General features: G+C 44.2%; 1 long non-coding RNA gene across 1 annotated transcript; it reads left to right on the top strand.

The window, feature by feature from the left end:
- Positions 1-18,001: 18,001 nt before the first annotated feature.
- Positions 18,002-35,126, top strand: LOC142430678 (uncharacterized). The gene is made up of 5 exons (XR_012780646.1): positions 18,002-18,132; positions 26,225-26,333; positions 28,599-28,689; positions 31,490-31,552; positions 35,013-35,126. It is a non-coding gene; the product is annotated as an uncharacterized LOC142430678 (long non-coding RNA).
- Positions 35,127-72,089: the final 36,963 nt, after the last annotated feature.

Here is a 72,089-nt window from a genome sequence, read left to right as displayed (position 1 = left end):
GGGAGAGAGTTTACTATGACAAGAACCACCGTGACAAGGAAGGGTTCAAAGAAACGGCATTATCAGGCTAAGCACGTATTCCAAAACGGAAGGGTGGTAGCAGGGCAGTGCCAATGTCCAATCCCTCTTTCATCATGTACTATAGGTGTAGCATGAACGTAAACTGGAGGCGGAGTAGCAGTACCAGTGAGAACGTGCCCGCCTGAACTCGAGATCAGTGGGCAGAAAAGAGGTGGACAATAATCGTACCTAAAATACCTTCGACTTATTTCTGGAAACATACAGTGAGCTTCTGGGAGCCTCGAGAAATTTCCACTGTGGGGTGAACAGGGTTCAAATTGCCTGCTTCCCTGTCTGATTTCATATCTACAAGAGCAGGCTTGAAAATAGCTTTCTCTCACCTTCGTCCCTAAGGTCGCTTGACACCATAAGCGCAGAGGATGCTCTGAGGCCGAATGGTCTTGCTGACAGCTTCTTTCTCCCCTTCAGCTGCTCTGACCGCAGTAACAGTAGCTCTGGAAGCGGTCGATGGATGTGCCTACACCAGCATTTCTCCTCGTTCTTCGACCAGCTGATGCGGCCAGTCAGTTATTCCAACAGTACTGCCTGGGTCCCCAAACCGCCACTGCCTCGTGTAGAGGGATGGATGCAGGTCACAGGATTTGCCACAGGAATGGAGAGGTCCCTCCCTGAGTTCACCCCATCCTCTCCTTTCCTCTGGGTGGCTCCTTTAAGGGCACGTGGAAGACTCCCAGCGATGAAAAGGAGGTCGCACGGACCTGTTGAGACAAGCGTGCAGCTGCACTTCCGCTCTTCTCCAGCAGGTGGCAACAGGTAAGTGACAAAATTCCAAAGAACTAAATTCACAGCCAAGGCTAGAAGGGCGGGGATCGGTAAAATTCCTAATGAAATGCCAATTTTTTAAATATATTAATTTTGATAAGGCAGAAGGTCCTAGGAATTGCAAATAAATGATGGCAGCATGCAACTGACAATTTTAATAAAAATAGGACCCTACAAGCAATGGCCCTTTATATTAAAAATTGATGCGACTGAGCAGTGCCAATGGTAAAACAGGCAGGATCATCTGCAAAAAACCCTAAGAGATTATTGCAGACTGCGCGGGCAGTGAGCCAACTGAGAGCAGGGTCCTCCCTGTTTCTTCCAAATCCAGCTGCCCTTGGTGCCCACGGCTCCTGTCCTCCCAGTACTAGGGGCCGCCGCATCCGTGGAGCCAGGAACGCAGGGACTAGGAGCTGGCTTTCCCAGTCAAGCCCTGACAGAGTTGGCTTCAGAACCTAAAGCACACTGAGAAAGCTGCATACAGTTTTGATAGTGAAGAAGAGAGGGAGGGCCCTTCCCTGGAAGGCTCAATTCGGGCATGCTGGGTCCAGCAGTCTACCCTGGCCCAAGCACGCGCGCGCGCGCACACACACACACACACACACACACACACACACACACACACCGCCCCCACGCCTTCTCTTCCAGAGCCCTAGCTGCTCGTTTCACAGCAAAGCTCCTTTCTTCATCTTTGATGTGTAACGGTGTGGAATTTTCTGGAGCCTTCTTGCTCCAGGGGATGAGGGCACCTTGGGCTTTCAATGGCTGCTCCATTGCTTGCTGTCTCTCTGTATGTATCTGGTGAGACAGCAGTGTCTCTAACTCAAAGAAGACAAAGATACCCAGGATCTGTTTTCTGGTGGAATATCTTTACAAAGCACGATTAGTCTGTTTGTATAACCCACTCCCTTCCATCCAGTCAATTCTCATGCATCACAACTCTCTATTGGGTGTTTGAGACTATAAATCTTTATGGGAACCGATAGTCTCATCTTTCTCCTATGGAGCAGCTGGTGGCTTTGAATCACCAACGTTGAGGATACCAGTGCAATACCTAGCCCACAGGTCCACCAGGACTCCTTGAATAATTCTGGAATAATAGATAAAGCATTTTATCTCTAAGGATCCACATCGCCATACTCTTAAGAAGTCTTTGCACACTCTATGGGCTTGCAAACCCGGCTGACAGACTGCTCACCACCACCACGACTCGACTACTCAGTAACGACAGCAGCGCTCAGTTCCACGATACCTTTGTGCTACCCAAGAATAGTTGATTTTGTTATTCCATCCTAATCCATTGGTATGAAACTTAAGGGATCTGTCATTTTTACAGTTCCATATTAAGCTATGGCATAGATAAATGTATATACTGTAAATTTACCCTGACCTTTTTTGGTCTCCCAGATCCATGGAAATACCCAGGTTTGCTATCTATTCCTTTGTCTGAGGATCAATTGGGATGAAGACACAAAAATCAATCCTAGATCCCCTCACAAAGGGGTCTAGAGGAGATGAGTCAGTCAGGGTGCGACGTAGCACCGATGAAGAATACAGCTTTCCTCCAGTTCCTAAATGCTTCTCCCCCCACCAACTACCATGATCCGAATTCTACCTTGCGAGTCTGGATAGAGCAGAGGTTGTACACTGGTGCATACAGGAGCTGGAGGCACAGGGAATCCAGGGTGGATGATACCTTCAGGACCAGGGGTGTGAAGGGCGATGCTGGGAGGGTAGAGGGTGAGTGGGTTGGAAAGAGGGAACCGATTACAAGGATCCACATGTGACCTCCTCCCTGGGGACAGACAATAGAAAAGGGGGTGAAGGGAGACGCCGGATAGGGAAAGATATGACAAAATAATAATTTATAAATTATCAAGGGCTCATGAGGGAGGGGGGAACGGGGAGGGAGGGGAAAAAGAGGACCTGATGCAAAGGGTTTAAGTGGAGAGCAAATGCTTTGAAAATGATGATGGAAAAGCATGTACAGATGTGCTTTATACAATTGATGTACGTATATGTATGGATTGTGATAAGAGTTATATGAGTACCTAATAAAATGTTTTAAAAAAAATCAATCCTATTGTAGCAAGAACAAAGCATCATGAATCCCCGGTCCCTTGTCAGATGTTTGTGTAGCAAAACCTCTTATCCGCGGACCATTTGCCACACCCACGGTCTCTGAGGTCAATGTTCAGAAAGGATAGGTATGGACAGAGAGAATCTGAACATTTATTTCTAGCTATCCACTTCCCCGTGCCCTTAAAGTCTTTGAGCAGCCCCGAGGCATGCAAACCCTAATTTCAAGACTGTGCCATATCACGAAGACTTGACAGAACTTAATGCCTAACCTCACTAGGTGCTTTCCAGCAACATTTCACCTGCTTCCCCACACTCAGTCCTGGGCCCGCTTTTGGAACTCCCGAGCATCTCAGGCCTGGGATCAAGCGGGTTCTCTCTGGCTCCAGCAGCAAGCCCTGAGTACGTGGCTGGTGAGCAACACAGCTTTCAACCTTGCCATCTGCAGTGTCTACCTGGGAAAGGACAGGGCAGCGCTCCAAGGACAATTGGGGGAAATCCCTAGGGCCCCAGTGTTCTCTTTTTGAGTGGGTGGGTTCTCTTTAATGCAACTAAGGTGCTGAGTTTGTAAGTAACCCCGAGGGCTCAACTTATCATTATTTTTGTCACGCCATGTGACAGGGCAAGATATGACAAAATAATATTAATTTATAAATTATCAAGGGTTCATGAGGGAGGGGAGCAGGAAGGGAGGGGGGAAATGAGGAGCTGATACCAAGGGCTGAAGTAGAAAGCAAATGCTTTGAGAATGATGAGGGCAACAAATGTACAAATGTGCTTGACATAATGGATGGATGTATGGATTGTGATAAGAGTTGTACGAGCCCCAATGAAATGATTTAACAAAAAAAGAAAGAAAGAAAAGGAGTACAGCCAGAAGACTCCTGAGAAGCAATGATGGCAAGACTTCGTCTCACGTACTTTGGACGTGTTGTCAGGAGAGATCCGTCCCTGGAAAAGGACGCATGCTTGGTAAAGCAGAAGGGCAGTGAAAAAGAGACATTGGCCCAGTGGCTGCAACAATGGGCTGAACACACAATTGTGAGGATGGCCCAGGCCAGGCCGTGTGTCCTTCTGCTGCACGTAGGACCACGGGGAGGCAGAACCAACCTGACACCACTAAGAACAATAACATACTAACCGTTTAAGGGGGTACGTTTTCTGAACCAGGGATCAAACTCTCAAACAGAAACTGTGCAAAAAACAAACTATTTTCAAATCTAGACAAGGATCGTTTTGTTTGTTTGTTTTTAATGACCACACATCCCAGGAAACCGCCAACGACTGTTATTAGTTGCAGACCAGAACTTTCCAGAAGGCTTTCCAAGCTGTGGCCATTGAGAAGCAGAATGCCAGGCCTGTCTTCTGAGGCCCTGCTGAGTGGGCTCGAGGCCAAGACTCTTGGCTAGTTGTCAAGGGCTGAACTGTTTGCACCGCCAGAGCCCCTATCAAACTGATCAGACATGCATTTTAGAAACAACCTTAAGAACAGCCACAATGACCGTTTGCATCTATCAAAGCCATGGCCTTCCGTATTAGCTTGTTATTTGACTTACATTTGGAATCATGCTGTTTTGTAATGTGCTTTTTCCACTTAGCAACTTATTCTGGACATTTCCTCATCTCATTCTCTTAAAAAAATATATATATATATATCTAGTATCCCAGTACATGAATCTCATTATGCTAACCAATGCCCTATTTATAGATATTTGTATGGCTTTCAAATTTTTTTGCTATTTATGAAAATGCTGCAATAAACATCTTGGCACATATGTCTTGTGCCCTTGAATGATTATTTGTGTGGAATCAATTGCCTGAGGTAAAATGCTGAGTCAAACAGTCGGAATGTTTAGATTTTAATAGATTGCTACCAAACAGTTCTCTCCAGAACAGTTGAAGCCCTGTATATTCTTGTGCAAATACTGCATTGGGGGAAGGCAGTGATTTGCAGACTCTTGTTTCTTAGGAACCTTCTTCAAAGTACATTCTTTTCGTAATCCGGAATGAAAAGCAGGGAAGGAGCTCCGTTTGATGGAAGCAGGCACAAGGTGGAGCCCTGCAGCACCTCCATAGAGCACCATGTAGTACACGCCTCCCCTTTCTTCCTGTCTTAACACCGTCCATTCTGAAATCTATGCAGTCGTTAGCACTTAAAGCCTAGAAGTTATGATAAAATCCCTGATTGATCTCCACTCTCAGCTATAATCTTCAGTAATGTAGTCTCTGAATCCGACCCCACTGCCAGCCCCACCCTCACCCCCATCCACCCTTTACCATGAGCATGTGATTGAGGCTGCATTCTCTTCCTTTTACCTGGCTAGAGTTCCAGTTTTGCCTGAATTGTTCTGAGTATGTGAGAGCTAAACTTGCTGTTACTGATAGCCTCCTTTGCATGTTTTTGTTTCTTTGCATTTGAGTAAGATAGGGGTCAGGTGCAGTCATGTATTCAAGTAGTTGCATAAACAAAGGGATCCACAACGTGCTGTAAAAATGACACGGGAGTGGTTTCTGGGCTTCCTCTGAGCTCACGAGGTGGGAGAGAGCCGGCAGCATCAGCTGCCGAAGCAGCTGCTCAAAGTGATTCCTGTGAGTGATCAGATGTGGCTCTACCCTCTAGCCTTTTATTTAGTTAGTTTAGAAAACAAGAACATTTATTAGTCTCAACAGGGACAAACATACACACACACATCATCCAGATGAGGGAGGCTGTTCGTGTGTGGTCAACACGGGGTCCCTCGCCCTTTATACCAATTCTGACACCCACCCTCCCTCCCTTGGCACTCTCTGCTTCTCTACTGTTCGTGGCAATGCCCACACAGAACTCACAGACAGTACTCACAGGTATGTGTTCTTTAAGGGCAGTAACAGGTTATAATTCAGGTTCAGGAACACCCAGGATACAATTCTTCAACCCAGAGCCTTTCTCAGGTATGTCCACAGATACACTTCTTCCTGGCTCTCAGCTTTTTGGCCCAGGCAAGATTTACACAGTTCTTTTAACTCTGCCAATAAGTGCTCAGAGGCACCTCACTCTGCCAACCAGCCTCCTGCCTTCTTGGTCCACCTGCCATCCCACTGTGCCACCTCCTGCTCGCCTTCGGTTTTGCTGCCTCAACACCGTCACTTCTCTGCTGCTGCTGCTTGACATCGCTCACCATCTCTGATATTACAGCTCTCTCTCTTTGGGACGGAGGAGGCTAAGCACAAGGATCTAAGGCCTAATGGGTGCTCTCAACTTCCAACTCCTCTTCCTTGATGGTAGTGAGAATTCCCCGCTCCATCTCTGGGATGTTTCATTTAAAGACTAATAGGTTGGGGGAGGAGGGAAAAAAGAGGAGCTGATACCAAGAGCTCAAATAGAAAGTAAATGTTTAGCAAATAATGATGGCAACCTATGTACAAACATGCTTGATACGCATGATGTATAGAATGTTATAAGAGCTGTAAGAGCCCCCAGTAAAATGATCTTAAAAAAAAAAAGCCTAATGGGATGCAAAACCGACCGACCCTCACTTTGGGATTCTATGCACCTTATGTGTATGGTTCTCACCCCCACAAAGGGGGCTATGTACCTTATTTACATTATGAGCAATCCCTTGGTGGACCACAAGAACATCACACTTTCATGCTACTACACAGCCACTTGGTGGGCGTTACAAAGGTGAGAGCCAATAAGATGCATATGAAGTACTTCACTGACCTCCGTAGGGAGTGACTACCAACCACACCGATCGGCAGTATCTTTCTTTACAACTAAATGACCCCCATAAATAGTGTGCCCAGCCACATAGTGCTTGGCATCGTGGGCTTACCAAAAACAGGGAAGATTTGCCTGCCCTGTATTTGCATAAAAATACTATAGTGCTCTTGAGTGTACAGTTAGAAATATAGTAAAATTGGTCAATGTAGGAACCCGAATGGAATGAAAGGTAGATTGAGGTATGATTGTATACAATACAGAAGGGCAGGGGAGAAAAATTTTTAGCACGACCTAGGTACTATTGTGCTCAGTGACTCCAATTATTAAAAGGCTGACTCTCTTACTGGTTTTCCCAGGCTTTAACAAATATATTGTTTCCTGGGAAACCATGAGAGAAGACTGCATCAGCTGCAGAATGAAACATAAATGTCCACGTGGGTTAGAGAGTCATTTGTCCAGGTCATCTTTGACAAGGGGGTCCCCCCTCAGAGCTCTCATTCCAGGCAGAAGCTTCCGCAAGATTTCTGTAAACGGAGGTCTCCATTTCACTTGATTTTCTAGGAGGAGGCTCAGTCTCTCGCTCACTCACTCTTTTTTCTCTAACCCTTTTCATTTTTATTCTCATTTTTGTCAAATTGAAGAGAAACCACCCAAGGTTTATTTCAAGGTTGCTTCACATCGGCCTCCTAGTTAGGCTCCTTATTTTTAGCCAACCAGGTATTGTCCCTCTTTTCATAATTTTATAATGCTTCTTAAAAGCATTCAAAACTCCTGCCTCTTAGAGACAACAACGAAACGTATTTAAAAGGAGCCGATCTTTAGCCTCAATCAGATGCTGAGTGGGCGAAAAGAAAAAGCTCAATAGGAGAACATCCACGTAATGCTAGAATGATTTTATTCATTGATTCAACAAATGTATGAGCGAGAGCCTATGCAGGCAATGGGCTAGCTGCTGGAAGGGTCTGAAGCTACAAAGCAGAGTCACTGTTCTGCGTTTACGGAGTCAATGAGGCAAGTGGACAGACATCCCCCCAAACTGTGATCAAATTAGGCAGCATAGGAGTCAAATGTGGAGAGATCATAATTGTGTCGACACACAAGAAACACAAACTGACCACAGCTCTTGAATGAACCAGTTTTCAAGCTTGCTCGTCCTTCAAGCTACTGCTCTGGTCGATTCGTCTTTCAAGACCACGCTTCTCAAAATCGTCCTCTCTTCTCACTTCCCTTACTTTTCACCACTCAGCCTTTGACGACAGACAGTCCAGATTCTGGGAATTGCGGTGGCGTGCGGTATTCAGCGTCCTGCAGAGCATGGTCACCACCTACCTTTGCATCTTGGCCTCCTCCAGCTGTCCTTGACTCGTTCAGCCTCAGCCCCCAAACCCACCCTCTACTTTCACCCCTCGAGCATTACTAGCACAGCCTTCTCCCCACGAAGGGCCTCTGCTTCCATTCTCATTCTCCCAGACTCAAATGCTGTTTTCTCCCAGAAGGTTGGATTTCTCCCCTCCCTCCTCTTCCTCCCAGAGGTTCAGGCGTGGTCCTCCTGACTGCCGCCCCCATTTCCCCGTTTAGAACAGGTACCTCCTTGTATTCCTTTTGTTACCCCAACAAAACCTTGCTCATATTAAGTCTTTAATCTTTTTTGAACGAATTTACCTAAATCATTAAGATTTCATTTTACTCTCATCAAATTGTAAATTAAAGTCCTCCTCATCTCCAACTCTATTAGATTAATAACTCGAGCCAAGAGAGATTGCAGAAAGGTCTCGGCTGAAGGAGAACGCTGTCTTCCTTCCTATTTGGGGAACAATTTTAGCAGACACACTCAAATACATCATGATTCTTCTCCAAAATGGTTGGCTTCTGAGATGTGTTTGCTACAGTATGTTTTACAATCCCTGGTCAACATGAAATTTCCATGGAAACAGATGGCACGCACCGCCGAAGAAAGGAACGGAATTGTGTTTAAGCCACATTTTGTTCTCGCCACGGGGCTCTTTGTGCTCAGTATTTGCTGTGTTCAGGGAAACGGTCATTTCACGTCACCTGAGTAAAGACAAAATATTTAATGCTTTTTGGGGTTGTTGTTTAAAAAAAAGGGTACTATCTGATAGTTGAAATATTTTAATTAATCTCCTGACATAGTATAAAAAGCAGTTTTAACATTTTAAAAACACATGAACATATCAGCACATCACATTGCCCCTTGGCCCCGTGGCTACTGCGGGAAAGGGAAAGGAGCAACATAGAGGATGCTGTCGTCTGCCTGTAGATGAGGTGCTCTCTTCTTGCTGTCCTGGAGGGTTTGCATAGTTACGCTCCTGCAATGGGCTTTGTCTTTGGCGAGAGCGCTTAATCATTGCTCCACGGGGCGCCTTTCAGTACAAACCGAGAAATACAATAGACGTTTTAAAAAGCAGTTCTGTTGGTATACAATTGACATATCATGCAATTCAATAGTTCAGTTCCATCAAGAAGAGCTGTACAGTCATCACCAAGATCAGACTTTGAACTGTTTTTTCATCCTTGTGCTTATCGTTATTAGCTCCTCCTTTTCCCCCAGCCTCCCCTGCCATACCCCCAAGAAACCATTAATCCAGTTACTATCTCTATAGACCAGTGGTTCTCAGCCCCTCCCATGCCCTTTCCTACAGCTCCTCATGTTGTGGTGACCCCCCCAACCATAACATTATTTTCGTTGCTACTTCATCATTGTCATTTTGCTACTGTTACAAACCGGATGACCCCCGTGAAAGGGTCGTTGGACCCCCACAGGGTTCGCTATCCACAGGTTGAGAACTGCTGCTATAGATTGACCCACCCTGGACTTCCTATACAGAAAAACATACTTAAACAATTACGATAATAACAAAGCAGAGAAAAACCTCAATAGCCCAGACAGTAGACACGATTACAAACTAAAAATTTTAAAATGAGAGATAAAATGATAAAGTGCTAAATCTTAACCTAACTGCACCTGCGATAATCTACTTTCCAATGCCCTCTGCACAACATCGGGGCTGTTTGCACCCGTGGTCTGTGGTCAGAGGGGAGTCACCGGATAATAAGCCGTGCGGAAAGACAGGAGACTTTCGCGTGTATCCCATACTCACGCTGAACTAACTCACTAGTTGGAGCAGGCATTTATGTTGTTTTCATTTTTGGTAGATTCCTTGGGATTTATGTCACAGAGAATCATGTCATGTTCAAATAGGGAAGGTTCTATTTCTTCCTTCCCCATCTGTATGCCTTTTACTGACATGTTTGAACTTCCAGACAGAGGGTTAAGAGCGGGTAGATGATGATGTTCTCGTCTCTCTTTGTCATGAAAACCAACATCATTCCAATGTGGCCTGAGTGAGAAATCAATCTCTTGAGATTTAGAGCCATTTGTTACTACAAATCATTAAGCTATCCTGACTGATACATCCAGCACATAAAAGTATGTATTTTGCTTCTAAACTTTCTGATTTCTCTTTTCTGCTTCCCTTTTATATTTTGGTGTGTGGGTACTTAATTTCTCCCTTCCTGTGCCCTTATATTTCACTCTTAAAAGTTGCAGTAACTAAAGAACACAGAAGCCTAGAGCTTTGAAGGGTTTTGCTCTTGTCCCCAAAAGGCCAGATAGAATCATGGGCATACAGCCTCCCAGATCAAACCAAAAATCAAATTCTCTGCCATCAAGTCAATTCTGATTCACAGTGACCCTATTAGACAGGGTAGAATGGTCCCTGTGGGTTTCCAAGACTGTGGGAGCAGAAAGCCTCATCTTTCTCCAGCTGAGCTGGCTGGTGGTTTTGAACTACTTACCTTGAGGTCAGCAGCCCAACATGTAACCACAATGCCACCAGGGCTCCTGCCTCCCAGACAGTATTGTAGAAACTTGAGACGTAAACATTTCATCTAATTTTTACATTTAACTAGGTTTGTTTATTAACTCTACAGTGAATACTTTTTAAAAAAAATAGTGAATATTTTTAATAGCAAGTTAAATTTTTATAACTCAACATGCTATTCTCTGTAACTATAACACACAAAGTTTGAGAAGGAGGCTTTAAAAATTGTTTTAACACTCTGTCCACTTGAAGAAAGACAGTGTCATTGAATACGTCTTCTTGAATTCGCTTCCAAGTTTGCAAGGAAGTAATTCCAATGGGTCCCCTATCACCTTATGAGTTTATTTAAGGTTCGGATTCTTGGGTGTCATTGCTAGAGATCCCATCTCAGGAGGTGTTAGGGAACCACTGAGTTAAATAAGTGACTAACAGTGTGACTGGAACAGAGATGTTTTTAGCTAAAAAAAAATTAGAGACCCAACTCCCTAGGGCTTTCTTTGTAGAAAGAGGGCACCAGGCCTTTCCTCCATGGTTCCACTGGGTGGGTCAGAGCAGCCAACCCTTAGGTCAGTGGTCAAGCACACATCACCAGGGCTACTGTCTTTTACTAGGGTTGTTAACTTGCTGGTAGGTCCTTTCTAGTCAGTTTCGACTCTTAATGACTGTATGTTCGACAGAACAAAGCACTGCCTGGTTGTGTGTTATCCTCACAATCCTTCCTATGTTAGAGCTCATTGTAGCAGCTACTGTGTCGATACAGCTCATGGAGAGTCCTTCCATTTTCTGCTAATCCTCTGCTTTACCAAGTATGATGTCCTTTCCCAGGGACTGGCCACTCCTGATAACATGTCCCAAGGAGAAGAGGTCTCACTATCCTCGCTTGTAAGGAGCATTTGGCTGTACTTCTTTTAAGAGAGATCTGTTCTTCTGGCAGTCCAGGGTCTATTTTATAACCTTTGCCGGGACTTTAGTTCAAATGCATCGATTCTTCTTCGATCTTCCTCATTCATGATCCAGCTTCACATGCACATGGACCAATGGAAAATACCATGGTTTGGGTCAGGAGGTCAGGAGCATCTCAGTGACATCTTTGTTATTTAACACTTTTTGAAGCAGGTTTGCCCAACGCAGTATGTCGATTGATTCCTTAACTGCTGCTTCCATGGCTGTTGGTTTTGAATCCAAGTTAAATGAAATCCCGGCATGTTTTATATCTTCTGCATTTTTCTTGATGTTATGTATTTGTTCACTTGTAAGGACTTTCCCCCCTTGATGTTGAGGGGTAATCCATGTGGAAGTCTGCAGTCTTTGACCTTCCTCGATAAGTGCTTCAAGTCCTCATTCCTTTCAGCAAGCAAAGTTGTGTTCACTGCACAACACCGGTTGTCCACGAGCCTTCCTCCAATCCTGATGCCTCATTCTTCTTCACAGAGTCCAGCTTTGCAGACTATTTGGTCGCCATGTAGATTGAATCAGTATTGGGACAGGATACAGCCTAACTACTTTCCTGATTTTAAACCATGCAGTGGCCTCTTGTTCTACTTTGCACAGGTTCTGCACGAGGACCCTCACGTGTTCTGAAACTCCCACTTTTCCCAGCATGAGCCACAGTTGGTTGCGATCCACATTGACAAAGGCCTTCGTGTGTTCGTGAACACAGGTAAGCATCTTTTGGTATTCTCTGCTCCCAGACGAGATCTGATACCAGTAACGATATCTCTTTTCCTGTGACCTCTTCTTAATCTGGCTTACATTTTCTGGCACCTTCTGGACAATGTATTGATGCAAGCACGTTTGAATGGTCTCCAACAAAATTTTACTCATAAGTGAAATTATGATATTGTTAGATAATCTCAGCTTTCTGTTGAGCTGTTACTTGTCTGGTGGCCAATGTGTGAAATATGTTCTTCTTCCTTTTTAAGAAATCATTTTACCGGGAGCTCTTACAGCTCTTTTACCAGTCCATACATCCATGTGTCTTTAAGACGCTCTCTAAACACAGGCAGAATATATTCCAGGTCTTATGTTTTGCTGTGATGCACTTGTTTAGTTTTCTTCAGCTTCAGCTAGAACTTGCATATGAGCAATTGATGGTCCATTCCACAACTGGCCACTGGCCTGATTTTGATTGATGATATTGAGCTCCTCCATCATCCTTTTTCAAAGGTATAGTTTTATTGATTCTGTGTATTCCATTGGTCAAGTTCTATGTGTGTTCTTGCCCTTTATGTCATTGAAACATGGGATTTGCAATGACTGTCATAGATCTTGTAAAATGTGATATCCTGTTGTTTTTATTACTAGTCAGGAAGTTTGCAAGTGCCTGCTACAAGCACAACTCTTTCCATAAGAAACTTCTTGGTTGTTCTATTAAACTGGCATTCCATGATGCTCATGAGGTGCTGAGGGGATCAGTTATCAGGCATCAAAGAACAAAAAATCATATCATTGTGTGCTCACCTCCCCAATACAATCACTAAAGACAAATGGGTGCATAAGAAAATGTGGTGAAGAAAGCTGATGGAGCCAGGCTATCAAAAGATACAGTGTCTAGGGTCTGAAAGGCTTGAAGATAAACAAGCGGCCATCTAGCCCAGAAGCAACAAAGCCCACATGGAAGAAGCACACCAGCCTGTGTGATCACGAAGTGTTAAGGGTTCAGGTATCGGGCATTAAAGAACAAAAATCATATCATTGTGAATGAGAGGGAGTGTGGATCCAAAGCCCATCTGTAGACAACTGGACATCCTCTCACAGAAGGGTCTCGGGGAGGAGAGTAGGTGCAGTGTAGCAACGCTGAAACATACAACTTTCCTCTAGTTCCTAAATGCTCCCCCCCCACACACACACTATCATTGTCCCAATTCTACCTTACAAATCTGGCTAGACCAGAGGATGATGTATACTGGTACAGATAGGAACTGGTAACACAGGGAATCCAGGACGGATGATCCCTTCAGGACCAGTGGTGTGAGCGGCTATACTGGGAGGGTGTAGAGAGTGGGGTGGAAAGGGGAAACCAATTACAGGGATCTACATATAACCTCCTCCTTCGGGGATGGACAACAGAAAAGTGGATTAAGGGAGATATTGGACAGTGTAAGATATGACACAATAATAATTTATTATCAAGGGTTCATGAGGGAGCAAGGAGGGAGGGGCCCAAAATGAGGAGCTGATGCCAGGGGCTTAAGTGGAGAGCAAATGTTTTGAGAATGATGAGGGCAATGAATGTATAAATGTGCTTTACATAATTGATGTATGTATGAATTGTGATAAGAGTTGTATGAGCTCCCAATAAAATGATTTTTTTTAAAAGAAACTTCTTGGCCACAGTTTTAGCTAAGAGCGATTCCTTAACTGTTATATTGCCTTGCTTTCCTCTCCCACTGGAATGGACTAGAGACAGCTAAGCTGCCCAACATGAGGTCACAAACGGTGACTAACACAACAGGATTCTTTCTCTCGGCAATTCAAATAAAGGAACAGGAAGAACACTTAACTGGTAGAGAGAGATGACTGGAAAAATGACACAAAGGGAAGTAGACAGAGATCAAGAGAATAGCCCAATAACATTAACATAATTGTACATAATTCCAGGTTTCTGCCCTTGACCTTTTTTAAAAATGTTTTATTAGGGGCTCAAACAACTCTTATCACAATCCATACATACATCAATTGTGTAAAGCACATCTATACATTCATTGCCCTCATCATTTTCAAAGCATTTGCGCTCCACTTAAGCCCTTGACATCAGGTCCTCTTTTTTTCCCCCTCCCTCCCCGTTCCCTCTCCCTCATGAGCCCTTGATAATTTATAAATTATTATTTTGTCATATCTTGCCCTGTCCAATGTCTCCCTTTACCCTCTTTTCTGTTGTCCATCCCCCAGGGAGGAGGTCACACATAGATCCTTGTAATCGGTTTCCTCTTTCCAACCCACTCTCCCTCTACCCTCCCAGTATGGCCACTCACACCCCTGGTTCTGAAGGGATCATCTGCCCTGGATTCCCTGTGTTTCCAGTTCCTATCTGTACCAGTGTACATCCTCTGCTCTATCCAGACTTGCAAGGTAGAATTCGGATCATGATAGTGTTGGGGGGAGTGGGGGGAAGCATTTAAGAACTAGAGGAAAGCTGTAGTCTTCATCGGACCCTGACTGACTCATCTCCTCCCCTAGATCCCCCTGCATGGGGATCTCCAGTGGCCGACTTTTAGAGCATTAAACATTTTCCAAATTCTGCAGCTAAAGGCTGGACAAGATAACTTGATTCTAGAGATGGGTCTCTTGAGTTCTCTCTCCAAGGGACATGCTGTGCTTTGATTCCTACTCTAGGATTCCAGTCATTCTTAGGTCTCTTCATTCTTAGGTCTCTAGCCACATGTGTGGCATTGTAATATCCATTGACGAATGTCACAAGGAGAGAAGCATGTGTGCAAACATCACCATAATCTATTTCCAAACCATTTTTTCCAATCATCCCAAACAGAACCTCTCAGTTACTTCCTCTAATCGAGCTTGTCTTTATTGTGGTTGCTGCCATTAGGTGCCCTCAAAGTGGTCCTGATGGGGGAGGGAAAAAAGAGGAGCTGACACTAAGGGCCCAATAGAAAGTAAATGTCTAGAAAAGAACGATGGCAACAGATGTACAAATATGCCTTCTACAATTGATGTATGGATTGTTATAAGAATTGTAAGAGCCCCCAATTTATCTTTTAATACAAAAAATTCAAAAGAGAGAAAAAAAAGGTCCCTATACACAGTGACTATGTACAACAGATTGAATTTCTGCCTGGTCACGGGCCATCCTTACAATCATGACGCCATTTAAGCACATTGTAGCAGCCACTGTGTCAGGTGATCTCATGGAGGGTTTCTGTTTTCTTTTTGGCTGGCACTTTACAAAGCATGACATTCTTTAGGAACCAGTCCCTCCTGATAACATGTCCCAAGCATGTGAAACAAAGTCTAATTATCGTGGTTGCTAAGGAACATTCTGATTGCACCTCTTCCAAGACAGATTTGTTTTTCGTCTCTCTGGATTTTCCTCTTCCACAGAATCCATAGAAGTAGGCAATCGTTATCCTTTCGCTCTGGCTTATTTCAGTTAGCGTAGTGGCTTCAAGGTTCAACCATGTTGTAGCAGGTATCAGAACGTCATTCATTTTTTTTAATTAATAAATATTTTTATTGGGACTCATACAACTCTTATCACACTCCATACATACATCAATTGAGCAAAGCACCCTTATACATTTGTTGCCCTCGTCATTTTTTTTCTTTTTGTACATTTTATTAGGGACTCACACAACTCTTATCACAATCCATACATATACATACATCAATTGTATAAAGCACATCCATACATTCCCTGCCCCAATCATTCTCAAAACATTCGCTCTCCACTTAAGCCCTTTGCATCAGGTCATCTTTTTTTTCCCCTCCCTCCCCGCTCCCCCCTCCCAATGTGCCCTTGGTAATTTATACATCGTTATTTTGTCATATCTTGCCCTATCCGGAGTCTCCCTCCCCCACCTTCTCTGCCGTCCCTCTCCCAGTGAGGAGGTCACACGTGGACCCCTGTAATCAGTTCCCCCTTTCCAACCCACTCGCCCTCCGCTCTCCCAGCATCGCCCCTCACACCCCTGGTCCTGAAGGTATCGTCCACCCTGGATTCCCTGTGCCTCCAGCCCCCATATGCACCAGTGTACAACCTCTGCCCTATCCAGCCCTGCAAGGTAGAATTCGGATCATGGTAGTTGGGGGGAGGAAGCATCCAGGACCCGGGGGAAAGCTGTGTTCTTCATCAGTACTGCCTCGCACCCTCATTGACCCATCTCCTCTCCTGAACCCCTCTGTGAGGGGATCTCCATTGGCCGACACTTGGGCCTTGGGTCTCCACTTTGCACTTCCCCCTTCATTCAATATGGTATATATATATATATACACATATATAGACACACACATATATATACATATACACACACAAACCTTTTTTTTTTTTTTTGCATGATGCCTTTATACCTGGTCCCTTTGGCACCTCGTGATCGCACTGGCCGGTGTGCTTCTTCCATGTGGGCTTTTTTGCTTCTGAGCTAGATGGCCGCTTGTTCACCTTCAAGCCTTTAAGACCCCAGACACTATCTCTTTTGATAGCCGGGCACCATCAGCTTTCTTCACCACATTTGCTTATGCACCCATTTGTCTTCAGCGATCCTATCATGGAGGTGTGCAGTCAATGATATGATCTTTTGTTCTTTGATGCCTGATAACTGATCCCTTCGGGACCACTCGATCACACAGGCTGGTGTGTTCTTCCATGTGGACTTTGTTGCTTCTGAGCTAGATGGCCGCTTGTTTATCTTCAAGCCTTTAATACCCCAGACACTATCTCTTTTGCTAGCCGGGCACCATCAGCTTTCTTCACCACATTTACTTGTTCACCCACTTTGGCTCCAGCCATTGTGTCAGGAGAGTGAGCATCATAGAGTTCCAATTTAATAAAAGAAAGTATTCATGCATTGAGGGAGTGTTTGAGTAGAGGCCCAAGGAGGAAAGAGCTAGGAGTCAAAGGGCATTTATGGAGGTCTAGACAAAGACATGTACATGCAAATATATATAGGAGGATGGGGAAGTAGATTGATGTGTCCATATTTATAGGTTAAGTATTAAGGTGGCGGAAGGACGTCATTCATTTTTATGACAGAACACTATTCCATTGTATGGTAAGCCATGTTTTGTTTATCTGGTCACCTGTCGAAGAGCACACGGGTTGTCGCCACCTTCGGGCGACTATGAGTAAAGCAGTAATGGACACTGGTGTACAATTACCTCTCCAAGTGCTTTCTTTCAACCTTTTGGTGTTTCTACCTGGAAACGTCATGCTGGGTCATATGGTACATTAGAGCCCTGATGGCGGAGTTAGTTCTAAATGGGGCTGGAGTTTGAACTCACCGACCACTCTGCATGTAAAAGATGAAGCTTTCTGCTCCCATAAGATTTACAGCTTGGGAAACCGTAGGAAGCAGTTCTGTTCTGCCCGATAAGGTTTTACATTTACAGAGAGTGGATCCATTGTTCACAGGATCACTGTTAAGTCACTGGGTACCAAACTCCACATAACTTTAGGGCAGCGGTTCTCAACCTGTGGGTAGCGACCCCTTCGGGGGCTCGAACGACCCTTTCACAGGGGTCGCCCGATTCCACGCCCGCGGCCGGCACGTCCTCGGAGGAAAGCCTCGCTCGAGTCCTAGGGCCTGAGGATGGCAGGGACAAAGATGAATACGCGCTCTCCTCCCGCTCAGCCCTCACTCCGCTTGTCCTCGCCCCAGCGGAGGCAGGTCGGGAAGAAGGGACGGCGCCTGGAAGGTCTGCGCACGTGCGGAGGCGCCCTCCGCCCCGCCCCGTCCCCCCCCCCGCCAGCCCCGCCCCGCCCCGTCCCCCCCCCCCGCACGTCAGCCCCGCCCCGCCGTAAGCACGTCAGCCCCGCCCCGCCCCGCCGTAAGCACGTCAGCCGCGCTCCCGCCCCCTGGCTGCCACTTCTCTCCCGGCCGCTGGTTGGCGTACAGCGGCCAGCTGCCGACCCTCGTCAACGCACGTCCTGGGCGCTCCGCAGGTGGCCACCCATATCCACCCTCCCTGGCGGATCCTGGCAGCCCTGGCTGGGTGAGCGGGCGGCAGAAAAGGCTGTTACCATTTTCCCAGGGGAAAGCACGCACGCGCACACTCCTTCCCATGCCCCCCCTGCCAATGCATCGCAGGACAGATGTGCCCGACCGCGCTCATGTCCGTGGGGGGGGGTGTTCAAGGGCAATTTCTTTTTCTGAACAGTAGTTGTCCGTGAGGGAAGGCGAGGCAGCTCACTACCCAGGATTCTCGGGCCCCACCCACCGAGGGCTCGTTTCCGCTGCAGCCCGCTCCTCGTGGTGGGCGTCGGGCAGGGCGGTCCCCGGGCGGTCCCCGGGCGCCCCTCTTCCCGCTGCAAGTCAGTACTTTACTGCCCCGCCCCCCTGACTGCAAGAAAACACGATTAAAAGCAAGACAAACAAACTCCCTGTAAACTGTCTACTGTACATCAAGATAGATAGAAAGAAAAAACCCCAAACGACACTGGAACATTGCTATATTAATTTACAGGCTTGTTCGAATATAACAACGTGTGCTTTTTTTTCTTTTTAAGGCGTTTGCTTTTTCGTAGTAATAGTATATTAATACGTATAGTGTATATTCAATAATGTCTCAACGTTTTAGGGCTACATATGGAACATACGGTGCTTTGGTGGCGCTGTGGGTTAGGCGATGGGCTGCTGATCCCAAGGTGGGAGGTTCAGACCTGCCACATGGAGGAAGAAAGATGAGACTGCTCTTCATAGAGATTTAGTCTTAAAACCCTGCGTAGGGTCACTATAAGTCAGAATCAACTTGATGGCACTGAGTTTTGATGGGCATAATAATTTGTTTAAAAATCCCTAAATTATTGGGCTTCCAGAGTATTTTTAGTTTTTCACTTCTACAGAAATTATGTATAAATATTTTTATATATACATCTGGGTTTATTCCTGTGTAATAGATTCATAGAAATGTAAGCATTGGATCAAAAAGAATGCAAATTTATACAATTCTGGGTGATGTTAAAAGACTCGCCTAGAAAGATTTTTACTACTTTTCTACCAACAGAATGCCATATCCTTGCTAATCTTGAGTATTGGCTACCTGGTCTTTATCAGAGTTTCTTAAAAAGGCTCTGGTTAAAAAAAGGTTCTGATTTCAATCTGCTTTTGTTGCCCAATTACAAATCCAAATAGTACCATATATTTATTTTGTCAAGCTGTATGCTGAATTACATGAAGAATTCGGCATCAGGATTGGAGGGAGGTTTATTAACCTGTGGTGTGCAGATGACACAACCTTGCTTGCTGAAAGTGTAGAGAGGACTTGAGGCACTTGCTGATGAAAATCAAGGATCGCAGCCTTCGTTTGGATTGTGGCCCAATGTAAAGTACACTAAAATCCTCACAACGACGAATAGGTGACATCATGGCAACTGGAGCCGAGATCGAAGATGTCGAGGATTTTGTCTTCCTTGTCTCCACAATGCTCATGGAAGCAGCAGTTGAGATCAAAGACGGGTCGCATTGGGTAAATGTGCTGCACAGAGCTCTTCCAAGTGTTGAAAAGTAAGGATGTTACTTTGAAAACTAAAGTGCGTCTGACCCAAGCCATGGTGTTTCCCTTTGCCTCATGTGCGTGTGAAGATTGAACTCAGAATAGGGAAGCCCCAAGAAGAATCGATGCATTTCAATTGTGGTGCTGCAGCCGAAAGTACCGTGGACTGCCAAAGGGACAAACTGATCACTCTGGGAAAAGTATGGCCAGGGTGCTCCTTAGAGGCAGGGATGGGAGACACTGTCTTACATATTTGGGACATATTGTCAGAAGAGACTAGGCTCTGCAGAAGGACATCATGCTTGGTAAAGTAGGGAGGCAGCCAAACAGAGGAAAGCCTTCAGCCAGATGGCTGGCTGCTAGAATGGCCTCAAGCATGGGAACAGGGTGATGTCAGGGCCATGGTTCCTTTGGCTGTGCACGGAGTTGCTGTGGGTCAGAATCTTCTCGGTGGCCCCTAACATACATGACATTCGTGTGAATTGCCGAACCCTGATGTCTGCCTGTTTTAAAAAGGGAGTACTCCTTTTTTCCACCACCCATCTGTCAGTCTGTCTTGAGGCGGTGGCTTATGTGTTGCCGTGATGCTGGAAGTTAGGCCATTGGTATTTCAAATACCAAAGCGTCACCCATGGTGGGTAGCTTTCAGTGGAGTTTCCAGACTAAGACAGACCAAGAAGCAATGCCTGGGAAGCTACTTCTATAAAACAGGTCAATGCAAACTCTTTGGGATCTCAGAATATTGTTGGAGAGTGCCTAGGCGCTGCACACTTTGAATGAGACGACAGGAGGGGTGGATCTTGGAGAAGGACCTCGGGGTTGATAAAGTGGAGGCTCAGTGAGGTGGGGAAGCTCTCGTGGAGATGGATTGATGCACCGGCCAGAACAAAGAACCCAAACATACCATCGTCAGGACGATGCCCAGGGCTGGACACCACCTTGTTCTGTTTGTGGTTTCAGTGGGTTGAAGACGATTCCTGGCAACTAACAGCGAAAACAAAACCCAAGTGATTGTGTATATTAGAAATACTAACCTTTGAATGAACCGTAATTACAGGGCCCTTCCCCTGGAGGGACTATTTCTATGCAGGCCTATCAAGTTTTTCCTTTACGTTTCTGGCTTTGGTGTCATGTTGACCTATCTGTATTTTCTTTTAGTGTTTTTAGGTACATGTCAATATTTAACTAATTTGAAATTTATTTATAAGTAAGGAAGATCAGCTTAATTTTTTTCCTCCCAAGTGACTTACTAGTTAACCCCACACCATTATTCATTCAATCTTCCCTTTTGATATAAAATTCTGTCTTTGTAAAACTCTTAGGTATCTGTAGATACGTTTCTGTTCCATTGATTTACTTGTACTCGATAGTAATGTTGTTTTAATTAATATAGCTTTAAAATATTTTTGTAGTTCTGATAGCATACATCCCCACTTCATAGTTTTCTTTTTCAGAGTGCTTCTTTAAAACTACCTTTACAAAATATATTTGATACTTATAAGAGACAATGTTGGAGCATATGTCCGATAAAAAGCACAACGGTATTAAACTAACCCCCACTCAAAGACACGGAACAGTCCCAGTAATTTGCATCAATGGATGCCCCTCTTTCTATTCTCCTCACCATCTACACCAAAGATACGCTATTTCTCCCACGGTAACTCTAAATCCATTGTGTCATGTTGAAAAAGAGTTGTGGTTTTGATTGGAATTGTATTAACTAGGGGAAATGAACATCTTTACAAAAGTAAAATACTTATTTCTTTTTAACCAAGTGCTTTATTTGCTATGGAACCCTGTTGGCACAGTGTGCTAGGCACTGAGTTACTAACCACAAGGGGCCAGTTCAAACCCACCAGCTGCTCCAAAGGTGAGGGGTGAGGCTGCCTACTCTTAAAAAGAGTTACAATTATGGATACCATGAGGTTTCCACTTGAGTTCTACTACAGGGTAGCTATGACTTGGACTCAACTCAGTAACCATGCATTTGGGTTTGTTTGCATTAATTCATTTAATCCACACAACTTTGTTACTGCCACGGACATTCTACAGATCAGAAAAGTGAGACAAAGCGATTGAAAGAGTTGGCCAACATGAAGCAGCAAGTGGCCAGGCCAAGGTCAAATGCAGGCAGTAAGGCCCCAGGGCCTGTGATGTTTGTACTTTTTTAGATTGCCTTTCCACCCCCATGAAATCTGTTTACCCATAATGGGCATGCCAGTTCATTTGCCTCCTCGCCCTACCCCTTTCCAACTTGCGTCGGTAACCCTTTGACTGCCGATGCTGCTTCCTTTGCCCTGTCATAGCTGATTGGAGCAGGGGTAGGCGGACACATAACTGAAGCGAAGCTAAGGAGCTCTACCTGCCAGAAATGTTGCGTTCATTTTTGCTGGTCTCCTGGCCTAGAAAGTGATGGCCCAAAGGCACAGCCAGGAGACACATCCGACCCGCATGCAGCCCACAGGCCAGTGGAGAGACAAAAGCACAAGAGAGGCAGAGAAGCAGCCATCTTGGGTTCTGGGGCTTTCTGAGCCTTGGCTTGCTCTACTGCCCTCTGCCCCTGGGGGGAGGGGAGGTGTCTTCCTTCAAACAAACTCCTCTGTCAGCAAAGCTGGCGTGAGTGAGCTCTCTTCTGCTGGCATCCAAATAGGCTGTCCAGAATGGGTGGCCCTCTTTGTAGCCAAGTTTTCCAGTAGCTTTTTCTTCAAAGAGAATGGTATTTCTTGTGCAGTTCATATTTCTCAATGTTTTGGGGAGTATTTTTTGCTCTTAATAATGAGAAGATCTGTATATTGCTGTCCCCATTGCATCTTTTTCAGCTTTTCTTGGCTGAGGCCGCCACTGTCAGCGGCTGGCCAGTGTGGTGATAGTCTTTCAAATGTGTTTCAAGAGAATATGTTTCCTACTAGACACACCAATTTTAGGTCTTCTGTACTTTCCATTGTTCTGGTGATGATTCACGGGACGATGACGATCGATGATTCATCTGATGGAAATGAGCCACAAGCATCCCAGAGCTATAGAATTTTCTCCAACCCGATTTTAAAAGAAAGTCTTTGGTATGGTTAGGCAGTTCCAACAGCATCTAACCAACACTCCAACATCAAAGTAAAGCCATTTTCAACAAGATAAAATTTGTATCCATTTTTTTGAGATAAGAAACAAGAGAGGACATTATTTGTATAACTACTTGGAATACAGTAGAAAGAAGAAAATAAATGGATATCTCTTAGTTCAGACACATAATCTATATCTTTTGGGGCAGATTTGTTACAGAACACAGAACTTGGGGTTTGGGTCAGGCATATGGTGCACATGCCATCTTTTCTGTCACCTCAGTGTGGTCTGGGACAGCATCTTGTAATCAAATGCATTAATACTTAGGCAACCAGTGTGTCAGTATTAACTGTCAATAGAATAATTCAAGGCTGAGTAGCCACACATTTAGATCATGGTTGGGAGGCCTGGGGACCCAGTGGTTCAGTGCTCGGTTACTGACCAAAGCATTGGCAATTAGACTCACCTAGAAGCTGCGGGAGAAAGATCTGTTCACCTGATCCTGTAAATCAGTGGTTCTCAACCTTCCTAAGATTGCGACCCTTTCATACAGTCCCTCATGTTGTGGCCACCCCCAACCATAAAATTATTTTTGTTGCTACTTCATAACTGTCATTTTGCTACTGTTAAGAATTGGGTGATCCCTGTGAAAGGGCCGTTTGACCTCAAAGGGGTCCCGACCCACAGGTTGAGAACCACTGCTGTAAAGGGTACAGCCTACCCACCCTATGAGGCAGTTCTGCTCTTTCACGTGGGCCTGCTGTTTATTGAAAGTCAACTCAGTGGGACCTGACAACAGCCGAGCTGCACACAAATGCATTCAGATTTCAGCATCCTCCTCCAGCCGGCTCTGGAGGTCAAAGAGGTCTTTGCAGTTCTAGCTGTGCTAGATAATCTTGTGGTTTTAGGTGTTTAGTCTGAAGAACAAAATACAGACTTTGAAGTAGTTATTGAAAAACATACTGTAAGAGTGATGGGTCAAACGCTTGATCAACCTGCAATCTTGACCTTGCACTGTCAGTCCTTATTCCAGTGTGCGGGGTTTGGGTGGGAAGGGATTGCAAGGAACACGGAAACTTCCTAGAAAATCTTTAACATAAAACACCAACAAACACCTGGCAGATTTTCCTTAAAGAGGTCTGTGAAGAGGTCAATGGCCTGATATTTTAATGTTTAAAACTTAGTACATAGGAGCACTCACTGGCATGGTATTGATGTTGCTCCAGTAGTCTTTTGATGTCACAAAATCGAGGACGTTATTCGGTCATCATTTATCTTGAGCGCTGGCTCTGTGGGACTCTGTGCTAGGTGCTGAGGGGACAGACAGCCCAGTGAGAGAGAAACACCTGCATAGGATGTGGTCAGGTCAGGTCATAAGGTGCGGCGTGCGGTGGAGCACCACGTTCGGCAGTGATGGAGGACTGAAATGTCAGGTTCGGAAGTAAAGGGGGAGGGAAGTGAACGTTCTAAGTCAGTGTTCTCTTGAAGTGTGGTCCATGGTGGAGAAACCTATGCAAGTGTGGTCCAGGGCAGAGCAGCATGCATATTACTGGGGAACCTGCCGGTCGTGCTGCTGCTTGGACTGTACCCTAGACGTACCAAGTCAGGAAATCTAGGAGTGGGGCCCCCAAGTCCATTTTAATAGGCCCAACTCCAGGTGATTTCTGATGCACACACAGGTCAGAGAGCCGCTACTATAAATGGAAAGGTGAGCTGTGCAAACAAACAAGGCAAATTTCACAAATGGCAAGATGGCTAGGATGTCTCTGTTGCCGAATCGTGGGGTGGGAGGAGCCAAGAGGGGGTGGCGGCAGCAAAGGATGCCCTGGAAAGAGAGATGCTTCTCAGGCCATGTGAACAACTTTGGACTTCGGCCTGAAGCTGAGCCCCGGGTCTTCTGCCTGGATCGCTCGTCCTGCATCTTTTCATTTCCTAAGAACAGCAGCCCCGTGCTGCCCTGGCCCAGACTCAAACCTGGGAACCATTCTGACGTCAAGTATAATTGTACAATTGCGACCACAATCAGTTTCCAACCATCCTTTTTCTACATGGACTCCTTGACATTGTCTCTCCACCACCACTGTCCCCCTCCCTCTGAACCCCGTATTCTACTTGCTGTCCCTGTAGTCCATTAATCCAGGGCTTCATATACCGAAAAATGGAAAAGCATATAACACAGCTAGACATTGTGATTTATAATTAAAAATTTTTCTTAGTGGTCGGTATAAGATATGAAAATAATAATTTATAATTTCTCAAGGGGTCACGAGGGTGGGAGGGTGGGGGAGGGAGACAAAAAGAGCTAATACCAAGGGCTCAAGTAGAAAGAAAATATTTTGAAAATGATGATGGCAACAAATGTGCTTGATACAATGGATGGATGGATTGTTATAAGAGCTGTAAGAGCCCCAATAAAATGATCTATATTTTAAAAGATCTTGTAATTTAACACGTAAGCCAAACTTTTTCATAAGCCCAATTTACATGCAGCACTATACCTACAAAGCTAACACTTTCTACTAATTTACTTTGTGAGCCTTTAAATGACGTAGAATCAGGGGATATGAAACCAAAAAACACTGGTTGGCATGTGAATCATTATAAACCTTTCATATGGGATGTGTGGCAGTAAATTCAAATTTATTCGTTCATTTATACACTGAAAACTATTTTGATGGGCATCTATTATGAGCTAGGCACTTTGCTGGAGACTACTCGCTTTCTATGTTGAATCTACACTAAACATAATTTACATCTTCTTTAGCTTTAGTTCTTAACGGATGACATGCTGAAAATTCTTCATATACTGATTTAAAGTTAAACATCCAAGAATCCAACAACATTTCTTTAATAAAACCATGCATTTACTTTATATGTTTTTTTCTTAAAGGACTTCTGTCAATATACTAATTATTGATCTTTTAAACTATACAAAGCCATATTTTCATAGCTGGTATGGTCTCCTTTATTTAAGCAATAAAAATATTTCTGGAACTATAAATGCAAGCTGAGAAGAAACGCATCTTAATTGACCACTTACTACATTCCAGATTCTTTCCTAAATTATTCTCTCCTTTACACCTTACAATAATAATATTATCCTTATCTGATTGCCATGTGTTAGGGAAGTTAGATAAATTGCCCACGACAAGTAATAGGCAGTGCGGTGAAGATTCATATCCTAGTCTTCTGATTCTTCCATCAACAGGTTTCTGTCTCTATTGAGCACCTACTGAACACAGGTATTAAAGACATAAGAAATTGGGACGTGCAGATTTGCGCTACTGGTCCTGTAAGCCCAAGAACAGAGACTGGGATCGAGTCTTTTCATAAGCACTTTATTCAGGTGTCAGCGATCTGAGACGGTGGTGGGTAATGATCCGAATCAACCATTTGAACAGTCCATCTCAGACCAATAGTTACTGCAGTGTAGAGGAAGAATGGAGAGGGGCTGAGGTCAGATTTTGTGTAGGGGTGGAGATGACTTGCCCCCCAAAGTTCTTGTATGTCTCAGTGTTCATTCTTGTGTTCACAGCTCCCAGAATTCAGATGTAATCTGAGAGAAGAACTTTAAGGTTTATGAGTCAACTGGGACTATGTGGTCAATTCACTTCCTCCATTCCCTTGGTTACTTTTAAGAAAAGGTAAGTTACAGAGGTTAGGATTAATTCTTACACTCCCTTCACATATAGATGCATAAGACACAGCATCTGCCCTCCAGAAGCTTAGAAAACACCCCATCAGCTATAGATGTTAGCAAATAATTGAACCAGATTCGGAAAATGTGTGTGTACTGGAGTCAGAGAAAAGCTGCAGTGCGGAGTGAGCATCACATGGAGCTTCAAGCCCTTAGTTCACACACACACACACACACACACACACACACACACACACACACCCCAAACTCACTGTCGTCAAGTCAATTCTGACTCGTGGCGACCCTATGGGACAGGGTCTAAGTGGCCCTGAGTTGAGGCGTAACACTTCATGGTAGTGGAAAGCCCTTCCCCCAGGAGCTGACTAGTGCTCTCAAACTGCTGACCGTGCAGACAACACCACCAGGGCTTCTGCACAAACACACACACATATGTATTTTAAGCACTATGGTACTTTTATATAAGTGTGTTTAAAATATTAGGTTGTTTATCATATTAAGTTCTTTAAATATATTCATTTATATAATGCCTGTTTAACAACCCTGTGAGGTATTAGTTACTATTATAACCCCGTTTGCATCATTGAAATAACTTGCCCAAAGTTACAGGATGAATAAGTAACCGAGTTGGGACTCAAATAGAAGTAGACTGGCTCTAGAGTCTGTTTTCACCCCAAGATTGTGCTACTTCCAGCCTTTTTAGACTCCAGCAATGCAGTGTCAGCAATGCAAGATGGTTGGATTCTGGGGCATTAGTCCACCAAGACAACAAGGAATACAACTCCTCATTGATTCCTCTCTTTCTAGATCATTCTACCCAAATAGGCAATGCATAATCAGGAGCTTCTTGGTGAACTTGTAATTAGATCAAGGGGAATTAACTATTGATCTTAAGGGCTTGATAATGATTCCATTTCCACTATGGGGTACCACTGTATCTGTGGTGGCCATTTTCCTGAGCCACACTGATTCTCTATTACTTTTTTAAAGCTTACAATGCTGATCAATCCTCTTAGACATTGAAATGGTCTTTCTTCAGATAGTGGATCAGCCAGCACTGTTTGGGTCGCAAGTGATAGAGCATTGGCATGCAGCGAAGTTGTCTGGCACGTGTTCCTGCCAAGTGAAGATGTAGAGTTGGCTTCTCCTGTCTACTGACTCAAATGAAACCATCCTTCAGTTTCTCTTGAACTGTGTCCCCTAACCTCACACAGAGGGGGGTCGGAGGGGGAGGACAGCATACGAGGATCCACCTACAAGGCAGGGAACATCAAGAAACATGGAGCATTACCAGAAGTTGAAAGAGACAAGAAACATTCCCCGCTTAGAGCTAAGAGAGAAAAAGCCGTGCCGATGTGCTGAATTCAGACCTCTAGCCTCCCAGCTGCGAGACAGATTTCTCTTCTTTAACGTCACCCAGCTCGTGGCATTTTGTTGTTGCAACAACCTTAGTAAACGAAGACCGGAGACTTCCTGGGGATACAAGCAGGGGAGTGGAAAAGTCACAACTGCTTGTGAACCCTTGCATTATCGATACACTACTCACTGGTGAGGCATATGATATGCTATGATATGATATGTCGTTTTATTTAATGCTCAAAAAACACCAACCCTATGAAGTTGGTATTTTTATGTTGCTTAAATAAGGATACTGAGGCTCAGAGTGGCTTGTCTCATAACTAGCAAGTGGCCAAATAAGCATTCTAACTTAGATATTACTGATTGCTGTCATCTTATTGTGGCCACGATGGGTGCTGGAGGTCAGTTCAGCTAGAGGAGAAGAGAAAGACAGTGAGATAAATACAATTATGTCTGTCCACAGTGCTAAGTCCATGTCTTATATGTAAGTACTCAAAAAATTCAAAACAAATGTATACTAAATAAAAGATAGCACCCTGTTGTACTGGAATATTTACCTTGGAAAACTAAGACATTATTCTCCTCAATAGGCATTTCTACCTTAAAAACATCTTTTATGTCGGACAGTGTAAGATATGGCAAAATAATAATTTATCAATTATCAAGGGTTCATGAGGGAGGCGGGAGTGAGGAGGGAGGGGAAAATGAGGAGCTGATATCAAGGGCTCCAGTGGAAGGTGAATGTTTTGAGAATGATGATGGCAACAAATGTACAGATGTACTTGACACAATGGATGTATGTATGGATTATGATGAGTTGTATGAGCCCCCAATAAAATGATTTTAAAAAATCTTTTAAACAGAAAATAACTTGACTCTTCTCCCTTTTTCCCAGTCTAAAAGATATTCACTAGAACAGAGAGGGTCAGGATGGTGGACCGAGAACATGCATCCCGTCATCTCTCACCAAAAATACAGAATGTGGTGTAAGTATGCACACACACACACACACTCAAATAATCAATTATTCTTTCATGCATTCAAAGTACACAATGTTTATTGCATGCTTGTTACATCCCCAGGACTGTTCTACGTCATACCTACACAGCAGTTTATAACAACCAGGAAACATAAGAAAGCAATTTATTAGAAATGCTGAGAAGTTTCTGAGAGAGAAATATCATACAGGATCAGCGATAAATAGGACCAACACTGAAAGCAATCGTGGCCCAAAACACTTGCAGGAAAAGCTGGCTGTGCAGGTGGAAGTGGTTCAGCGTCCTACCAACTCCAGAAGCAATGGGTAAAAGAGGGGAGAGAGGACCGCCCTGAGCATTCATTAGGGAAGTTAACTGAGACGCTGTAGAAGTGGAGCAAAACTGTTGACAGCATTGAGAAGAATGGGAATTGGAGGGCACTTCATTGTGCTCAATTGGAACCTGTGCATGGACAGGCTCAAGTGGAACAAGTGAATACTGTGTGGTTTAAAACCAGGAAAGGTGTGTGCCCAGCTTATACCCTGTCCCTATATTTATTCAATCTGAATGCCGAACAAAGAATCTCTATGCTGAACACACAATCCAAGAAGTGGATTTTATGAAGAATCACTTGACATTAGGATTAGAGGAAGGCTTGACCTCCACTATGCCGGTGGCACAACCTTGCTTGTCGAGAAGGAAGAGGACCAGAAGTACTTGCTGATGAAAATCAAAGGCGGTAGCTTGTGATATGGATGATAAGTCATTGGAAAGAAAATAAAAGTCCTTACAACTGGACCAGCAGACAACATCACGATTAATGAAAAAAAGAAGGCAGTTGCCAAGAATTTCGTCTGACTTGGATGCACAATCAATGCTCATGAAAGTAAGAGTCGAGGAATCAAATGACACATTGCATTGTGCACGTCTGCTGCAGAAAACCTCTTTGGTGTGTTGAAGAGCGAGGACGTCACTTTGAGGACAAGTGTACCTGACCCAAACCCTGGTGTTCTCTGTCACCCCGTGTGCATATGAAAGTTGGACAATGAATCAGGAAGCCCACAGAAGAATTGGTGCATTTGAATGATATTGATGGAGAAGAGTATTGGAAGCACCATCGATGGTCAGACTAACAAACAAATCTATCCTGAATGCTCCGGAGGAGCCAGAATGCTCTTTAGAAGCAAAGCTGATGACTTTGTCTCATGTACTTCGGACATGTTACCAGGAGAGACCAGGCTCTAGAAAAGGAATCATGCTTGGTAAGTAAAAGGTCAGCCAAAGCAAAAAGGTGATGGTGGGCAAGGAAGCAAGTAGTGACCACCTCAAGGCTGTGGAAATGGTGGTCATTGGACCTGGGGGGCGGGAACCTTGGCTTACTGGGTGTCCAGTGAAAGGGGACCTAAAACCAACGTAAATGTCCTAGTTCGTGCTCCCCTTGCATTACCATGACCGGTATTAATATGATAGCCGAGGGTCTGCCCCTGTAAGAGGTGCTGCAGGAAATGCTCCCCCAGCACCATGCCTGGTGCTCAATGTAAAGAAAGCTCAATCCTTTAAGAATTTGGTCTGTACAAAGTACCAACTCGTGGGCTGCAACTGGTAGTTGCACTATGCTCTCTTAACCCCCTCAAAAATACCTTCAATTCTATACCGTTGGATAAATTATTAATGTTATCAACCCAATCATTTTCCCCAGGGGGGATGACTGACAATGTTTTTGTTTTGTTTTTTGGGGGGGAATGGGTGTTTTGTCAAATTGATAATATGATCAATAAAGTCAGCCAGAGATGTTCATAATTGGCAGACAATCAGATGGATACTGAGCTCCTACTTAATTCTAGCCCTAATCCAAGAACAGTTCGTTTTTATAGCATGGCCCTGCTAGATACTTGCCTTCATCAAGAGATCACTGAAGATAAGGGTACTACAGCAAAGTGTGGCGAAGAAAGCAGATGGTGCCCAGCTACCAATTGAAGTAGTGTCTGGAGTCTTAAAGGCTTGTATTCAAACAAGCAACCATCTAAGCGAGGGGTCAGCTGAGTCCATATGGAAGAGGCACACCAGCCTATGTGATCCAAAGAAGAAAATACAAAATCCAAATTTGATAAAGGAAAAAGTATTGGAGCTTAAATTGTGAACCCCAATTTATAGAAGGCTGTGGAGGACAATGGGAACCCAAAGTGCATCTGGAAAATTCCCTCTGGGCACAGGCTAGGGAGTGTCAGACAAAGGTTAGTGTAAACTTGATTATGGTGGATGGAGCCACAAGTATAACATGATCCCTGGTCAGCTGAGCTCCTTCTTGACCCACCTGACTGTGCTCTAGGTTTAAATATTTCTCGCTTATTCCACAGAAATTTTCTTTCTGGCTTATTTTAATATTGCTGGTTGGTTTTTTGTCTTACTTTTAATTTGTATGTATATTGTGATGTTATTATTATTATTATCTCGGTTTTGTTTTTTATTGTTTCTTTTGGGTATCCCAGTTTATGAAGCACAGAAGGAGTGGGTACGTAGAGACAATATCTGATGCAATGGTTTATCATGGATAGGGAGTGGGGAGGGGGAGGAGAATTGGGGAGCAAATATTGAATTCAGGAGGGGGGAGGAAGCACTAGAAGTGAATTGTGATGATGTATATACAACTCCTTTTAAAAGCCACTGAACTATAGAAGTGTATGGTATTTGATTTTATATCAATAAAACTTTTTTTTAAGAATATGACCTGCTGCAACAATGGGTTCAAAACAAATCCTTTCATGAGGAAGGTGCAGGATCTGCTAGTGTTTTGTTCTGTTGTCCACAGGATTGCCATGAGTCAGAACCAACACGAGGGTTCCGAGCAACAACAACCACAACCACAAGAGGGGTAAGTGGGCTGATCGACAACAAACCTACCTTTCATTCCTCCACTAAACTGTAAGCAGAAGTGATGTTTGTAAGTTGAGGAAGAAAATGTGGACCATAAGGCCCGAGAGAGAAAGAGAGAGAGAGAGAGACAGAGAGAGAGAGAGAGAGAGAGCTGTGTTGCCCGAGATGGGACCTACTGGCCACAAGGAGGCATGAGAAAGCCCTTCCCAGACAGTCACTAGCCCACGCTCTTTCTAGTTGCATACCCATTTCCTCCCCTCTAGTTACAAAAGGCAAGCTATAATAGCATGAACTAAATCTACAAAAATAAAAAAAATAAAAAACAGCTCACCTGCCATTGAGTCAATTCCAATTCAGAACAACCCTTTCGGTCTGAGATGGTGCATTTTTTCAGGTGAAGGCTGCTTCGTTTTTCTCCCGAGGAGCAGCTGACAGGCCGAAACCATTGACCTTTTGGTTAGCAACCCCACATTGAGCTCAGTGCAACCACATCTGCTGTATTTATTGAGCCGGCAAATAGGGATCAAAAGATAGAAGTGATAATCAGGAACATAGAGTCATGTGAAAAACAAAAAAACATTGACCTCAACAAGCAGAAGAACTAAACACGCAAAGAAAGAGTACAGCAAACAGAAGAAGGTTTTTGAAGAGGGATGGGACAGGATCTTGCAACCAGTTTAGGAGGTCAACAGAGACCTTGAAAATTAAATTTGGATTTCTGAAGTAGAGAAAAAATCAACAGATAAACTGGGTACAAGTAGAGACATAACTGAAGAGTAGTTAGTGGCCTGGAAGATAGAGGCTGGGGATTTTCCCTTTATGCATTTCAAAAGATAAAGAAGAATCAAGATAATGGAAGATAGATGCAGACATTTCAATATCCATGTAATAAAGATACCCCAGAGAAAGAGGTAAGAGGGGAAAATACTTAAAGCAACGACAGAAGTAAATGTAGGAGTGGGTATGAACCTGATGGGGACACAGGGTAAGTCTGAATTATACAGTGACTTCTGAGTTACTTCTTATTACCTTGAATCTTATTACTTTTTATTACCTCGAAGGTCACACCAAATAGGGCCCATCCCAACTTAGGTGGTTTTTTGTTGGCTTTAATCAGTAACCACTTCTTCGATAAAGGAAATAAAAATTTTGTTGGATACAGGAACTCTTGTAGCTAAGATTTAAAGCCTGGTATTTGTGCACTATTGTCTCTTATGTAAAGAGAAGGGGTCATGTTTGGTAGAAAATTAGTTAAATGATATTTTTCATTTTTCTTACCATTGCATTTTAGTAGTTATAAAACTTTGGATTGGAAGATGATTCTTAAAGACGTATATGATGTGAACTGGTATTATAGTTTGGCCAGTGAAGTCAGATAAATCTGGCTTGGAATTAGGATTCTGATTTGACCTCGATTAAACTCTGTACACGCTAGTTTATTTATATATAAAGAATGATAAGCTCCACCCCTTGGGAATGTGTAAGGGTTTAGCAAGTTAATGTATGTTAAGTAGCAAAGTGTTTTCAACATGGTTGCGTATGAGGGTCACCGAGAGGGCTTTAAAAAACCGTAGAAACTCCAACCCCAACCACGGGGGTTTAGCTTCCAGTGACCCTAGGTGAGTGGTTGGAAAGGACACGGGGCCATGTCTGAGCTCCTCTGACTACTGCCTGCTTCTGGCCCGCCACCCCTCTTCAGGCACTCTGCTTCTCTGATGGGTTCAGGAGTCATTGCAGGGGCCCTCAGAACTCTCAGGCAATCGTCACAATTACGGGATGTATTCGGGAAACAAACAGATTATAATCCAGGATCAGAAATGTTAAGAATAGAGTTCTTTTGTCCCAAAACACCTCTTTTCAGTCATGCCAGAAGTCATGCCTCTGTCTTGTCCTTGGTCTCGGCTACAGGGCCCCTTGACCGCTGCTCTGCTTGGGCAAGTGTCGCAAGCTCTATTAGCATTCATAAATGCATTCATAAATTAGCATTCATAAATTAGCATTCATAAATGCCCAAAGGCACCGTACTGGGCAAGTCATCCTCCGCCCCAAAGCCACCCAGCTGTACTGAAGTCCCCCGGCCTCCTCCTGTCCCTGTCACTTCTCCATACTGCAGGGATCTTGGACATGTTGCCCTCATAATTCTTCTTTCTTTCGGGCAGCGGTTCCCAACCTTCCTCACGCCGCCACTCTAGAAGACAGTTCATCATGTGGTGGTGACCCCCAACCATAGCATTATTTTTGTTGCTACTTCACAACTGTAACTTTGCTACTGTTATGAATCATCATGAAAATATCTGATAGGCAGGATATATTTTCGTTGTTACAAATTGAACATAATTAAAGCACAACGATGAATCACAAAAACAATATGTAATTATATATTGAGAAATGTTTATTTCTAATGACAAATAAATGAAAATTTGTCTTGAAGCGTGACGCAGCATGGGTAACACTCTTCCCACCGGGTAATCGTATGTGCACGTATCTGCATGTGGGTGGACCCACCTGCAGACAGAGGAGCGGTGTCTTGGTTAGGCGACCCCCAAAGGAGTCGCAACCCACAGGTTGAGAACCGCTGCTCTAGGGCATACGCTTCTGTGTACCTGCTTTTGAGATGGCTCACCTAATAGCCAGGAGGATGACAGAACTGACGAACCCCTCATATTAATCCAGGACATCCTATTTTCATGCCGTCATCTACCCATGCCCTGGGAATCATTACAAAAACTATGGTTAGAAGAACAACACTAATTTGAGGGTGGGGGGTACTTTTACTTCACTGTAGGTATATCTTAAAAACCTTTCCAGATGATTTCATGTATTGTCAGTGTTAATAAAAATTGACAAGCACAAATATATATGCCTGCCACAAGTGAGTACTTAATAAGTGGAAAATTTTCAAAGTAGGGTGGAGGTGGATGTAAAGAAGACTTTCAGACTGAGGCAGCTATAACTTGAAACAAATGAGGCTTAAGCTTCAGGACGCCCACTTAGTCTAGCTCCTTCCAAGACTCAGAGAGTTCTCTTCCCCCCATTATCTTACTATCTTTTCTTTAGAGTGAATATTGACCATTGGGTCTCATATAGTTGATTATTCAAAGAAGCACAGGACTAATGGATGATATTACCTATCTCAGGAACCCATCTATTATCTGAAAGATGAAAGATGGCCTCTGGCAGTGGTTAAGGTCCACGTGGGAAGAGTATCTCAGGGCAGTCATTTGGGGCTTCTCAATTGCTCTGGAAAGTCTGGATTTTTACAAGCTGTCTGGTTCGTCTCTCCCATTCCATTTGGGACCATCTGTTGTGACCCTGGCCTGAACAATTGTACGGGTAGTCAGACATCATCTAGTTCTCCGGTCTCCAGATTCACGAGGCTACGGTTGATGTGAGCTCTTAGTCCTGTAGACTAGTTTCCTTTTTGGACCTTCCGTTTCCTTCCTTTTCTTTTGTTCCAGAGGAGTGCAGACCAATAGCCATAGCTGAGATGGCTGACTGCAAAGCTGAAGACCTTAGATGCTACTCAACAAACTGGGATAATTTCAAATAAATGGAATAACAACTTAATAAACTAAGCTATCCTGCGTAACTGAGTCAACTTTCAAAACTATGTCCTTGACCATGCTCTTAAAAAATAATTTTAATAAATCATTTTATTGGGGGCTCTTACAGCTCTTATAACAATCCATACATCAATTGTATCAAGCACATTTGTACATATGTTGCCATCATCATTTCCAAAACATTTTCTTTCTGCTTGAGTCCTTGGTATCAGCTCCTCTTTCCCACCCCACCCCACACTCCCACCTTTATGAGTCCTTGGTAATCTATAAATTATTTTTATTTTCATATTTTGCACTATCTACTGCCTCTCTTTACCCACGTTTCTGTTGTTCATCTCCCTGGGGTGGAAGGTGTTTTATGTCGATCATTAGGATTGGTTCCCCCTTTCTCCCCCTACTCCCCCCATCTTCTCCCTATCCTCATGGTATCACTACTCTCATTATTGGTCCTGAGAGGGTTATCTGTCCTAGATTCTGTGTGCCAAGAGCTCTTATCTATACCAGTGTACATGCCCTGGTCTAGCCAGATTTGTAAGATAGAACTGGGGTCATGATTAGGGGGGGGGGGCGGGAAGCATTAAAGAACTGGAGGAATGTTGTGCTATACTACACCCTGACTGACTCATCCCTTCCTTGTGACCCTTCTGTGATCGGATGTCCAATTGTCTATAGATGGGCTTTGGATCTTCATTCCGACCCCCCTCATTCTCATTGTAATGGTTGGTTGTTTTGGGTCTTCTGATGCCTGATACCTTATCCTATTTACACCTTGTAATCACATGGGTCGGTGTGTTTCTTCATGTGGGCTTTGTTGCTTCCCTGCTAGATGGCCGCTAGTTTAACTTCAAGCCTTTAAGACCCCAGACACGGTATCTTCTAATAGCCTGACACCATTGGCTTTCTTCACCACATTAGCTTATACACACATTTTGTCTTCAGTGATCGTGTTGGGAAGGTGAGCATCACAAAATGCCAGGTTATTAGAACAAAGTGTTCTTGCATTGAGGGAGGTCTTGAATAGAGGCCCAATGTCCATCTACTACCTTACTACTTAACCTATAAATATATGTATATAGATCTATATCCCTATCATTATATATTAATATATTTACATATGTACATGCCTATGTTTATACTTCTATAAATGTCTTTTGCTTCCTAGTGCTTAACTCTATTTACTTCAATTTTCCTCCTGTCCCTCTATCGTGCTTGACCTTCATTCGACTCTCAGTACTTCCTCTCGGCTACATTGCATTTGATTAAAGCCCACTGGGCATTCTGTGCCCTCCTGGTCATCAATTTTAGATCTCTTGCTGTTCTCTTGTCCCTGGATTTGTTGGCTCCCCACTCCCTTTCCCCCACCTCCTCTTCTGTTCCCCCGGAACCATCGGTCTGTTGTTTTCTCCTCGGGATTGTTTATCCTGCCTAATATATATATATATATATATATATGCAGGGGAAAGAAATAGTCTATGAATAGTTCCAGGTCTGTCTGCTGACCCTTATGAATGTTTTCCAATCTGATCTGAAGCGGTGCCAAGTTGTGCCCCCTGAGTCTGAAGTCTACTTTCAGAATTCCTTGGGGACTTCGTTGCTTTGCTCCCCTTGCTGTTCTGTTGTTCTCCCTTTGTGTTATATGCCCTGGTGTGGGATGGATCAGACTGGGCATAATTCCGCACTGTGTCTCCAGTGCTGTCCCCATAGCGCTGTGGGTCAGTAAGGGGACGTAGTGTCTTATGGTGTGGTCCTCTCTGTGCTCCTAGTGAAGCTTGGTGGACCAGATGCTGTTCTCTCTCTCTCTCTCTCTCTCTCTCTCTCTCTCTCTCTCTCTCTCTCTCTCTCTCTCTCTCTCTCTCTCTCTCTCTCTCTCTCCCTCTTAGCTTGCTCCCATGTCATGACCACACTCTTGACCAAGATAACTTATTCTGCTATGTTCTGAGATGGCCTGTTGGAATGCTCCAGGAAACAGAAGGAAGCAGCTCTGGAACACAGGAAATGGTGACTAAGATGGAGACATTCTCTACTAGAAATTCTCATCAAATGAGTCTTATGAGAGCATGGTGAATGCCAATCAATTAGGTGCACCTTGTACTCTTCGTAACTCTAGACAAATTTTACAAAATTGTGTGTAAAAGATGTGCTTATCCTCTCTTTCATTTTAAAATTTTATTTTAGCTCTTCCTGATTTTCAGACTTTTGAATCTATACAAACCTTTTATTTTATGGTAGCTTTCCCTTTTAACAGGTGGCATTAGAGGTCTTTTTATGGAGGCTGGCTAAGAAGAAGATGAACACCATACATTTTGTTCCACAAACATTTTTAAAGAGGAAGTGGAGTTGGAAATATGCTATTTTAACAGCTTTATTCATGTATTATTGACATAAATGACTCATACTCCAAGTAGACAGCTTGATAAGATTTCAGTTTCACAGACCCTGTGCATCCATCACCAAATCAAGAGAGTGAGCATGTGTGCTTATTACTCTCTCAACGTTTCTGCCCCTGCCCCCATCTCCAGGCAACCACTGATCTTGGCTCTAAAATTTCATTTACATTTTCTATAATTTTATATAAATGGAATTATACAGTATGAACTATTTTTTATACAGAAGGGTAGCCTATCAGTCAGTATTGTTATTTTAAAATCCGTTAAAAAAATTTTAAATGGTTGTGTGTATCAATAATTTATTTATTTGTATTGCCATTGTTTGGATATCCCACAATTTGTGTGCTCATTTGGCTTGAGAGATATTTGGATTGTTCCTAGTATTAGGGTCTTAAGAAGCTGCTATGAGTGTTTGTCTTTGCATGGATATATGTGGGGGTACCCCCCAAAATTGGAATTGCGTTGGGCAGAGTGGAGCTTTCAAAGCTCACATCGTCCCCCCTCCCCCACTAGGCGAGCATCAAGCAACTCACTCTGAGTTGGTGCCCACAGTGGTGTCACCTGGGAAGGTGCTCCCTGGTCACAGTGAGTTGTTGTTTTGTTTTTTTTTCATAAAAGCAGTTTCGCTTGAACCTCGTTTTTCGTGATGGCCAATTTCAGAGAACAGTGTGAAGCTGTGAAATTTTGTTTCCGACTTGGGAAAAATGCAACACAAACTGTTATGATGTTGAATACAGCTGACAAGGACAGCACTATGGGAAAAACTCAAGTGCACAAGTTGTTTTGCTGTTTTCCAAAAGGTGAAATGTCGATGGATGATAAGCCTCATTCTGGATATCCATCAACTTCCAGAATGGATGAAAATGTCACCTCGTAGTGCATTTGGAGTTCGTTCCACCAGGTCAGACTGGCAACCAAGCTTTCTATTCGAAGGTTCTGAAAAGATTGGGTAACTGTTCGACAAAAGGGGCCTGGTTTGTGGCAGACGGGGGACTGGTGCTGCCACCACGACAATGCACCTGCTCACGCAGCCGTCTCAGTGTGCTTGTTTTGGGCAAACAAAGCATGCCCCTCCAATACACACATACAACTTACTCACCTGACCGTGCGATGTCTTTTTGTTTTCACAAGTGAGGGCTAAGCAAGGACAGTGACTGGATGACGTAGAAGAGCTGAAGGGAAAACCCAGGGAGGTGCTGTCAGCCATCCAAACAGATGTTTGAAAACTGTTTCCAAGAATGGAATTGCAGATTTGAAAAATGTACTAAGTGTAATGGAGAATTCTGTGAAGGTGATAAAGTTTGTTGGGTTTTTTTTTTAATTAAATACATAGCGTTAGGGAAAAGTCCATTGGGGGGTACTGCTTGTATGCTTTCACTCCTCTTGGGTAAATATCCAGAAGTGGAACGGCTGGATCACATGACGGATATATGTTTCATTTGTAAGTAGCTGCAAGTTTCTTGGAATGGTTGTATCATTTTATATTACCACTAACAACACATGAAAACTCCAGTTGGTCCACATATTTGCCAATATTTGGTGGAGTCCTGCTGGTGTGTGAGTTAAGTGTTGGGCTCCTAACCACAAGATCGGTTAGGATCAAACCCACCAGCCGCTGTGCCGAAGCAAGAGGAAGCGACCTGCCCTGTCAAGGCTTATAGTCTCAGAAACCCTAAGCAGCACTCCCCGTGGCCGTTTACTGTGACACTGAGTCAGAATCAGCTCGGTAGCCGTGGGTCTGGTGTAGTCAGTCTTTTTAAATTTTAGTTATTCTACTAAGTGTCCTGGAATATTACAGTAATTGTGATTTGCATTTCCTTAATGACTGATGTTATTCAGTATCTTCTCATGTGTACACTTGGTTCAGTATTTGGCTGCTAACTGAAAGCTTGCTGGTTAGACCCCCGCCAGCTGCTGGGGGGAGGAAGATGAGGCAGTGTGCTTCCGTGAAGATTGCAGCCTTGGAAACCCCGGGGCCGCTCTACTCTGTCCTCGAGGACCGCTATGAATCAAAATCACTCTACAGCAGGTTGGTATTAGGTTCTTAAACGTCTGCTCTGTGAAGTGTCTTTTCAAGTCTTTGCCCATTAAAGTGTGTGTGTGTGTGTGTGTGTGCGTGTGCATGAGTGACTATTTTCTGGTTGTTGTTAGATGCCCCAAGTTGGTTCCCATTCATAGCTAAACCCCAGCCGGTTCTGCATGGATCCTCATAATCTTTCCTACGTGTGAGCCCACTGTTGTTTGTAGCCCCGTGCCAACCCATCTCATTGAGCGTCTTCCTCTTGTTCATTGACCCTCTACAGTATCAAGCATGAGCTCCTTTCCAGGGTCTGGTCCCTCCTGATAACGTGTCCACAGAACGTGAGCTAAACTCTGGCCCTCTTCCCTTCCAAAGAGCGTTCTGGCTGCATTTCTTCCCAGACAGTCGCGGTGGTTCAGTGCTCTTCACCACCATTCAGATGCATCATTCAAATGCACCACTTCTTCTCTGGTCTTCCTCACTCTCTGGTTTTCACGTTAATATGAAGTGATTGAAAAAAGCATAACTTGGTCAGGCCCATCTTAGATCTCAAAGTGCCATCTTTGCTAATCAATCGTTTGCAGCAGATTTGCCCAACCTGGTGTGTCATCTGACTGCTTTCCTGGTTATTGATCGTGGAGCCAAGTAAAATGAAATCCTTGACAACTTCAATCTTTTCTCCATTTATCACGGTCTTGCTTAGTATGAGAATTTTTGTTTTCTTTTACAGTAAGGTTGTACTTGTGTGGGTTTTTATTTACTTTACACTGGGCTTGTAGTCTCTGATCTTCATCAACAAGTGCTTCGAAGTCTTCAATTTCAGCAAACAAGGCTGGCTCATTTGTACATCTCATTTTTTTGGTTTGTTTGTTTTTTTTTTAGTTTAAATGCATTTTATTTTAGACAACCTACACGACATTTTTTTCCTTAAAAAAAAAAAAGCCTCCACTCCAAATAAATCAAGGTCAAAAGTAAATGAAGAGCTCACGATGGTATCAGTTCCGTCTGTCTAAGTTCTGGTGTCGTGTGGATGAACAGCAGCCAGTTGGGATGAGGCATCGGTCGTGAGTTGCCCACTGTGTTAACATTTCCCCATCTCTAAGCCATCCTTAAAGAAGATCATGTATGGGGTCACACCATCTTCACGGCAGGCCAGCAGAGCAACCATGCCATCTGGATTCATGTTCTCACCAATAAAGAACTGGTAGTTTTTGAAATTTGCAAGGATGTTCTTGATTTGTTCTGCAGCACCTGTCATAAAAGGCTTTACTCTTTCTGGTTTTTGTTCTTCAAGTTTGCCTTTGATTGATTTCATGTAGTCTTTGATATACTTCTTGTAGGCTTCTTTTGTGAAGCTGGTTTCCTGCAAGTGATGGTTCATGACAATATCAACACCAGTGACCACGGTGCTTTCTGCTGCATCACCATCGGGGCCTTCAGCTGAGGCGTTACCCCCAATGAGGGAGTCATCGATGGCACCTTTGGTCCTATTGACCATCTTCCCCTCCACTTCCAGACACAGCCTGTCTGCGATATCCCGGATCTTGTAGATGTCGGAGAACATCTCATCATGGCTGATGAGGTCCGGGTAGATAATCATGATGGCGGCTGAAGGGAGACAGCAGCGGCGCTAGCTTAGCAGGAGCCCGGAGCTCTGAGCGAGCGCGGTGCGGGTGCGGCCGGAGCGGCGCTGGGGGGTGGGGGGGGGGAAGGGCCATCTCATTGTTAATGAGTCTTCTTTCAATAGTGATTCTTTTTCATATAAGCCGTCTTCTTGGATTACTTATTTAGCCTACAGAATGAATAGTATGGTGAAAGGATCAACCTTATTTTAAACTATTTAATATTTTAAACTATTTAATATTGCCTTGTTCTGTTAGAATGACTACCTCCTGGTTCGTGTATAATTAAGTGTTCTGCAATTCCCATTCTTCAAAATAGTGTTTATAATTTGGTGTGCTCCACACTGTTGACTCCTTGCAGAGCCAATAAGAAACAAGTAAACATCTGTCTGGTATTCTCTGCTTTCAGCCATGGTCTGCCAGCAGCAATGGCTGGTTTCTTATTGTAGATTTAGAACTGTGTGTTTTATTTGAAAGTATACACAGCAAAACTTATGCATATTCTAGATACTGTCATAGGTCACCTGGCCCCATGTGGTCATGGTAAGACAATAAAATGTTTCCCAGGTTGACTACTGAGTCTTGAATGTTCCAGTACTAGAACAACATCAGTCCAGGTACTTCTCATCGCCTTCTTGTAGCTCTGAGTAAAGAGAAGTCCAGCTGTGTGCTTCATGCTGTCTACGGCCTAGTCTTAGAATCTCTCATGATTATCGACAACAACAAGCCACGTACGAGGGGCCTGCCAAAAGTTCATGTACTTGCCACAAGAAACATCACTTTCAGAGACTTGCCAATATAAATCCACAATTAGAAACAGGAAAAAAATGGGTCTGAAAGTGCACAGTCCTGCTAAAGAAACATAACTGACAGTTTCATTTGAGCCATTTCCCTCCAAATCCATGCTTCTAGAGACATGGGTAAGAAATGTCACTTCTTTAGGTTCCTCAAACACTAAAGTTCCTTGTCCACTGGATAGTGGATTATACATATATCAATAAGGAACATCTCTGATGGTCTCATCCCAAAAAGCCTTCTGATTAGGCGTCAAAGTAAGGCATCTCCTTGTTGATGAGCAAGGATTTGAGGGTGTTGCTAATGCTCCTCGGAGCACTGACCTAGCATCTCACCTTGTCCAAACACAGGTAAGACTTGGACAGAGGGAGGAGTCGCTGTAAACAGCTCCGAGATGGGTGACAGAATAACCTTGCCATCCAAACAGGTTTTTCAGAGAGGCAATGAATAGGAAGACTCATGGGGAGTAGAGCTAAGCGTGTGAAGGCAGCGGTGGTGATATGAAATGATTAGGAGGCCTCCGAAGCAAGAGGGGCTGACGGAAGTCACGGCTCTTGCACTTAACTGACAACAGCATCAAATTTGGTATTGTTTCTAGATCGTGGGATTATGAACACATTCCTGAAGTTTCCCTACTACCTTCCCACCCCCCAGCCTTAATCCCTTTCCTGCTTCTGCTACTTTTCTACTTAACCTAGAAAACTCTCTACATTATTTTTCCCACTGCAAAATCTTAAGAAACTTTGGAATCTAAAAACCAAGTCAATCCAAGGACCAAAACCCAGAGTGGTTTGGGGAACGGGTATTATTGAATCAAAAAGCATTGCACCTCTGAGGCAGTCCTCTGTGGCCTCTCATGATGTTAGTGATGCCATCTCTGTCGTGATCATAACGGTCAGTCCTGTTTGAGGTAAGCAGAGCTCCATGCTTTACAGATTACGCCATCCAAGAACTCAAAATAGCATGCTGTGTTAGATACAGTCTTGTTATCCCCTTTGTATAGATTGAAAAACTGAGGCACAAGGAAATGAAATCATCTTCCCAGAGCCACACAACTGCTCAGGAATGAAATTAAGATTCCAACACAGATCCATTTAACTCTTGAGTCATGCTTGTAACAGTTTCATATTCATCCCTTCTTGCAGTCATTAGTGTTTAGAGAAGCAGTTATCTGAAAGGAAATTAAGCTGAAGCTTCAGAACCTTCCACTTGCACCTGCCCTGGGAGGAGGTTTCCTAATGAGTGCACGTGGCCGTCTATCTTTGCAAACTTCGCCCTCAGTGAAGATTGCCGTTGAACTCAAGGGAAATCCACAGTGACATAATAGCACAAACAACGGATTAAAACAATCTAACAGAAGAACTACTTGGGTAGAAAATCTCGAATGGAAACCTATTTTACTGTATAAACCAAGGCATGAAGTGGTCTTCGAAAACATCACCAACAATAACAAACTCTGCCAACAATCATGAAGGTGGCGTGCAGTTGGGCGACGTTTCATTTGGTCATACATCAGGTCGCCATGAGCTGAAACTGACTCCCTGGCAACCGACCACGGCAAAGATGGCAGCCCGGCCATGCTGATTTCTCCATCCCACGCATCTTCCTACCGCCGGCATTGGAGGGGCTGTGCTCATTGGAGAGTTCTGTCGAATTAGGGATATGTACGTTTCATTTGTGTCTCATGTGATGTTGTTCAGTCGTCTCACCTATGTTACAGCAGGGACTCTTGGGGATTCTCTACGATTCCTTGTGCCAGTTCACTGCTGGCTGAAGCGACAGTTACATTAAACAAAATGATTTTTTAAACGATGAGGGGGGAAAAAGAGACAGCCAGAGCTAAAATTACATTTTTGACATTTTCAATTAGACTCATATAAGACTAGGTAAAATTTAAAATTACCAAGCAGAGGTAATTAATGTAAAAAGATACAGTATGTTCTATGATAGACTTTAGAGAGATTTATATAGAAATTGCTGATATCAATGAGCATAATTTTTGCTGGGTAATGAGCTCATACAAGCAGCTCATTCCTTGATGGTGTCCGATGAAGCATGATGTTAATGGGGACAGAACCTGAAATACGATCACCTGTGATGTATAATAAATTTATAAGATCGACCCTCCCAGTTTGAATACTCGTTCAAGGGAGAGATCTGCTGGAATCGTGCTAAAGAAAGGGTTTGTTAAGCAAATGAGCAAATGAATGAGCAAACGAATCATCAGATATATATGTAGTTATTTTAGCCCGATCACTCTTTTTAAAAATTATTATGGTTAATAATTTTATTGGGGGCTCATTCAGCTCTTATCACAATCCAGCCATCCTTCCATTGTATCAAGCAAATTTGTACATCGGTTACCATCATCATTGTCAAAACATTTTCTTTCTACCTGAACCCTTGGTATCAGCTCCTCATTTTTCCTCTTCCTGCTCTCCCACCATCCCTGTCTCACGAACTCTTGATAATTTATAAATTATTATTATTACTTTTCCATGTCTTACACTGACCGATGTCTCCCTTCACCCACTTTTCTGTTGTCCGTTCCCCTGGGGGGAAGGGGTTGTATGTAGATCATTGTGACAGATTCCCTCTTTCTCCCCCCACCTTCCTCATACCTTTCTGGTATCGCTACTTTCATTATTGGTCCTGAGGGGTTTATCTGTCCTGGATTCCTTGTGTTTCCAGCTCTTATCTGTACCCGTGTACATGCTCTGGTCTAGCCAGATTTATAAGGTAGAATTGGGATCATGATAGTGGGCAGGGGGGGCAGGGAGAAAGCATTAAAAAACTAGAGGAATGTTATATGTTTCCTCGGTGCTCTACTGCACCCTGACTGGCTCGCCTCTTCCTTGTGACCCTTCTATAAGGGGATGTCCAATTGTCTATAGATGGGCTTTGGGTCTCCATTCCACACTCCTCCTCATTCACATTGATATGATGCTTTATTCTGGGTTTTTGATGCCTGATACCTGATCCCATCAACCCCTCATGCTCACACAGGCTGGTGTGCTTCTTCCATGTGGACTTTGTTGCTTCTCAGCTCGATGGCTGCCTGTTTGTCTTCAAACCCGATCATCCTTGAGAGACTTCAGATCAAGATTCCTTGGTTCAGAGGGGCTAGGGGTGTTAACCTCCTTACCTGGTCTGTGGCAGGCAAAAGAGGGACTTGGGGGGGGGGGGTTTGACTTTATTCCTGTGCTGTTTACTAAGGTTAGTAAAGTTTTTTCTGGAGGACTGAAAATCGCACTCCATCATTTCTAACAGTAGATAAATTAGGGGCTGAAAGTACATCTTGGGCACACTAGGGACTATGCTCTTCGATGGAAAAGGAGTCCTCCTTAGGAAAGAGGCATGATGGACAGCAAAAAGGTGAAACAATTATTAATCAAATTATAGAAGAAATGTTTCTTTGAACTTGTTTCCACACCAAAACTTGCTTAGGTTAACGAATCTTCCCTAAGAATACAATCAGTTTTTGAGAAAGGAAACATCTCATAACTTTAAAATGACAGTTTTTCCAATTTCTATGATTTCTATCAGAGCTTTGAAGATCTTAGTCACAAATTTCTGTCAGAAAGAGACATTTAAGCAACAGAATACACAACTATATCTCAGAGAGAGAAAGAAAGAAAATAAAATAATAAATCGGCTAGAGTTTCACAAAAAGAGCAGTTAAGAGGCCCCAAGGTGACCCTGATGTTGAAAAAAACAGGACCGGGGGGAGTGGGGAGGGAGGGGGAAAATGAGCAGCAAATATTAAGGGCTCAAGTAGAAGGCAAATGCTTTGAGAATGATGATGGCAACAAATGTACACATGTTCTTGACACAATGGATGCATGTGTGGATTGTGATAAGAATTGTATGAGCCCCCAATAAAATGATTTTTAAAAAAACGGGACCTAGGGAACATAGAACCTGAAATGGGAAATATAGAATTCTATAATAATTAATAATTCATAAACATCAAATTCTGGGTAAGCAGATTAACGACAGTCCAGCAGGTCTAGAGAGTAATGGCCCACCATGTGGAGCAGACACAGGAGGGACATGAGGAGACATTTCCATAGAGGGAAATGATATTGGTAGATCATTTTATGTGCAAAGCAATTAGAAAACTTATTGATAGGATTTGATCTGTTAGAGCAGTTGGACAAATCGTTGATAAATAGAAAAACTAACCCAGTAGAAAGATGTCGCTATGGGTGTGCATCGAGTCTACGGCAGTGGGTTGAGTTGTATGTTGTGGTACACGTATCCGCCTCCCGTTTACCAGGTGGTTGTACCATAGAGTAGTGGAAATAAATGGAAGAAAGAAGCTGCGTTACTCAGGTGATACAGCCTTGCTTGCTGAAAGTGAGGCGGACTCGACACCCTTGCTGATGAAGTTCAAGGATTGCATCCTCCGGTATGGATGACAGCGCAAAGCAAAGAAGCCCCGAGTCCTCACCACTGGCCCAGTAGTTGACATCATGAGCAATGGAGACAAGGTTGACGTTGTCAAGGGTTTTGTCTAGCTTGGATCCACAATCAGTGCTCACGGAAGTAGCACTAAAGAGATCGAAAGACGAGTTGCATTACATAAATCTGCTGCACCAGGACCCTTAGAGTATTGAAGACCAGGGTGTTACTTTGAGGACTAAGGTGCGCCTCACCGAAGCCATGGTGCTTTCAATGGCCTCAGCTGCAGGTGAACGTTGGACCCTGAATAAGGAAGACTGCAGAAGGACCGATGCATGTGAACCGCGGTGCTGGCGAAGAGTACTGAAAGTACCACGGACTGCTGACGAGGACAAACTGATCTGTCTTGGAAGAGGTAAGGCCAGAGTGCTCCTTAGAGGCAAGAATGGGGAGACTTTGTCTTACATACTATGGACATGTCGTCAGGGAGACCCGTCCCTGGAGAAGGACCTCATGTTCGGTAAAGTGGAGGGGCAGCAAAGGAGAGGAAGACCTTCAAGGAGATGGACTGACCCCACGGCTGCAACGGTGGGCTCGGGCATGGGAACCGTTGTGAGGATGGAGCAGGACCAGGCAGGGTCTCCTTCTGTTGTGCATGGGGCACAATGGAGCAGAACTGGATCAATGGCACCTAACAACAACAACACTCTTTATGGAAGTAAGTTGTCAGCCACGGGGTTGCTCAGAGCCACCGGCTGCACTTTGGGTGACCCTGCTGGCATTTGAAATACCAGTGACATCTCTTCTGGCATTACAGCAACCCTCAAGCCACCACAGTATGACAAACCGACAAGTCAGTAGTCCCGTATAAATCTTTTGTCTTAACCCGGGCACCTCCTTGGAGGGTATGTAAGGTGTTCTTTTTTTAAAAAAATCATTCTATTGGGGGTTCATACAATTCTTATCACAATCCATACATACATCCATTGTGTCAAGCACATTTGAAGCACATTGTTGCCATCATTATTCTGAAAACATTTGCTTTCTGCTTGAGCCCTTGGCATCAGCTCCTCATTGTCCCTCCTCTCTCCCTGCTACCCCCTCCCTCATGAATCCTTAATAATTTATAAATTATTATTATTTAGTCATATCTTACACTGTCCGACATCTCCCTTCACCCACTTTTCTGTTGTCCATTGCCCAGGGAGGAGGTTATATGTAGATCCTTATAATCGGTTCTCCCTTTCTACCCCACCTTCCTTCCACCCTCCAGGTGTCGCCACTCACACCATTGGTCCTGAAGGAGTCATCTGTCCTGGATTCCCTATGTTTCCAGTTCCTATCAGTACCAGTGTACATCCTCTGGTCTAGCCAGATTTGTAAGGTAGAATTGGGATCATGATATGGGGGGAGGGAGCATTTAAGAATGGAGGGAAGTTGTATGGTTCATCGTTGCTACCCTGCACCCTGACTGGCTTGTCTCCTTCCCGAGACCCTTCAGTAAGGGGTTTCCAGTGGGCAGGGTGTTCTTATGCATTGTGTTTTTAGACAGCTGTCCACATGGCTGAGGGGTCTCCGTGTAGGCAGAGCTGCCTGGGGTGCTGGTGAACGTCTACTCTTGGGTCTGGGGAGAAGAGGCGTCCTGAGGGGCGGAGCTCCCTCCCTACTGTGTTCTGGAAGCAGTTTCTCCAGGTGAGAAGAGCATGGTGTTCAAAGTCAGACTGCCTGGATTTGAACTCCCAGTTGAACACTTACTGGTGGTGAGCCTCTGATCAAGTCCCTCAACTTCTCAATTTCCTTATTTGTAAAATCACCCACTTTATTGGGTTGTTGTCATGATTAAATGAGAACATTTGGGTGGGTGACAGAGGACTCTCCCTGGCACAGTGAGTCCTGCACAAGGGTTGGTTATCTTTATACTGAAGGGGGTTCTCCTGACTTCTGAACCAAAGGGAATTCTGCCAGGCAAGATTCCAGGTCCTCTCTCTGCGAGAAGAAGTAGGGCTAGGAAATGGTTTTTCTTGGCACTCTTGGACAGACATGGATACGAGGTAACCTAACTCTTGACATGGCAGAATAATTTGAGACCAATCTTGTGACAGCCTGCCAGGCTCCCTTCCTTTTGGGCACTCACATCTAAGCTGACATGATGAAGAAATAGGCTGTAGTTGCTTGCTGACCCCTGTCAACTCTCTCATTTTGCACCCGCCACCTGTACAACTGGGTTGCCCTTCAGGGTACCCTTCATTTCATTGATCTAATCCAGGTCTTCTCCTGACACCTTGACAATTTCCCAGGTTCCCAAAGTCAACCGCCACCCCCCATTGTAGACCTCAGGCAGGCCATCTCTGGCTGCAAGGCGATATGGAGTTTCGCTTCTCTCCCATGGACTGGATTTAAAGACTTCTATGTATCTCCTTCCCCCAAACAGGACCCACCTTCTCTAATAATTGTCTCCCCACTTCCACCTTCTCCTAGGCTTTATTTTGTCCCGGTCCATCTGAGCATGCTGCATGACATGCACCCAGTATGTAGCATGTCAATATCCATGTATTAGCTGTTGAATATATGATAGAGTTGCTATAAGATGGAATGGACTCCAACAGCAGTGTGTTATGTTAATGACTTAGCAGAAAGATATCCAATTGGTCTAACCATGGGTGTGGACATGGAAACCAGCCAATCAGAACTGACATTGGACTAGAGGGTCTAGAGTACCTCTTAGAGTGCCAGGCATTAGTCCCTTTTTTGGTTTGTTTTTGTTTTTTACCGTTTTATTGGCACATAATCCACATAGCATACAATTCAATCATGCAATCATATTGAGAAGAACTGAGCAATCATTTCTCCAATCAGTTCTAAAACTTTTTTTTTCATGGTTAAATTGCTTTTCAAATGAGTTATGTAATCACCACCAGTTGTGGAGCTCCTTCCCCCATCCTGCATGTTTTGTTTGCTCTCCCGACCCCTCACCTTCCTATCTCCCACCCCCTACCTCTACCTCCCCTATAATACCTTGTATCAGTTATTAGCTCGATGCATCTACTCCTTGTGTGCTTCACAAACTGGAGAACCGACAGAAACAAAATAAAGTGCTAAGGATAAAATAATAATAATACAAAGATAAAAATACAAAGAATGTGTAAGGAACACCATCAGTATTTAAAAGCCCAGGGAAGAAGTTTTTGTAATGTACAACTAAGAAATACTTACACCTAGAACAACTTCAGGTTGGGTCAAGAAGGAGGTCAACTGATGACTTATCCAGTTCAATCTAGTATAATCATGATTACAGTGATCTCTCTCTGACAGTGAAGTTGTTTGAGACCCTTGCCTGTGGCTAGAGGGGATCTGCCAGCAGCTTAATCTGACTAGAGACTCTAATCGGTTTAGGGCTCCCACTGCCCTCCGTAGCCTTCTACAAATTGGGTGTTCATAATTTTAGCTCTGATACTTTTCCCTTTGTCATTTTTGAATTTTGTTGTCGTCTTTGGATCACACAAGCTGGTACACTTCTTCCATGTGGATTTAGTTGACTCCTCGCTTAGATGGCTGCTTGTTTGAATACAAGTCTGTAAGAACCCAGACACTATTCTGATTGATAGCCGGACACCACCTGCTTTCTTCACCACACTTTGCTGTAGCACCCTGATCTTCAGTGGTCATTTCATTCAGGTGAGTATCGAGCAGGGCCATGTTGTCAGAACTAATTGTTCTTGGATTGGGACTAGAGTTAAGTGAGGGCCCAGACTCCATCTGCTTGTCCGTAGGATCTGCACCACTCAGGTTTACTTTGGCAGTCGTATTATGACAACATCAAAACCACATAAGACCAACTACAACAACAGCAATATCAACAAACCAACTCACAGACAATAAAAAACAAACAAACAAAAATAAACATACTGAAAGCAGGAAAACAAAAACCCATAGAAGCAGAAAAGTAAAATATTTTCAATCATCCCCCTGGGGTATAAAGCGATTGTTCTGGTAACATCATCAGTGTTTCCATCACTCTGGACACTAGTTCTGAGGCGTCTAGGCCAGTCCAGGTCCAACCCTTGAGTGGTTGCTGCCCACAGTTCCCGCTCCCATTCCACTGAGCTCTCTTTACCTTATGCATGGGGGTTGATGCCAGGAGGAAATTCCTCGATCGATTCTTCCAGTGCAGATCCCGCCCAACAGATCAACCCCTGGCGTGTCACTGTGAGGGGGGCACTGAAGTATTAAATATATGGTGATTCTTGGTCACTTTCCTCTGGATATCCTCTAAGCTGGGGGTTCCCTTCAAGGTCCCATGACCACCACTTCCCTAATCCGGGGTGGCCACTCTCTGCTTCCTCTCCCATCTGAGTACCCCAGTTCTCAGTCTAAGAGTGCGAGCATCTTTGGGGCAGGGCTGAGTTCATTCTGCCAGGCCTCTAAGTGTAGCCCCTGAGTTATGCCATGCTGCCTGCAAGGTCAGCATCCAAAGTCATCGTGGTGTTTAGTCCATGGCATGGTTCATTAGAGTTGGGTAGAAACATATTTGTAGTGTCTACCCAGGTACATAAAATCTGGTCCATTGCCCCCCCAGGCTTCCTAAAATCATTGTTGAGCATCCCTTCCTGATGGGAGGTTACTGCTCCCCAATCACCCACTGAACTCTCCAACAGAACAATCAGTGTCTCCTCCAAAATGCAGGCGCTCCTCTCCCCTGGTCTTGACTTGATTTTCCAGCAAGGTTCTCCTTCCATTCCTGTGGAGGCCCATTGATGTGTCCCAACCTGGTCCCAGTGTTGTACAGCCTCTAGTGGGTGGTCTTCTCCCATTTCCCCCTCTGGAAGGAGTGGCCCCAGCAGGGCATTTGGAGGGGTCAGGGTAAAGTTGATTTACAGACCAGTATGGGAAGTGGCGTTTTAGGGTGTTCACTGTCTCTAGGCATTTTCAGTGGGAAGAACTAGGAGTTGTACATATAATTTTTAGAGATAAAATAGCTCCTAAATCTGTGCCGCCACTTCCAGATCAAAATCAGGACTCAGCCTTTTTACTTAAACTCTGCTACAATATGTTTTCTTAGTTCCTACACCAAGAATCCTAGTTCTCTCAAGGACACAAGGCATGATAAAATTAGAGTAACTCATAATGACAGTACTAACAATACTAACACCAATATGATTACTGAAAACAGCTCACTCGTTTTCACACGTTATACCCATCTATCCATATGTGGTGTTGCCAGGGGCGATTGTATTGGTTCCAACCTGCAGCCGCACCGCGTAGAATAGGAAGAAACAATGCCCGCTTCTGCGCCGTCCTCACAATGTTTGCTGTATTTGGGCCCACTGATGCAATCACCGTGCCAATCCATATGCGATCCCCCTTCTACAAAAAAAATCTGTTCTACCACCTCACTGCCATAATATACTTATATTCTCTCTTAACTTCCATTTGTCTTCATTCTGTAAGTAACCATATGTTTAATGCTCTTCGCCATTCATCTGTCGTTTTGTTTCATGTTGCTTTTGTTGCTGTGATGCTAGAAATGATCTCACTGGTATTTCAAATTCCAGCAGGGACATCCATGGTGAACACGTTTCAGCAGCGCTTTCAGATAAGAACAGACCACGAAAAAGGAATAGGTGGGAGCAATTGAACAATACTGCTTGCTATGATTGAACTATAGAATAATATGATATGATATATATTAATTCACAATCAATAATATTTTTTAAAAAGGAATAGGCGGTCCTCTTCTAAGGGATTACCCAATGAAAGCAGTGGGGACGTTGTCAGTTATAATGCCAAAAGATGAACCTATCTTCTAAAGATCAAAGACACTTGAAAAATATCAGGGAAGAGCTGCCTTCTTAGAGTCAACCACAGTGACGTGCATGGGGAAAACTTCCAAGACCTTCAACCACTAATGAGGCACAATTCAACAGGAGAATCAGCTGCCAACACCCATTAATGATCAGAAGAGGGAATGTATGAAATATGAAAAGAAGTAAGAAAGTACAGATGGGGGAGGCAGCAGCCACACCACAGGAGCTCATGAAGGAGCCCCCCTCCCCCGCGCCCTTTGCTCACAGGGAAAGAAGAGATTCATTCCTCTAGGGCCAGCATCCTGATTCAGATTTGTAATCTAAGTAGTGAGAAAAAAAGTTTCTGTTTAAGCCATCCACTTGTGATATTTCTGTTACAGTAGCACTCCATGACTAAGCCGGTAGGCAAAGAAATGACTGTCGGTTACAGTCTTACACTTCTAAAGTTCTGTGACGTTCTCTCCAGTTATTTGAGAGATTAATCCTTTATCTGTCCAACTAGAAATGGATGCTCCTTAAAGGCCTACTTTCGTGAATTCCACAGCACCTACCAGGAGGCCATACATGCACGTGGTACTTAACCGCTGATCATTGATCCAACACCCCATTATGTCAATGAATCTGGCCATAGACATTGCAGCACGAGTCTCATGGCCAGACTTGCTATCATGACTCTGCTGTTAACATTAATACTTGAACTGAAAAGATATGCAGAGCAAAACAAACCTAGCACACGGACTACAGGGCGTGAGCCACATCCATATGTAATGAAGAGTCACTCCTTCAGGAGGGGGGAGTTGGGAGATGACCACCCACTTGAGGCTCTATGACAGGAGATCAAGGCTGGGCCAATCCATGGCCCCCCCAGGAAGGAAGGAGAAGCTTTCTGGAAACTCAAGCTAAGACCAGGAGAGGAGACCCATCCACATTGTGGAGGAGAGGCTGATCGTTCTGTTGCTGATAGTTATGGTGGGTGCTTGGGGAGAACTAACCACATAGCGGGGAAGGATGCTAAACAAGGATCGTAGAGAACCTAGACATTGGGACAGATTTTAGGTTCCTGGTTAGACACTATGAACTTGTTTCTACCCGACCTTCGGCGAAGCACTCCATGGGCTAAGCATCAGGATGATCATGGAAGCTGACCTGGCAGGCAGCAGGGCATCACGCAGAGGCTACTCCAGAAGGACTTAACATCGAGGCCCCGCCGAATAACCTGACCCCTGCCTGGAAGCTGCCAACAGCCTGGATGGAGGGCTGGGGTACTTGGATGAGAGGAACCAGAGAGTGGCTGCCCCGGGAATGTGGACATGGTGGTCATTGACCTTGGGGGGAACCCCTGGCTCAGAGGTGTCCAGTGGAAAGGGACCCAGGTCACCATACATGCGGTACCTCAATGCCCACCTTGCGGTGGCACGACAGGCTGTGATCCGTTGAGCAGGAGTCTGCACTCGGAAGAATTGGTCCAGCAAGGTCCCCACTGGCATCAACCCCCAGGCTTGGGGTCAGCAGAGCCCCATCCAATGAGAGAGCGGATTGTGTAGGGTACAAACGCGTGGGTTGCGGCTCAAGGTGTAACTGTGCAGCGCAGACTCCTCCGAATGACAGTGTCCGGCACTGGGTCATTGGGAAAATTGACGATGATAAAAATGCAATCTGTGTATACTCCGTGTGTGTGTGTGTGTGTGTGTGATAAAACTGTCCTTCTTTGTTTATATGAGGTTTTGCTTTCCTGCTTGTAGCTTGCTTTTTTTTCCCCCTCTTTCTTTTTTTCTTTCTGAGTGTGTGTGTTCTGTTTGTTTGGTTGTTGGTAGGCTTATGGCTCCCATTGATACAGTTGGTCTTATAGGGTTTTGATTTTGTCATATTACAGCCACCAAAGTAAATCTGAGATATGCAAACATGGACAAGCAGGTGGAATTTAGGCTCCTACTTAACTCTAGCCCCAATTCAAGAACAGGTAGTTTTGATAACATGGCCCTGTTTGATATGTTCATGAAACGATTCCTAAAGGTCAGGGTGCTACAGCAAAGTGTAGTGAAGAAAGTAGATGGTGGCTGGCTATCAATCAGAATAGTGTCTGGGTTTTTAAAGGCTTGTTTGAGGGGGTACCTCCCCCCAAAAGCCTGAATTTTTTCCCCATAAAACTATGAGTTGTTTTTTTTAAATAAAACAGTATTATCACCTTCAAAGTACTCTCCAATACACTTTATACATTTGTCAAATTTGCAATTCCATTCTTGAAAACATTTTCAGACTCATATGTTCGGATGGCTGAAAGCACCCCCCTCATTTTTTTCTTCACCTCTTCTATGTTGTCAAATTGCTGTCCTTTCATGTCCCTCTGCATTCATGGAAACAAAAAGAAGTCGCGTGGAGTGAGGTCAGGTGAGTAAAGTGCGTGGGGCTGGAGAAGAATGCTGGGTTTTGCCAAAACTGGCACACTGAGATGGCTGCATGAGCAGGTGCATTGTTGTGATGGTGAGACAACTCTGCTGTCTGTCACAAGTCAGGCCTTTTTTGTCACACATTGTTATGCAATCTTTTCAGAACCTCTAAATAGAAAGCTTGATTAACAGTCTGACCTGGTTTAATGAACTCCAAATGCACTATGAGTGGACATTTTCATCGGGTGGGGAACTTGACAGACATCCAGAACAAAGTTTTACCATTAAGCGATATTTCACCTTTTTTGAAATGAGAAAAACATTTATACACTTGAGTTTTGCCCATAGCAGTATCCTTGTAAGGTGTGCTCAGCATCACAATGGTTTCTGAGCCGGAAACAAAATTTCACAGCCACACGCTGTTCTCGTAAACTGGCCATCACAAAAAACAAGGTTCGAGTGAAACTGCTTTCACAAAACAATTCACCATAACCAGAGAGAACCTTCCCAGGTGACACCACTGTGTGCACTGACTCAGAGCAAGTTGCTGGATGCTCACCTAGTGGGAAAAATGTGCACTATGAAAGCTTCATCCAGCTTCTTTTCCATTTTTTTTCTGGGGAGTTTACCACATCGTATTCAAAGCAGCCATCTAAGTGAGGAGTCAACTAAATCCACACGGAGGAAGCACACCAGCTTATGTGATCCAAAGGTGAGAATTACAAAATTCTAATATGGCAAAATAAAAAGTATTGGAGCTAAAATTATGAACACCCGATTTGTAGAAGGCTCTGGAGGACAGTACAAACCCCAAACCCATCTGCAGAGTGTCTAGTCAGACTGAGCTGCTGGTAGATCTGCTGTAGCCACCGGTAAGACTCTCAAATGGCCTTACCCTCAGGCAGACCACTGGATCAAACCCAATGCTTGGCCAATTCACCTCCCTGTATCCCTGACCTGAATTTGTTCTGGGTACAAGTATCTCTTACTGGTTCCATGACAGAAATTTCTTTCCTGTTTTTTTTTTAATGTTGATGGTGGTCTTTTTTTTTTACTCATTATCTGTATTTTGTCTTTATATAATTCTTATTATTTTATCCTTACCACCTTATTTTGATTTTTATTGTTTCGGTTGGGTTTCCCACTTTGTGATGCACAGGAGGAGTGGGTACATAGTGATAATAATTGATACAAGGGTTTTTAGGGACTGCAGGGGGGGAGGGACGGGATTTCAGGAATAAAAAATGACGGCTGGAGTGGGGGGCAGCATTATAACTAACTGTGATGGCACAGCTCATTTTAAAGGAGAATTATGGGGGGGTGAGGATAATGTTCAACAATTGATGTGGTAATGATTACACAATTCTCCTGCATATGATTGAATGACCCAGCTATTGAATTGTACAATATGTAAATTGTGTGCCAATTAAACTGTTGGGAAAAAATACATTGAGCAATATTTTTAAACCAAAGGAATTAAGTTTGTGGAATGTATTTAAAGCACCCAACTAATTGTTATATAAGTAAATATTTTAATAATGACAAATATTGATGTTATATAAGGAAATGATGTCATAAAAGCAAAAATATTTGAATAATGACCCATCCCATCGGGAAATTAGCTTTCTATGAAATTTTGTTCATAATAAATATAATTATATAATAAACATAATCATGTCATCACAAAAAAGGATATATGTAAGGAAGAAAAGTATAAAATGGGAATAGTGTAGTTATAGATCTTCCAAATGGAAAGGAAATCAAGTAGACTTCAAGAACTTGACTGAAGAGGGAAACAATGTACAATAAGAGAGAGGTTGGCAAAAAATGATGGAGGTAAGGGAAGTCACTGGGAGATTTTCAAGAGTTTGAGGCAACAAGGAAATTTACTGTTGTACACACAATCCTGAAGGAACAGTAATTTAGGGGTAGACGCATGGATAGACATGCAGGCTCAACAGGTGTGGGAGGAAGAGTGGGCTATACCCACAAATATGTGTAGTTGTCACACAGGATATTCATATGTGGGTATTTACCTTTGCCACAAATATATCCATGGATGAGGTGGAACGTACAGGGGTCAAGTTATGAAAACTTCTGAGATATAGCCAAGCACCATGAGGAATGGGTCACTAGGCTTGGGGCTCAGGACCATAGATTGGGGGGAATACCAAGGTCAATTGGCATAGCAGAGTTCACAGCGACAATGTTCTCCGCCTTACTTTGGTGAGTATAGACTGGGGTCTTAAAAGCTCATGAGCGACCATGTAGTGCGCACCTATTGTTCTCACCCTGACTGGTGGCAAGAAGAGTGCCAAAAATCTAAGACATCTGCAAACAATTAGTCCAATGAACTAACGAACCACTCAAACATCAGTCACCAGCACCCTGAGACCAAAAGAACTAGGTGGTGCCCGACTAATCCTTCCACCTGATCTGAAAGGGATCAGCATTAGAAGACCCTGGGCAGGGGGGAGCAAAATGCAGACTAAAACTAAAAAAAATATGAAAGAGCAGGCTTACTGACGGGGTAGAGACTGGCGGGAGCCCCAAGACTGTGCTCTTTGTTGCCCTTCATGTCTGGGATGAACTCATTCCAGTGGCTCAATTTTCAGCCAAGTCATAGACAAGTCTATAAGGGAAACAACACTGGTGAGGTGAGTACACCTTGGAATAATTGGTCCTTTGAGATCAAGACATTTGCCCCAAGCAAAGTTCGGTAGGGTTAGAAAAGTCAAATGTTAGATAGCAAACAAAGGTGGAGGCTGGCTGGCTGGGGTTGCATTGAGGGAATTGCAGTGAATGAGATTAAATAGAAATATATAAATCACTAAATGTACATCCAATGATCTTCTCTGTAAGCCTTCATCCAGTTCATAGTAACCATGTATGTTTAATATTCAAAACTACCATTTGACAGTAAATGTGTGAAATACAGAAATGAACAAGTAGACGAACATATGTACCACAGAAGCCACTGACCATTGGAATTCTGTGAAATACAGTAAGAAGTAGAATTATAGTTCCCTGCTGGAGATGGAATCCCGAATGTGAGAATAAGGAGTCCTGGGACACAGTGGCCCGGCCCTCAACTGCTAACCGAGTCCATCCGGTCAGTCAGCAGGGAAAGACCTAAAATTCTCCCACAAGGACTACAGCTTAGTAGCGCCAGCCCCACCACAAGCCACAATGTCCCCTCACCCACAGCAGGGGACAGCACTGGAGACACACACACCACCACCCCACCCCACCCTAACACCAGGGTAAAACACGAAGGGAATGCTGCAGAGCAGCAAGGGACACAAAGCAATGAAGTTCCTGGGGAATCCCAAAAATAGACTTCAGACTAGGAAGGCAGGGTTTGGCACCTCATCAGACTCGGTGGGAAAACATACATAAGGGTCAGTAGACAGACCTGGAACTACTTACAGGCCCTCTTTGGGTTTGTTTTCTTTTCTTCTTCTTCTTCCTTTTATTTTTCCCCATATCTATATAAGAAAGGCAAGATAAATAATCCTGAGGAGAAAACAATGGGACCAAGGGTTCTGGGGGACGGGAGAAGGGGAGGTGGGGGAAAGGAAAGAGGGGGCCAACAGATCCAGGGACAAGGGAACAAGAAGGTGTAGAACACCTGGTGGGGTTTGATCAAGTGCAATGTAGCCAAGAGGAATTACTGAGAGCCAAGTGAAGGTTGAACATGATAGTGGAACAGGAGGAAAGTAAAAGGAAATAGAGGAAAGAAATAAATTTATAGAGGTATAAATATAGGCATGTATATATATTAATATTTAACTATAGGGATATAGGTCTATGTACATATAATTATAGGTTAAGTAGTAAGGTAGCAGATGGACATTGGGCCTCTACTCAAGTCCTCCCTTAATGCAAGAACATTTTGTTCTAATAACCTGGTATTCTGTGATGCTCACCTTCCTGACACGATTGCTGAAGTCAAAATGGGTGCATAAGTAAATGTGGTGAAGAAAGTAGATGGTGCCCAGCTATTAGAAGCTACAGGATCTGGAGTCTTAAAGGCTTGAAGTTAAACAAGGAGCCATCTAGCAGGGAAGCAACAAATCCCAAATGGAAGTAGCACACCAACCCGTGTGATCATGAGCCGTCGATGGGATAAGGTATCAGGCATCAGAAGACCTAAAACAGACAATCATATCAATGTGAACAAGGGAGGTAGGAGTGGAGACCCAAAGCCCATCTGTAGGCAATTGGACATCCCCTCACAGAAGGGTCACAAGGAAGGGAAAAGTCAGCTAGGGTGCAGCATAGTACTGTCAAAACACACAACATTCCTCTAGTCCAGTGGTTCTCAACCTTCCTACTGCCATGACCCTTTAATACAGTTCCTCATGTTGTGGTGACCCCCAAACAATAAAATTATTTTTGTTGCTATTTCATAACTGTAATTTTGCTATGGTAGGAATTGGGTTAGCTCTGTGAAAGGGTCATTCAACCCCCAAAGGGGTCGTAACCCACAGGTTGAGAACCACTACTCTAGTTCTTTAATGCCCGCCCCCACTATCATGACCTCAATTCTACCTTACAAGTCCGGTTAGACTGGAGCATGTACACTGGTGCAGATAAGAGCTCTGACACACGAAATCCAGGACAGATAATCCCCCCAGGAACAATAACGGGAGTAGCAACACCATGAATGTGGGAGGAGAAGGGGGAACTGGTCGCAGTGCTCAAAGTATAACACCCTTCCACCCAGGAGGATAAATAACAGAAACATGTGTGAAGGAACACCGCAGAAGATATAAGATATGAAAATAATAATAATTTATCAAGGACTCACGAGGGTGGGAGGGAGAGAGGGAAAAAAGAGGAGCTGATACCAAGGGCTAAAGTAGAAAGAAAGAATTTTGAAAATGGCGATGGCAACATACGTACAAATGTGCTTGCTACAATTATGTACAGATTGTTATGAGTCCCCAGCAAAATTATAAAACTGTAAGAGTCCCCAGTAAAATCATAGATATATAAAGTTACAAAAGGACATTAAAAAAAATCCCCCGAAAGACTGCAGCGTAGAAAACTCGGTGGGGCAATTCTACGTGCGTGCATTGAATGTGGACTCGATGGCACCTGACAACAGCGAGGTAAGTTGCTTGCAATTACAAATTGAGTAAAGAAAACCCACTTTCTAGTCTCAGAAGAAAATGGTTTGTGTCCATATCACATGTAACAAAGAAACTTGGTGAAAAAGACTTTTCCTATCAAGCAACCTCTTAAAAAATCTCGTCTTTTAGATAGTAGAAATGAGTTAGCAACTTTCCACTAAAATTTGGGGAGTGGAAAGACCTTTTGTAGATAAATTATTTCAGTGGCAGAGTAAAAGGAGGACTTATTTTGAAAAAATCCCAATGCCGACAGTAATTATTTCCTCTTCTGGACTTCTGTCAGGGGAAGCCAGCCCCTAACACTCATTGCGGGTCTGGTAGGCGCAATTGTACAGCGATTAATAACTAAAGATCATAGTAAAATTATCGAGAGCATGAGAGATAGAAGTGAAGTATTGAAATAAATGGAGTCAGACAACGATTCATGGTAGCATGCTCACCTCAGCCCCGCTTGATGGTCCACGTGGAGGGAGGGAGAGAGAGAGAGAGAGAGAGAGAGAGAGAGAGAGAGAGAGAGTTTAGCCCAGGCCCCTTTTATATTCTCTGGGGACATGCAAGCCCCCTAATTTCAGGTGAGGACATACATCACTGGAAGGGGCTGTCCTATAGGTAATACAGTAATGAGAGGGGGGTGGTCTAGGGACATACATGCAATAGGAAGGGATTGGGGTTATACATGTGACAAGATGGGCAGATCCTAGGTTCAGGATGGCAGCCTAACTTTGACCTATTCCCTGGATCTCCATAGGAACCATTATCAGTAGGGTGTGAATGCTTGGTCTCAGGCCTCAAGGAGGAATAGTTTATTGTCCCCAGTAGCAGGGAGTGAGGTCTGCCATATAGTCTGGTGACTAACTGCCCTAGAGGCCTACCCTGTAGTCTGGTGACTACACTCTGGGAGGATGTCTGTAAGCGTTTGACCTCTCCCCACAGACTTCCATGTTATGTGGTCTTGATCTGCGGCACAACCCAAGGACAGCTTCCCACCAGCGGTTGGTGCTGTTTGCCACGCTCCCCAGGATTTCGAGACTGAACTCTGTCCAGAATCCGATCGCTAGACCTTTTCTATTCAAAGTCAAACTCTGTCCAGAATCCGATCGCTAGGCCTTTTCTATTCAGAGTCAAACTCTGGCCTTTCTCAACTAGCATTCCAGCCCTTACTGAAAGTCACTTATAGGTATATGAGCGTACGTATCACTGTTCGGCTTCCAGTTCATGTGCGATGGGTGTATGCCAAGCAACCTGGGTCTAAACAAGTGGCAGTAAATGGCGGCAGACCAGTGCTCTCTGGATTCCTCTTATCTTAAACTCATTGGGGGCCAAAGTTGGAGAAGAGCAATTCTGAAGTCAGGGCTGATGCAAAATCACTAACACAACTCATGGGAACATCTACCCAAAGCATTGAAACTATTCAATAAATTCCAGGAACACCGCCCCACATAAAACAAGAATTCTGTAGATGAATCACATGTTTGGAGGCAGGTCAGGAGGACCCCAAAGGTGAACTCCAAGCAGAGAGGTCAGCCACTGTTGCTCGAGTACCAAAGGTATGATCTTGACAGATCTTCTCAAAGGACACAGGACAGCCATCCGGGCATACTATAAAGAAATTATAGTATGAAAACTGAAACCTGTGTTTATGAGACAAGGCCAGGCAAGCTGCACAGAGGAATTCCTCCCCCCACCCCACCCCCATCATGACTATGCACCTGCTCATTCTTCAAGGGTATCTAGAACTGTCTTTTAAGAATCCCTAAGACACTCGACCCTGTTCACCCTTCAGCCCTGCAGTTTGCCTCTTGAGACTTCTTTGGTTCCCCAAACTCAAAGATCACTTGAAATATCACTTGAGGCCTTCCAGGGTACCAAAACTGCTGTGCTGACGTGGCATGAATAGAAGAGCATGGAATTCTTCAGGGAAGAGTCAGAGGGCTGGGAACACAAGACCCAGAAATACACGGACCTAGATGGAGGCTACATTAAGAAACTAGAGCCTCACATTTCTTTATTAAATATATTTAATAAAGGTGTCCATAATACTGTTTTTTAACTTACCCTAATAAATATGCTAGTTTAGAAGTTCCAGATGTACTCTTTATGGATTAAAAAAATTCAGAGATGATTAAGGGTTTATAAAAGTGCTATTGAGTTTTGGTTTTGTCTTTGCTATATTCAAATTTTGTCCTTACATTTGTGTCCTTTGCACAAGTACATACTTCTTCAGTTATTTATATTTCTTAGAAATCCAAGTATTCTGTGTGTAAGGTACAACTTGTCCCTCCAAATTTTCTGACATGATTTTTTCACAATACCTCAGACTCCATGAACACATCTTTCTAGCAATTAAGGGTCATTACATGTCTTTGTCCTTTTGGACAGCCTAGACAGAACCTGGGGAACTTATTATTCCCCATAGCTGTCTGGTTCAATCAGCTTGGTCCTGCAGACTAGACCACGTTCAGGAGGGCTACTCCTCTTCCTGGAGGAGATGACAGTTCATATCACACCTCTCGTAGAAATGTCTCCTGCGAGATTTCCTACACCCACGGTGCCTTCACCGTCCACAGAAGCTTTGCACACTTTCTCCTGCCACCTCCCCTCCCCTGGTTGGCAACAGCTAACCTCTCCTCATACGTTATAGAGGAACAAAACAACTCATCTTCTCAACACCAGACATGGAATCCTACCTTTCCTCCTTTCTGGAAATCTGCTTAATGTTAATCCCTCCTCTCTGCATGTAGATACCATTCCCTCCCTGCTTCAAGACACACGATCAATTATCCTTTTTTCTCTTTTGTATATTCAAATTCTCTCTTAACTAGATCAAGTTTTAAACACATTCAAGTTATTCCCATTTTTAAGTCATTATTTCTCTTCAACTCCAGGTACGTTATTTGAGAGACGATCCCAGGAAATATCAGTAGATGTGTGTAGAAATGGTGCAGGAAAAGGAAGGAAATCAATAAAGGCTGCGAGCTACTTAAGATGAACAACAACCAGAGCTAAATCATGGGGCATATTCTGGCAAACAGGGTAGAACAGGTACCTTAGAGTTAAGGGGCTAGAGAGCGTCAGTACTGTGCTGGTTAGAGTCTGTGTCACCTAGACACTCCTGTGTGAAAGTAGGGGTGGTGCCCAACCTATCAATCAGGTTGTAGCCTGATGACACACCTCTTTGCCTTTGACCGAATCTGGAGCCCATGTCTGGTTCCTCAAGCTCCTGTGTGTCCCCTGCTGACCCAAGGGACCAATGGTAGATTCATTCGGCCAACTTTAGATTAATTTACCTCTGCCCACCGTCTGTGCCCTCTGCCCACTTCCTCATCCTGCTTCCACAGCTAGACAAGTCTGGAGAAGCCTTGAACCAGATTGGATTTACCTACATCTCCAACTCTATAAGCTATTTCTCTTTTTTTGTTTGAATGGGTTTATATTTTATTATTATTTTTCCAACAATTTTATTGACACATCATTTACATATCATAGAATTGAGTAGTTCAATCGTTCAAACATATCAAGGGGGAATTATACAATCACCACTGTGTTCATCCTAGAACATTTCCACCCTCCATGGTTGATTCACGCCCAAAGTGAGCTGTTCAATCACCATCAGCTCCAGTGCTCCCCACCCTGTCTTCATTGTTTACTTTCAGCCCCCCTCCATCACCTGTTCCCCTCCCTTAAATTCCCTGTAACACCTTGCATCTGTTATTATCATTGTACACCCACCCCTCCTGTGTGTAAGCCATTTCTTAATATAAATCTCTTTCTACGTACCAACTCCTGCAGTCATTAGCCAAGGCTTCCCCTAAAGACTCCATCTGTTGTTTAGAGAAGGAAGGCAAGCAGCTCTAGATCACATATTCCAAAACCTGACTTATGGACACACTTTTGAATATGAGATTGGTCTAAGTGATCGGCTGCTGATGTAACAGAAACAGCATGAGTAGCTGGCTCTCCACTGGTTCTCTCAGTTTAGGAGGCTGGCAGTCCAAATGCAGGATGCCAGTTCCAGGGCAAGGTCCTGGCATCTTTTCGGCATCTATCAGTGCTGCTTTCTTGGAGATCTCCAAGGAATGGGTCTTGGCAACAGTCTTCTCTTGGGTTCACGAGGTTCTCAGTTCAGGCACCCTGGGTCCACGGGATTTACTCTGCTCCCAGCAGTTCTTCCTTGGTCCCTCTCCTCTCTGCTCCATTCTCTCTCATCAGAAAAACGATGTGACTCACGCAAGGGTGTGACTTGAGTCAGGGCAAGGCTTTCTTACAAGGCTTTGACTCTAGGACCACCCTAGCTGACCTGATCGATCTCATTAACAGACCTAGGTTAGGATGTACAACTCATCACAAAAGGAGGGACAATTACACAATACTGGGAATCATGGTCTAGTCCGGTTGACATATATTTGGGGAACACAATTCAATCCATGACACTGTTGTAGTTGCTGCTTCATTATCATCTCTTCCAACGTAGTAGATGTTAGTTAGAGTTACAGTGGGGCCACTAAAAAGCTACCATTTCCCAGCATCCCTTGCAACAAGAAGTGGCCACAAGACCCATTACTTGGCCAGAAGCAGGTAAGCTGAAGCTGGCTGAGAATTTACAGAGAAGTTTCACTTTTCTGATATAGATACGGGGCCTTTACCTTTGGTATTCTTTGTACCTCATCACCTGACTTGAGGCTGGAGCAGGGGCTGGGAACGTCCATCCTGTAGCCTCTGAAGGCCTGTGAAATCATCAGTACCACCTGACATCCCACACTCACCAATGAGAAGCAGCTCCAGCTGTAACACGAGGAGTGAGTTCGTTAAATGATCAGATATAACTCACCGCCATCGAGTCAGTGCTGACTCGTAGGGACACCCCCTGTGGACTTCTGAGACTGGAACTGCTTGTGAGAGTCGAGAGCCCAGTCTTCCTCCCGGGGAGCTACTGGTGGTTTCGAACTGCCAACCATGCGGATTGCTGCCCCAAGTGTACCCATTACACCACCAGGGCTCCTTTTGACCAAATAGAGCAGGCTAAATTTTATTATTATTATTATTAAATGCTTGTATTGGGGGCTCTTTCTACAATCCATACATTCATCCCTTGTGTGAAGCACATTTGTACATACATTGCCATCATCATTTTCAAAGCATTTTCTTTCAACTTGAGCCCTTGGTATCAGCTCCTCATTTTTCCTTCCTTACCTTCCTCCCTCCCTCATGAACCCTTGATAAATTATAGATTATTATTTTCATATCTTACATCATCCTCTGTCTCCCTTCACCCACTTTTCTGTTGTTTGTCACCCTGGGAGGGGGTTATGTATCAATCCTTGTGATTGATTCCCCCTTTCTTCCCCTACCTTCCCCTTACCCCCTGGTATCTCTGTTCTCATTATTGGTCCTGAGGGGTTTATCTGTCCTGGATTTCCTGTATTGTGGGCTCTTATCTGCTACCTCAATACTTAACATATAACTATAAGTACATAGATCTATTTCCCTATCATTATATAAAAGTATATTTACATATGTACATGCCTGTATTTAGACCTCTATAAATATCCTTTGCCTCCTAGTTCTTTCCTCTATTTCCTTTGAGCAGGCTAATTTTTAAGTTGATAATTTTGTGTGGCCCATGAATGATGTTATAAATATCCAAATGATACATCACAGAAAAATAATTTTCCCCCTCTGGTAAGCCAGGCATGCTGCAAGCATGAAGAGAAAAAGCACATACCGAGGAGAACCAAGCGGAAAGACTGAAGAATGCAGAGATGTGGAGTGACCACACCAGCCGAGCGGCCCCCTTCGGCCACCCTGGTTCCCACATCTCAAACACTGCCACCAACTCCACTCTGACTCCCAGGGACCCTGTAGGACAAAGGAGAACTGCCCTATCGAGTTTTCAAGGCTGTCAGGCTTCATGGGAGCTGGTGAGTTTGAACTCCTGAGCTGGCGGTCAGCAGCCCAGTGCTTAACCCCCTGTGCTATCAGGGATCCCTGTTCTCTTTGTTAGGTGAGAAAAATAACCCGATTCAGTGAAACTACTGTCATGAGGCTTTATTATAAATGCGATTCCTAATCATATTCTTGCTGCTGGTATTTCCGCACCTTCTACCCACTCACCGTCTGGCTGCTGGCCCGCCACTTCAGGGTGCTCACTGATGACCCCGTGTTAGGAAACCCAGGGGACCTTTCAGCTCTGGTATTACTTAACCTCTCAGTAGCATTTGATTCTGCTGTTCACATCCTCCCTTTAGAAACATTCTCCTCTTCCTCCTTCAGGTGGTTGTCTCTAAGTCGAGATTCTCACCACACACACAAATACACACCCAGCGAAATCGGCCCTAAGTATGAGCTGAAGGGGGGCACTCGGGTCCTTGCCAGGTGCCGCCGGTTCCCAGCCAACCTACACTGGTTTCACCTGGCGGCCAGGAGAGGGGGTAGTGGGAGCTCAGGAGGCAGAGACTTGCCGCCTTGATAGAGACCAGGCTCTGCAGTGTCTTCCTGCACAGCAGCCGTGCTACCGCTCCCAAAGGGGAAGTAGGCCACCCTGTATCTCTGAGAGCTCAGAGGAGTCTGGAGAGCCACTGCCTTTGAAGTTAACCCCTCAGAAGGGCCCATTCCATGTTTCAGGATCCTGGGTTTTCTCCACCAGGGCCCTGATTTCAGGAGAGAAAAAGATGAAGATCTGCTTTGCCGAGCGCTCAACTTTGGGAAGCTCTTAGACCTTGAACCCTAGACTCTGAGTTTGCACTGAGTTGTGCTGGCGATAGCACTGTACAAATGACCAAAGAGACTTCCTGACTCTCTCACGTAACAATCATATTGATTGTTGACTGCCCTCCGTGTCCCAGTCTTCCTCTGCAGGGTGTCCAGCAACTTGCCAATGACCACTGGACTCCGTTGTCTGTGGATGGTTGTCCGCTCCGACTCCCCTCCCCGTACTTCCCAGAAGCTCGATTCATCTCACCAACGGGGCATTCTCTGCTGGGATGTTCTCTCAAGTTACTGTGGGAGGTTTCTCTCTTCTCAAGCCATTGGGCTACCACTGACCACAGCGGACACAGCATTGCCAGTCAGCTGAGAGAGACTCCACCCACAAACAGAGGCTGCTGGTTTGGACCACTCGAAGCACTAGGTGTGTTAGTTGGGTCTTCTGGGAAACAGACTTGAAGGCGGAGCTCGGAGTCCAAGGTTCATTGAGGTCACATCTGGAAAGGTCTAAGGGGTAAAGAGCTGAATGTCTGAGACCGTGATGCAGGCGTGGCACCTGTGACAGGGAGATGGACAGGAAGGGCACGCAGGAAGAGTGTCACACTGACGCAGGACTCTGAGAGAACCTCGGGCAGTGCAGGGGGAGCATGTGGCTCAGAAATGCCCAAGCCCTGATGCCCTGCCGGGACTTCCTGGGAGGAACGTGGTCCTGGGTGCAGGGACTAGGAGGGGACGAAGAGGGCCTCAGGGGCTTACTTCTTTTTTTTTAAATTGTTTTATTAGGGGCTCATACAACCCTTATCACAATCCATACATCAGTTGTGTAAAGCACATCTGTACATTGATTGCCCTCATCATTCTCAAAACATTTGCTCTCCACTTAAGCCCTTGGCATCGGGTTCTCATTTTTCCCCTCTCTCCCCACTAGCCCCTCCCTCATGACCCCTTGATAATTTGGGGGGATAATTTATAAATTATTATTTTGTCATATCTTGCCCTGTCTGATGTCTCCCTTCACCCACTTTTCTGTTGTCCGTCCCCCAGGGAGGAGGTCACATGTAGATCCTTGTAATCGGTTCCCTCTTTCCAACCCACTCTCCCTCTACCCTCCCAGTATTGCCACTCACACTGCTGATCCTGAAGGGATCATCCACCCTGGGGGCTTACTTCATAGTCTCCATTTTCTTACTCTGGGGTTGGCTTAATGTATACGCTCATTTTATAACATTTGATCAAGCTCACTCTTGATTTGGAAATGTTAAGCATACATGCTAGATTTCAATAAAACCTACCAGAAAGAAACGTCATGGGTTTCTGCCTTTGACCTTTACATCGCTTTAATAGTCTTATGACAAAATTCATAAAGAATAGTAATTAGGATTTTGAAACCCACACCCTAGAGTGGGATATTCTTCTACTTGAAGAACAGTTTGCTAATCAACCCAGAAAGTGTTAGAAAAAATGTGAACCCACTTCTGGGAATGTCTTGTGTGGAAAAGGTAACACACTGTACAGAGACTTCAGTAGCTAGAGGTTCATCATTACCATGTTGATAGAAGTGAACCTGTGCAGACAGTCTCCACCAGTACAGAACCTGTCAAATAACTGACAGTAGAGCCAGACAAGGAATCCATGGGAGCAGCTTCCAAAACAATGATGAATATCTATATTTAATAACATGGTAGTGTGTTTATGAAATGAAAAGGAAGTGACACAAAATGTGCTTAATGTGACCCCTTTCTAAAATAAAAAAGTAAGAAATGCATGTCTTCATGCTTAGATAAAAAAGGCCATGAGTATTACTCTTCAGTATTTTAGTATTGTCTTTAGATCATATGTTTTGAATGATTAAGCTTATTCGTTTCTTTATCTTTGGCATACAGCTCTGCCTGTGTCCCTTCACCTCCCGCTGCTCTTTCTGTCTCCTTTCTGGCTTCCTCGTCCGTCCTCTCTCGCCTCGTGCACTTTCACCATCTGGGACATTCCCTGGCTGTTGCCACCTGCTGCTTCCTCTGTCTGGAATGTTCTCTCCTTGCCTTTGCCTGGCTAAGTCTTCACTGTTTTTCAGATCTCCATGTAGTCTTCACTTCTCCCGAGAAGCCTCCTCTGGCCTCCTTGTGAGGTCACGTTTCCTTCGGAAGATTCCCCTGCATAGCTCTCAGCGCAGCTACGACCTAACCCTCTGACTGTAACTCTTAGAATACACTGTCCACTCCGTGAAGACTGGCATCGTGTCTATTTTTGCTCATTATGTTATTTCCAAGCCCGACATATTCTACAATACATAATATGTGCTCAGTAATTATGTGTTATTTGACTAGTCGTTTGAACTATTGAATACAAAGTTGAGGATCTGAAATGTAACACCCACACCCCACCCTCCCCCACCCGCCCAATTTACAATGATGGGTCCCTTTGGGTGTAGTGGTCATGTGTTGGGCTGCTAACTGCAAAGTCAGCAGTTTGAAACCACGAACAGGAGAAAGACAAGGTGAGGCTCTCTACTTCTTTCTGCAGTGACAGTCTTGGAAACCCACAGGGCAGTTCTATCCATTCCTATAAAGTGGCTGAGTTGGACTTGCCTCAATCACAGTGAGTTTGGAGAATTAAAAAAAAGCGGTGTGTTAAATGAGTAAATGAATGACTGTGTGTGTAGACAGTGATTTACTGACTTACCTGTGTATTATCTGTCTTCTTTCCCTCAACCGTATGTTCCGGGAGAGCTGGGAACATGATCTGATTTGTTCACGAGTTTCCACGCAGAATCCAGCTCCGAGTGGTTGGCGCCTCGCAGGAAAGAAATGCGATACATTATTAGTTTGTAAGATACATGAGTGCGTGAGATTCCAAGACAGACATTTTAGTGGTTGTATTTTGTTGTTGTTGTTGTTTCAACTGTTGTTTGATTAAAGCTTCTCATTTACAATAAAGCCCTTTATTGTATTCTCTGCCTGCAGAGAAGAATCTCTTGGAGAAAAAATGCTCCCTGCGAGCCTTTTCTCCTCGCTCCGTGCGAGCCCGACTTGAAGACCCATCCCCTCTCTTCCTTTTCACTGCCGCCACCCCGCTCAGAACGCACTATCAGATTACCCCAGGCGAAGTTGGACTACACACTTTTCCTTAAGCATGATTTATTAAACTAAATATAAACTTGGAGGGCTCAGTCTTCAGGCCAAGGGTCCTATCTGTTTACGGATCCCCAAAGCAAGCGAGGCCCAGGTGGGTGCCTAAGTAGGGTTCTTTTTAAATCTTGCTGTGGCAGAAGAGTTCTGCATTTGACAATCCAGAGAATATTTCGTTTCATTCAGAAAGCAAGGTATTTTTAAACCAGCAACAGATCTTTGCTTTAAAATTACTGAACTGACCGGGTTCTCCTGGAAAGAAGGAAGAATTTAGCCGATAGCTCACCGCACGGATCCTTAGATTCTGAGATGCTCAGTGAGGTTGGCAAGAAGGGTGGTTTCCCTTTGATTTGGGCAGCTGGCACAGCCCTGAGGATGCCCTCGGCCTTGTCATTGGCTTCTCTGAGTCCTGCCCAAACCGGGCCGGTTGCCCTGGGTTGACTCTGCTCCTGGACTCCCATGTGGACAGGGCAGGCGTGCCCCTTGGCGCCTGTGCATGGCTCTGGCTTTTCAGCAGCAGGTCAGCAAGTCTTTCTTCCATAGCGCTTCGCGGTGGAATCAAACTGCCAACCCTTTCCATAAGGAGCAGAGCACGGAACCATTTGTGCCTCCCGGGGACTACTCCCCTTCAAGGCCCAGCACCTTTCGGTCTGCCTTGACACGCCTTCCCTGACTCCCCCGCTGCTCACAGCCATCTGTGTTACATCTGTATCTGTGTTACATGACTATTGACGTGCATTCTCCCCAACCAGCGCGGACAGGGTGGAACAGCTGCCTGATCCCTCCGTGTTTCCTGGGCGCCTAGCTAGAGGTACATTTTGAAGCCCAATGTTTTGTTGATGTTTAGTTTTTTTATATTTATTTTTTTGGCAGCTAATACCCACTTCTTTTGCCAGCTATTGGATGCCAGTCTTTATAGTATACCAGCCACAGCGGCAAGCTAAGTAGGTGTTATCGGCCTTCCCTTTCCAAAAACGAGAGATTAGCTGACTTGCACAGTCTCAGAATTAGTAAGTTGTGGATGTGGAATTCAAAACCCAGCCTACCAGGTTCCAGAACTGGTGCTCTTACCCAGTAGGCTAGCTTGCACCTCCTGAATATCTCTCAGTACCAATCGCTGCTCAGGCTGCTCTGCTTCAGACTGACAGTGCAGGCAGGTCACCAGCTTTGCTCCCTAGTAGCCAGGCATATCGCAAGTTGTTTTCAAGTGACACCATCAGCCTGCAAATACTTAAGACAGAACCCATTTTGGGAAAAGCAGGAAGGGGCGCTAGGTAGCAGCCCACTTTGACATTTGGATATGCATTTAAACACACAGCTCGCGGCTATCAAAAGCCAGGACACTGACATTGCAGAAGCATTAAAAATCCAATTGCCTTATCAATTCTCTAGAGGAGTATAAATGACACCCTATCATCTCTGGGGAAATCTTTTCCTAAATCTCAGCCTCTTGGTGACCGGGATGAATAAATTGGCCTCATTCCTTTACCTCGCTCCAATTTCTGCCCCAGAGGGTCAAAAGAACCCTAATTTTAAGGTTTTAGCTTTGTTCATTGAAGTTTCTGGCTAGTTCATTGGAAACCAGAGAAACCATTTCATGTTGACACGATAGTTGGAAACATTTAGCTGCATTCCAACTTAATGATGGAAGATTAGCTGAGTTATTATTAAGTCTTAATCTCCTCATTTAACCAATAAAGCTGATTAACAGCCTGCTTGTCATGAAAAAGAAAAATGTGTTACATGATCTTAACAGAGTGATATTTTTATTAATTTTTTAAAGATCATTTATTGGGGCTCTTACAGCTCCTATAACAATCATTACATCAATTGTATCGAGCATATTTGTACATATGTGGCCATCATTTTCTAAACATGTGCTTTCTGTTTGAGCCCTTGGTGTCAGCTCCTCTTCCCCTCCCTGGCACCCTCGTGACCCCTTGATAAATTGTAAATTGACACAGGGATGTTTTAACCAGATTATCCTTTTGTGTTTTGACTGAAAGGGACAATATCATGGGCCACTGTGCTTCCGGGAATGCTTGAGAGGAGCTAATGGTTGGGGAAAGGTCCAGGGGGGAGATAACCCAGAGACTGGAACGCACAGCAAAGTGGAGTTTCTCCAAATTCAGCATCAGGAGAAGCGGTAGACAGGAGCAACTGGCAACTACAGATAGATTGCCTCTTGATTGTCCCAGCTAGAAACCTGCTGGCGGAAGCTTGAACTAAATTTGCTTGCAAGTTCCCTGAAGGGAACGATCCTATTGCACCAGCATCTCTTTTCACAACACACTACTTTGCAAGCAAGCTCCTTGGACCTGGTGAAATATTTGTGTTCTGAACCTCGGTGTGAGTATACAGACTTGCCAGCGTGTCCATTACTGCGCAGCCAAACCGCGGAATTATGAGTTTAACTATTCACTGAAAATGGAAACTCCAACAATATTGGTGATTTATGAGGACATCGAATCTTCATTTCGAAGGACTTAAAGTCTCCAGGAGGTATTTATCCAAAATCAGCTCCAGGAATGGCACTTTGGGAGATCCCTGTTTGGGCAGCATCTGTAGACAGATCTGGTTTCAGTTAATAA

This window comes from Tenrec ecaudatus, chromosome 17, assembly GCF_050624435.1.
Source record: "Tenrec ecaudatus isolate mTenEca1 chromosome 17, mTenEca1.hap1, whole genome shotgun sequence".
NCBI classification, from domain to species: Eukaryota; Metazoa; Chordata; class Mammalia; order Afrosoricida; family Tenrecidae; genus Tenrec; species Tenrec ecaudatus.
This window is presented reverse-complemented; position numbering and strand designations above follow the sequence as displayed.